Raw genomic sequence first — 72,089 nt, 5'->3', positions numbered from 1 at the left:
TTCAGATGGGTCAAATAGCCACCAGAGTTAACGAATTTGATCAGAGAACCACTAATAGCCTTCCTGGTAACACAATTCCAAATCCAAGAGAGGAATGCAAGGCTATCACCTTGATAAGTGGACAAGTGGCAAGTATGAAAGCACAAGTTGATGAGGAGCCAGTTGAAAAAGATTGCAAGGTTATTCAACTGAGAAGTGGTAAAGTAGCTGGCTTTGAGACCAAGGTCAATGAAGAGTTAGTTGAAAAAGAAGCTCCAGAGGAGAAGAAGGAAGAAGAAGAGCCCGCCCCTCCAAAGCGTGCGGAAAATCAATTCACAGACTATCTTGACACTTATCCTACATTGCCAAAGGCTCCTGAGTACAAGCCTAAGATGCCATATCCTCAGAGACTTCAAAAGGAGACCAAGGACAAGCAGTTCTCAAAGTTCTTAGAAGTCTTTAGAAAGTTGCAAATCAATATTCCTTTTACTGAGGTTTTGGAACAAATGCCTATCTATGTCAAGTTCTTGAAGGAGCTGTTGTCAAAGAAAAAGCGTTTAAAGGGAGATGAGACAGTAGTCCTAACTAAGGAATATAGTGCTGTAATTCAGAATAACTTGCCAAAGAAGATGCTATATCAAGGGAGCTTTCAAATTCCATGCACCATTGGGAGCACAACCTTTGAGAAAGCCCTATGTGATCTGGGGGCAAGCATAAATCTAATGCCCTTATCTGTGATGAAGAAGCTGCAAATCCAAAAGGCACAACTCATAAAGATAGCATTACAGATGGCAGACAAATCTATGAAGCCTGCATACGGATTAGTAGAGAATATCTTGGTCAAAGTGGATAAGTTATTCTTCCCAGCAGACTTTGTGATTCTTGACACGGGGGAGGATGAGAATGCCTCTATAATTCTAGAAAGACCATTCCTAGCCACGGGAAGAGCTCTGATTGATGTAGAAGTGGGTGAATTAGTACTTAGAGTGCATAATGAGCAACTGGTCTTTCATGTCTTCAAAGATATACATTCAACAAGTGAAGAAGAGAGGTGCATGCAGACGGAGCTTATTGATCTAACCCTTCAAAAACCCCTGATGATACACAGCAGAATCTGTAGCTCAAACCTCCCTTGGCAACAATCAATAATATTTCTCCTAACATCAAACCTAAGTTTGGTGTTGGGAATGCATCATCTACCAAGGAGGAGGTTCCCAAAAAGAAGAAAGTACCCAGAGGATGGAGAAACAAAAAGATCCCCACTGAAGGTTTCTCACCAAGAATGAAGGTGGTGTTGACCAGCAATCCAGCATGGGTTTATACAGTAATCAGAATCCTCTCTCTAGAGCATATTGAGCTACGTTATGGAGACACAGGAAAGAAGTTCAAAGTAAGGGGTGAAGAGCTGAGCTCCTATGATCTTCCTCCTTAGAAGAGCTGACCGTCAAGCTAGTGACGATAAAGAAGCGCCTTGTCGGGAGGAAACCCGATAATTTTGTATCCTTAGCTATTTTTATTTTTCATAGTAGTAGTTTTCTTATTTATTTTATTTTTATTGAGTTCTTACTAATTTTCTGATCATGTAGCTATGTTATTCCAGGAACCAAACACCTCAAATAAAAAAAAAAGAGAGAGCACATGACGCACAAGCGTCACTGACGCGAACGCGTCAATCATGTGTGCGTGAAAAACAAAATTGACAGAGAGTTGTGCGGGAGTGGCGCTGGACCCATGCTTGGCACACAAACATGACCGCGCGTACGCGTACTCCATGCGTGCTCGTCGTTTGCACTTATCGCCATCCACGCGTGCGCGTCACTGACGCGTACGTGTGACCTGCAAAATCGATGTAAAAGGAGTGTTTGGGCAGAGAGTTATGCTGGCTTGGGGCTGGAAGCATGCTAGAGGCACAAATTTACTCACGCGTATGCGTCCCTGACACATGCGCGTCATTTGCAAAAAAATGGTCCCTCACACGTTCGCGTGCATGACGCGCACACGTCGTATTAAATTCTTGGTTCCCAAGCCACGCGAATAGAGAGTTGTGCGTGTGCGCGGCTGGCTTCGCGCGAATCGCACAAAATCCATGGCACGCGGACGCGTGCCTGACGCGAACGTGTTATTAAGAAAATTTGCGACCCACGCGTATGCTGTGCTTATGGGTTTTCTGGCACAAAAGGAAGGCAAATTATCTTCACAAAGGAGTACAACCTGAAGAATAAAACGACTGCTCAAATAACTAAGGTGGTTGAGTTCCTTTCATTTTATATTCCTTCCCTCTTTTTCTATGTTATGTTCCAATTTCCGGTTATTTTTCTTTGTTTGTTGCATAATCCTGTATTAGTTAGAATCCTAGGACTAGTTTAATTTTCTCCTAATTGCTTTAACTCTAAAAATATGTCTCATGTATTACTCACTGAACTTAAATTCAAATAAAAAATACAGAAGTGATGTATTGCATGAGAAATTGAGTTAATTTTAAGAGTAGTCTTATTTACTTAAAGGTGGTGGTCTTTTCTGTGATTTTTGAATGCATGATATGAACAGTGCGTATTTGAATTTGAATAAAGGGATGTTGATGTATAAGGAACAAGAATTTAGAGAATTATTATGACCTCTCTGAAATAAACAAAAATTTAATCCTTGAAGCAAAAGAAACAGCAAAAAAAATAAAAAATAAAAAATAAAAAATTAATAAATTAATAAATAAATAATAAATAAATAAATAATAATAAAAGTAAGGTCCAAGGCTCTGAGCATCAATGACTAGGGAGGTCAGACATGATTAAAAGCTCAAAGAGTTGTTTCCCTAGTCATATGCTTGTGGTGTGATTGTGTCAAGTAATTCTTGAGACAGAACACTTAGAGTCGAGACCAAGTGCGTTTAACAGAGTATGCCAAAGGCTTTGAGCACCACTGTCTCGGAGTAACTGAAAGAAAAAAATAGGACTCAAAGAGAGTCCCCCAATTAAGTGCTTGTGGTGTTTCTGTGTCAAGTAATCCTTGAGACAAAACATTTAAAGTCACGGCTAGGCTCAAGGTGCAAAGCACCAAAGAAAAAAATAAACTAAATTCAAGTTTGCTGTGTTCAAGGATTAAGCTGAAATGTAAAGATCAAAAGAATTCATAATATTATCCGGATTCTAATTCCGAATGACAATGACATCCTCCTGATTCAAAGGAGAGTGAGATGCCAAACCTATCCAGGATTACAGTTATAAACCCCACTACAAAAAGAGACATAAGCTTAATCGAACTCTCATTCTCATGCAAATTCACATCCTAAACCTATGTTAGTTTTGGTTGCTTGAGGACAAGCAACAGTTCAAGTTTGGTGTTGTGATGCGTGAGCATCTTTTCTATCTTTTCCTAGTGAATTTGCACTTATATTGTTGAATTTAATAAAGAATTAATTATCTTTTAGCCAATATGGATGCTACTTTGAGTCTTTTGCAATTTTGTTTATTTTAGGTAGCATTCGACGGAATTTGACGGAGTTTCTGCAGCACAAGAATCAAAGGAGATGGCTGCGAGGAGCGACGCGCACACGTGCCTGACGTGTGCGCGTGAATTGGAGGTATACATGGCGACGCGTGCGCGTGACTGATGCGCACGCGTGAATTGAATATTTGCTCAGCGACGTGTCCGCGTGACCGACACGTCCGCGTGACTCGCAGAAAAGACCATCGACGCGTACGCGTGACATGCGCCACGTGCAAAAAAACGCAGAAAAAATGCTGGGGTGATTTCTGGGCTGTTTTGACCCAGTTTTCAGTCCAGAAAACACAGATTAGAAGCTGTAGAATGGACAAATCAAGTAGTCCCCACCTATCAGCTGAAGACTTGTTAATTAATTCAAATTTAAATTCAAATCTTATTTTTAGGAAAAGATATTATTTTTAATTTTAGATAATTAGATTTTAAATTTATTAGGATTAGTTATAAATAGGAATTTAGATGCCATAAGATAAAAACGGTACATTTTACCAGAATCCTTATTTTCTCTCTGAACCATGAGCAACTAATCCTCCATTGTTAAAGTTAGGAGCTCTGTCTATTTGTATGGATTGATTCGTTTGATCTTTCTAATTTAATCCATGTTTTGATTTATATTTCAATAATTATTTTCGCTCTTTATTTTATGAATTTGGGTGGAACGGAAGTATGACCCATGTTCTAATTGAGTTCTTGTAAAACTTAGAAAAGCTCTTTACTTGAACAACAGCTTGAAAACATATTATCCTGAATTTCTAATTGTTTGTATTTAACGGGATACGTGACATATAATCCCCTTATTTTTAGATAATTAGGATTCTTGTAGTATATAAACTGAAATTTGATCATCACCTTCTAATTGGAATTAATTGACCAAGGAATTGGCAGTTAATGAATTTTAGAGGAGATTAGGAAGGTCTAAGGAATTAGGGTCTAGTCACGTATAGTTTGCCATGAATTAAATCTTGCATGATTAAAATAGTTAGTAAGAAAAATTAATCCAGAAAAATAGATAACGCATTGCTGCTTGCTTTCTGAAATTCTTAATTTACTGTTTAATGTTCTTTGAATACCAAAACACTCTTTTCTGTTTGTCTAACTAAACCAATCACTTAACCATTGTTGCCTAGTCCATCCATCCTCGTGGAATCGACCCTTACTCACGTAAGGTATTACTTGGTACGACCCGATGCACTTGCCGATTAGTCTGTGTGGGTTAGAAAACACTGCACCACACATACCAGCCTAGTCTTAGTCTTCATAAAGGTTGTTGAACCGCCGATATACTTAGACGACCTGATCGATTCCTTGTTAGTTCTGTTTGTGAAACGTCGATGACTGAACCCTTTAATGGTCTCCCAATGAACTAACAGGGCCTTCTTGATTTCCAGGCAGAGCCAAGTTGTGAGGTGATCCCGCCCTTCACGAACATCCTCCAACATCTGCTGCAGCCAGCGACCCATTCGATGGTCATATATCTTCCTAATGGTAATATCATGCACATGGACCATATAAAGTGCAACTGCACAAAGAAACATTAAAATTAGTTAATCAACATAAAAGATATAAATAAATTAGCTAAGAAGGCTTGAAATTAAAAAAAAAAAATAATTACCGCCCACAGCTGAAACCATCGCTCTCTAATTTTAGCGAGGATCTTCTTGTAGTTAGGGCAGGATGATTGTACATCAGTTTGATGACGTTGATCATCTCCTGAATACATGCATTATTGTATAGCGCAAACTTAGCAACAATACACAAACAAACCAATATCACAATATAAATTAAAACTTCAGAAGCTAGTAATAGGAATTTTTAAAAATTTTGGCAGAATTTCATCTATAACTGGAATGCGCTACAAACTCTAACCATCAACAATTAACTTAAACAACACCTTTCAGACACTTTCAAAAATTCAAGAAACTATAAATATGAAATAGTTTCAGCAATTTAAACCTACAACCCATCATTAAACTAGAATCAATAATCAGGCACTTTCAACAATTCAATAATTAGAAAATATAAAACACTTTCAGCAATTCAAACTTACAACCTTAAATCCACTCATCTAGAATCAATAATAAGACAATTTCAACAATTTAATAAACTACAAATATGAAATAATTTCAACCATTCAAACCTACAGCTCTAAATCCACTAAACTAGAATCAATAATCAAACATATTCAACAATTCAGTAATTAGCAAATATCAAACACTTTCATAATATAGAAGACTTAAAGTGATCCTTACCCCGTGTCACCATCAGACCAAAAGGTCAACTGTACGATGGGAGGTGATAGAGGGGCATCGGTATGCTCACTCTCGTGAGAGGATTCCAGGGCCGCAGTGTCCTGTGTCTATCACTGGAGGCAGCGTCACTGTAGATGGAGGGACATAGTTGGGGTTAAGAACCATGATGAACGTCTGGTCCGCTAAACCCGCAACCTGTGACATTACAGGGGTAGTTGGAGTAGATGGGGAGGACCTAGAATTCATGGGAGTACCGGAAGAAACCCTCCCTCTACCACGACCACGACCAGCAGCCGGATCTGCAATACCTCTACTTGTCATCATGTTTGCAAAGAGAAAAACTAACCATAATACAGTGAATTAACATAACATATATACTCAAAATAATATTTCTTCCTAAAATATCACATTTTAAAAATAAAAAAATAATTTAACAATCAACAGAACCTCAACATATTCATATTCATAAACAAATTCATAAACTTATCATCCCAAGATATAAAGGCAGTCTACAATGAAATTAAGGAAAAGATAATGAAAATTGTAATACTGAAATTAAGTCAAATATTAAAACCTCTCAGAACCATAGTAACTATACAATTTTCAGATTTCTTCATTAATTCAAAATCAGTCATTTTCAATCACATACAAAAACACAGTCTCCATACTCATCCTATACATCATCTAACTAGGTGTTTGATTTTCATAGGAAAAAGAAAAAAATAATTAAATAGAAAACAAATATTTTTTTACTCTAGAAACAAAATCTGTTAGGATAATATTTCATTCAATAGTTTACATACATGTGGATATAATCTATTAAAAAAAAAACAGTTAGATATAAACAACTAAACATAAACACTCATCTCCATTTTCATCGAACAGAAAAAAAGATTAAACTAGTTTTCTTTTTTAAATATGCATCCTTAATAAGCAACATATACTTCAATATAACTTAATTTTTCAACGATTTTTTGGAATATAAGTAGCACTAAAGTTGGAAATTATTTTATTTTTTTGTTTATAAATATAAAAATTTTGATGATCCATTTCGCTCTTTCTTTTAAAAAATTTATAAACAATTTTATTCTTGCATTTGAAATCCCGAGAACCTCTGAAAAAAAAATTATTTTGCCATTTTTTTTTAGTTTTTAGTTTTATTAAAATGGGATGAAAGAAGGCAAATGGATTTCGGGTAATGCGAGAAAAGGGCAATTTCACTTCCGTTTCGACCGCGGAGAACAGGCCATTCGATAGGGAGATTCCGAAATTGCTGAGGCTTGGTTTGATCAAGCTGTTGAATATTAGAAACAAGCTATAGCCCTTACCCCCGGTAATTATATTGAAGCTCAAAATTAGTTGAAGATCACAGGGTGTTCTTAATTTAATAAAAATACTTTTTTTAGTTTTATTTATATTATTCTATATACCCTTATATCTTAATATATATTATTTCTATATTTATTTTTATATTTCATATTTATCTTATTATATTTATCTTACTAAATAATCTTATTTATTACTCAAAAAAAATTATTTTGACTTTTTCAAAAAGTAATCCAAGATTTTTTTTGTTTCTATATAATTTTTATGTATGTGAACACAAATCCATCTTTCTTTTTTTATGTAAAAAATCCTCTTTTTATGATTAAACTCTTTTAGCGTTTTTTTTAGCGAATCTATTTCTATACAAAAATAGAACATCTTCTAAAAATCTTTTCGAATAATTTTTCGTCTATTTTATCATTTTTTAAAGATTCTTTGATTTATTATGTTAGATATAAAAAAAAATCCATTCTATTTAAAAAAAAATGCGTCTTTTTTAATGAATAAATGGAGATACTAATTTAAATAATTACTCGTAAATTATTTTTATTATACACAAGAACATAAGAATTGAAAATTTTTTTACATGAAGATCTTTTAGTAAATAATTGTAAAATAATTTTTAATTAATTAATATTAGTCAACTTTTTTAATATTAAATTAATTCTTCGCTCTTATTTTTCAGAAAATTTAAAATAAAAAATTTAAGATATTTAAAAAAATGAACTAATATTAACGGAAAACTTTCACTTTCTATCTGGTTAAGCTCTATTTTTAACACAACCATATATATGTATGCTCTCCGCTTAATGGTTTGTACTAGAAACTAAAGCTCACACCTAATGGTTAATTTAAGCATATGCAACAGTAATTACATTATGTCATATATGTCTTTATTTATTTGATCGAGTGCAATACACTCTGCATGAAAGAGAAAACAGCGAGGATTTTATCACTAATAATTTATGGACATCTCTATACAAATAAAGGGATCAGTTGGGCTGCGATTTTTTACAGGGACATAATACTGAAATAAGAATACTGAAATATAAAATTATATTTGGTAGAGTAGATATAAATAGAGATAATATGTTTAGAGATATTAAATTAGTGTATTTTGTATCTATTTTGACAGAAAAAATATGGAAACACGAAAACACTAACAAATGACATAATTTATTTTTTATTTTTTCTTTCATTATTTTTGTTAATTTTTTATAATTATATTTTTTATTGTTATATTTTTCATCTCAAATTTTTTGAATGAAAAAAATAAAAATAAATTAAATTTTCATAATTTGTTCTAGTTTATCACCAAATAAAATATAAGAACATATGTTTCATTTTTCTTAAGTGATTTCGTTATAGGCGGTAAATATTAATTAATGGAGTAAATATCAATAAATTTGAGTAATTATCCAAATGAGTCTCTAAAAATTTTAAAATTAAATATTTTAGTCCCATGAAAAATTAATACACTGATCAATCCCCAAGATTTTATTCCGACAGACAAATCAGTTTCTAGTTCATTTTTCAACAAAGTAATTACCAGATCAGTCCCCAAAAATTTTTAAAATAGACATTTCAGTTTTACAAAAAAATGAATATACAAATCAATCCTCAACATTTCTCTCCATTAGACATAACAGTCTTTCGTCTAAAAATAAAATTATTATTATTATTAATTGTAAAATAATACTGTACTATATTTTTTGTATTTTTTAGACAAAAATATATAGTCACTCAATAATAATAATAATAAAATTATTAGAGATTATTCTGCAAGAAATTCAAAGTTAAAACTCTTTCATATTTTTGTATCTAATATAATTAAAAGATGTGTTATGTAAAAAAATTATGTTTGTATTAAAAAATATGTATTAAAAGAAAATATTTTAATTTGGATTTATATTAAATACATGTTTTTTTTAATACAAACATATTTTTAAAATAGTACATCTTTTGAGTATATTAAATATAAAAATATCGATTGCTCGTCTGATAAAATCCTGTCTGCCTGTTAATTTAGTACGTTCCTATCCCCTTTCCTTAGGGAGTTTGATTAATCTTCCTCACCTTTAATGGTGAGGATTGAATAGGAGATTGAATTTATATATTTTTTCTGTCTTTGAAGAATAGATTAAAGAGCTTAGGCAAGACTTGGTTCTATTTGAAGTAGACCTAACTCGCTCTTTGGCTCACTCGCTTTTGTTCAATTATAAATAAAAAAAAGAAATTAGATATTCAAATATCTAATAGCGTGATAGAGACGGCGAGAATGATTTTGTAAAATAATCTCTAATAATTTTATTTATTTATTATTATTATTATTATTGTTGAGTGATATAAAAGAATCTAATAGATAAATTTATTATTATTTTTATCTAGAAAATACAAAAAATTATGGTACAATATTATTATGCAACTAATAATAATAATAATTTTATTTTATTTTATTTTTGGACAGAAGACTATTATGTTTAATAAAGAGAAACGTTGGGAATTGATTTGTACATTAGTTTTTCTTGAGGACTAAAATATCCGTTTTTAAAATCTTTGGGGACTGATCTGGGTAATTATTCTGTCAAAAAATCAACTGGGACTGATTTGTCTGCCGGAATAAAATCTTAAGAATCGATCTGTGTATTAATTTTTTTAGGACTAGAATGTCCGATTCTAAAATTCTTAGGGACTAATTTGAGTAATTACTCATAAATTTTTATTTTCTAAAAATTTTTGATAATTATTTTTATTAAACAGATTAGTCCTTTGATATTTTTAATTAAATTTTTGATATACGTATTATATCAATAAATTTTTAATATATTTTATTATAAGACAAATAAATCTAAAAAAATAGACATAAGACAAATTAATTAGTTAACGAAGGACTGATCTATCTAATGTAGGAGTAATATTTAAGTATTTACTTTTTAGGGAATAAAAAATTATTAAGTTTTTACTTTTTAGAGAATAAAAAATTATTAAAATTTGTTAAAGAGATCAAATTTGATATCTATTCTAATTAACGAGTTTAAAATTCTCATTACTAATCCATACTATCATTAATTATGTCATGGGGCCTGCTACACATACAAGTAAAAAGGCCATACAAGTTTTACAAGTTATGAGTTCAAATTTCATTAACACGCGCATTAACTCATTTTGAATGGAGCGTAACTATACGCGCCCCACTCAAACGGTTCCTCTTCGTCTTCTTCTTCTTCTTCTCTTCTTCTTCCTCTTCCTCTTCCTCTTCCTCTTCTTCTTCTTCTTCTTCGTTTTTTTTTATTTTCATGGTTTCTGAAATTCTTCTTATTCTTCTTGCTGCACGTTCTTCTTCCTCTTACTCTTCTTCTTCTCCTTTTCTTTCGTTTCTGCATGTTCTTCTTCCTCGTTTTCCTCTTCTTCTTTTTCTTCATTTACATCTTTTCTCTCTGTTTTCTCGTTTTTTTTCGATTTTTCGTGGTAAAATCGTTTTTGAAGAAGAAGAAGCAGCAGAAGATGAGGAGGAGAAAGAGAAAGAGTTCTGAATTATGCATAAAATGTACTTCAACGAATTTTGGGTGTATTTTCTTAAATCCTTTGGATGTATTTTCTGTAACCTTTTGGGTGTATTTGAGTGATATCTGACTGATATCTATGGGTGTATCTGACTCATATCTATGGGTGTATCTTACTGATATCTATGGGTGTATTTTTCATTTCAGAAAAAATGGCAAGCATTACAGAAATACACCCAAACGATTACATAAAATACACCCAAGAGATTACAGAAATACACCCAAACGATTACATAAAATACACCCAAGAGATTACAGAAATACACCCAAACGGTTACAGGAATTCACCCAAACGATTATAGAAATACACCCAAAAGATTACAGAAAATACACCCAAAGGATTTAAAGAAATACACCCAAAATCATGCATAATTCAGAACTCTTTCTCTTTCTCCTCCTCATCTTCTGCTACTACTTCTTCTTCAAAAACGATTTCAGAGCTTGATGTCAAAAAACAATAGAAATCGAGAATAACGAAGAAAGAAAACAGAGAGAAAAGCACGTAAATGAAGAAGGAGAAAGAGAAGGCAAGAAACAAAAGAAAAGAAGAAGAAGAAGAAGAAGAGGAAGAAGAACGTGCAGCAAAAAGAAGAAGAAGGTGCAATGAAAACGTGCCGTAACAATATGTGGAGGAACTAACGTCAACGACGAAGAACAAACGAAAGGAAGAGAAAAGAACGATCGAAAAAAAAGGAGAAGAAGAAGGGATGTAGCGCGTCGTACGTGGAGCAGCGCGTAATTTGATTTTATTGTTTAATGAACTTGTAAAGTATACAAGCCCTAATGGCTTGTATGCAGAGTTTTTCCCTTATGCCATTATTTGAAACATTTTTTTCTCCCATGTTTAACCAAAAAAAATAAATCAAAAGACAGTTGTGTCCTTTATAAACTTGTATTTTACAAATACACGCTCGACTTTCGCCCATGTCATCAATGTCTGTGTTAGACATAATTAAAAAATAAATACTGCCTCAGGTCGCAATGACATAAATGTTTCTCTTTTCATTTGGTAACGTGAAGTCACTATAAAACTAATAATATGTGATGTTAATAATTAGATTATCCCTACCATCCATCTCAGGTTGGACTTGACTTTCATACATACATACATACATACATACTTGTGAAAGGTTTAGAAACATAACTAATTGATGTTTGCATTTCTTATCTCTTAGATGTGAAATTAGAAAAAGAAGACGAGTAAAAATTGAGGAAGACCATCTCTAGTAGAGAACTTATCTCAATTTTTATTTATGGTCAATCTGTCATAAAAAATAACTCCAAATCAGTTTTTGTGTCATAAACAGTAAATAAGAATTCAAAATATTTCTCTTTTTCATTAAGAGGAACTAACTTTAGTCCCTGTTGTAATTCCACTTAATTAATTAATTAAAATACTTAAAATTAATGTAATTATTTTTTTAATAATATAATTTAAATTTATAAATTTAAAAATAATTCACTATTAAAAGATATTAATATTAAATAAATTAATATATAACAATAATACACAATATATAATTTGGGATTACACTAATTTGTAAAATTACTTAATATCAAGAAAAACATAATTAAGCTCTATATTTAACGACAAGCATTGTGAAATTGTCATATGTGTTCAATCAAGTTCTCTTTCAATTGTCTATGTTGCTGCCTATTTCGAAGTTGGGCATTTCTTTGGAGAAATTGATGGTATGGTTCAAAATCTTCTTCTCCCAGCTGAGGTTGTGATAAGCCATTTTCGACATCATCATACTCTAAGTCTTGAGCAAAATTTCCTGCATAAGTGTCTCTTTCATCCTCAATAATCATATTATGCAATATAATACAAGCTCTCGTTATGTTGGCAAGCTTCTTCTTTTCCCAAAAGCGAGCTGGACCACGTATAATTGCAAAGTGTGCTTGCAACACTCTGAATGCTCGCTCCACATCTTTTCTTTGCCCTTCTTGATATTATGCAAATAACTTGCGTTTCTCTCCTTGTGGCTTTGAGATTGATTTGACAAATGTGGCCCATTCAGGATAAATATCATCTGCTAAATAGTATCCTATAGTATAATTATTACCATTAATAGTATAATTTACCTTCGGAGCACGGTCATTTAGAATATTATCGAACACTAGAGAACGATCTAACACGTTGATATCGTTATTTGAACCAGAAACTCCAAAGAATGCATGCCATATCAAAAGGTCTGAAGATGCTACAACCTCAAGTACTATGGTTGCAACCCCACGATAACCACTCATGTACATACCTTTCCACGCCTTTGAACAATTTTTCCATTGCCAATGCATGCAGTCAATGCTACCCAACATGCCAGGAAAGCCATGATCCTCTGCCATTTGTAGCAGGTGTCGTACGTCATTTTGGATTGGTTTTCGCAAGTATTCATCCTCGAACACCGAAATGACACCTTCAACAAATTTTTCCAAGCATTCGATTGTAGTGCTTTCGCCTATGCGCACATAATCATCAACAGCATCGGCTGCTACGCCATATGCTAACATCCGCATCACAGCGGTACATTTTTGGAGTGGTGACAAGCCTCTTCTTCCAGTTGCATCAACCCTCTGTTGGAAATACGAATAAACGTTTGAGAGAGCGTCTACTATTCGAAGGAACACATGTCTTCTCATTCGAAATCTCCGTCGAAAAATGTCAGCATTATACACCGGTTCATCTACAAAGTAATCTTGGAAAAGACGATCATGTCCTGCTTCTCGATCTCTGTTGATCCATCTACGAGGAGTTGGGATAGAGCTTCTATCGATATCTTCTTCTTCTGAATCTTCGAGTAAATACTCATCGATCCAATTACCTATGAGTGTGTTATCTTGCCGTCTTCTTTTGCCATACAAAGCCTCATTAAACATATCATCAAAATTTTTAGCCATATCTAGAAATATAATTTTTAGTTCTCTTTCGAGGTGAGAAACAAGAGTTAAAGTAGAGTTGCAGGGTCATTCATAGTTGATATTTATAAGTGTGTCTGCAATAAGTATCTACTCCTCAACGGCTAGTTTTACAACGACTACTTAACGGCTAGTTTTGCAACGGTTACTTTCATGAACAATAACGGCACAATAATATTGAATAATTTAAAAAATTACATCAAAAATAAATAAAACAAACTACATCACATACCAGTAATACACAATAAAAATAAGAACATACTACATAACTCTACGAATACAAGAAATCATTAAGTAAACCACTTGACGATTATTTTCTCACATGTAATCTCATGAAGAGCTCGTCGTTTTTCACTCATTGTAGACGTGTCAGCATTAAGTATTTGCATATCCATTTCCCTTTCCCTTTTCCTTTCCTTGGCCATCCTTTCCGTTTCCCTTTCCCTTTTCTTGGCCATCCTTTTCATTTCCTTTTCTTTTGCATTTATCTCCATTTCTTTAATATACCTCTGAGTTTGTAATTCTTGTTCTTTCATTGCCGCTTGAATTTGTAACTCCTTCTCTTTGATTGCCATAATCTTTGCTCTATGTTCCCTCTCCTCTTCTCTTTCTTTTTTCTTATCCATTAGTTCATTTTCTCTAACATTCTTAAAATCTTCCATGAGAGATAACTTTTTAACCACCAATGATTTCTTTTTGCTAAAATCTTCAGACATTTGTGCTTTTTCCTTACCTTTTCGCTTGTTCTTCTTTGATCCTTGTGGGCGAACGGGAGAGTCCATACTGGGTTCATCAGCCAACGGTATTTCTGGGTTTGATGAGGATGAGTATGCTCCAGTTGCACTAACCTTTGTTCTCTTTGAGCCGCCACTCTGTGTAGGTAGTTGGCTTCTCCATTTTTGCTCCAACCGAAGCATGTTCCAATGCCTCTCAAAGGTGAATTTTTTACCATAATTTGTAGAATAAAGTTTATAGGCAAACTCCTTTATATCATCAGCGTTCGAACCACTCCTTATGTTTCGACTAGCTTGATCGTAGCAACCAGCAAATTGTGCAACAGCCTTGTTGATCTTATACCATCGTTTCTTACATGCAACTACCCACCTTGTCATGTCGGAGCAAAATTCTACACAGTAGCTATGAATTGGATTCCAAAATGTTTCTCCCTTTTGATCGATACCAACTATAGGGTTAGTTGAAACATTTAACCATGCACTGATCAGCATCTCATCCTCTTTCCAATGCCGGTATTGAATACTATCTTGCCGTCGATCTTCAATATCATCATCATTGAGGCCGATAGCATCTAATCCACAAGGGTTGGCAAAATATGAATATTGTGAATTTAAACTAGATTGTATAGGAGTTTGAGAGGATGGGTTAGAAGAGCCACCAACATCAGATGAGTTATTTCTTGATGCACTAAATTGAGTTGGAAACGGCAAGAAAGTTGGACTAACATTTTCGATAGAAGGGTTAAATATGGAAGAAAATAGAAAATGTGGTGTTTGTGAATTTTGATTTTGCGGTTGGAATATAGGAAATTGATTATTATAAGGAGCTTGAAAATGAAATTAGAAAGATTTTATGGATTTGGATTTTGAAATGTATTCGGTAGTGTGAAGTTTTGATTTAAAACTTGAGAGTTTGAGGTTTAAGGTGGTTGGGTATTTGGAATTTGAGAAAAGTTTTGTAAGTAATTGAAGAAAGAGTTGAGTTGGTTTGGATCCATTTTTTCGAACAAAAAATAATATTAGCAGAACTTTGATTTCGTAAACTTGGAAAAAGATGAAGAAGAGTAGTAGAAAGTGTGAGAATAGAAGTGTATCTAACTGGTATATATAGAGTAACAAAATATTAATTTATTAATAATAACAGTAACATAGTAACGGCTAGTTTCCAACAACTAATTTTGCAACGGCTAGTTTTACAACGGCTAATTTAATATAATAATATAAATAATATTCAATATTAATTATGACATAAATAATTAATATAAATAATTAATTAAATAAAAATTTAATTATTTAATTTAATTAATTATTATAATTATTAATAAATTAACTATGATTTAATTATTATTTAAATAATTAATATAAATTATTAATTAAATAAAAATATAATTATTTAATATAATTAATTATTATAATTATTACTAAATTAATTATTATTTAATTATTTAATATAATTATTTTTTTAAATAATAACTTGCCAAATGACAAGTTATTATTCGCTACTTCCAGTCCCTATTCAGAGCCCGCTTGGGAAGTAGCAGAAGTTACTTTTTTAACTTTTGGATTATAAAAAGTAACAATCTATGTGTTTGGTACTATTTTAAAAAAAGCTTTTAACTTCCCGAAAAGTTAATTTGCAGCTTTTTGAAGAAGTAGAAATATATGACTTCTTGCTTCTCGAGAAGTCATTCTACCACTTACTTAAAAAAATTAATTTTAAAACAAAAAAATCTACTTTCCTTTTTGACTCTATGAAAAATACTGATCCTTCATCACCATTTTCACACAAGGTCTGCTAGAAGCACTGGCCTTCCACCATCATTCTCACGCAATGTTCCAAGTCTCACCATTTTTACGTAACATCTGATGGAAGTATTGATACTCCACATTTTCAGACAATATTACATCTGATCAACTTACTGCATATATTCCTTCTAAATTTTTTTTATCATTTTATCACTATTTTTTATTATTAAATTTGTATTCAAGTGTGGTATGAAATTTCAGTTTTAATTTTATTTTTTCATATGTAATTTTATAGCTTATTATTATTTTCATAGTTAATTATAACAAGTTCTTGACTTCAATAAAGGAGAAGAGAGTTCTAATAGGAGTAAAAATAAAAAATAAAAAACAGCAATAAAATATACATTGACACGCATTTTATATTATTTTTTATTTTCACCTATCATATCATACACATGATTAGGTTATGTAAAATCAACATTTAATATTGGAAAGTATTTGTTATCATGGTTATTTTAATATTCATTCTCTTTTATAAAAAAAATTTATTTTTTGAGTTATTTATCTAAACGCTACAACTTTAAAATAAGTACTTTTATAACTAAAAATCCAAACATAAAATAACTTATTTATAAGCTGCTTTTAATAAAAGTTCTTATATTTTAAGCTCCTTTTCCAAAAGAACTTATTTAAGTTATTTACCTAAATTGGACCTCAGAGAAACTTTGTTCCATTGGGTCTTGTGCAATGACCTATTCCATTTTGCTAACTCATTTTGTGTCGGCAAAAGTTGCCAAGGCACTCACCGTTAAAGATGGTCTAAAGTGCATTTTAATCTAATAATGATAAAAAAATTTCTTCTCAAATACATTTCTATCAAGTATTAAATATATATTTATAGAATTAAAATATAATTAATAATAATTATTATAAATTAAATATTTAAAAATTTATACACAAATTTTGATGCATGTATAACATCATACTTTAATTCCCTCCTCCTCTCCTGATTGGAGTTTTTGAACTATCAAAAAAAAAAAACATCTTACTTTAATTTATCCGTAGGGACTTGAAGATATATGTAAGGCACGAAGTCATTGTCACGTGCTTGCTGAATTGGGACATTACTGTATACAGCTATTAGAAAGTGATTGACAAAGATATCTCAATACCCTAAGCTTTTGGCAGACAAAGTGTTTAACCTACAATATCTCCCATTCCGACTGATCAAATTAATCTGTCGCGAATTAGAACTTCATTTAAGAGTTTATTATTGGTCAATAAATTGCTGTATGTATAAAACAGGATTCAAATTTCGACATTTGTTTAAACGGACTAGCGAGCTAGTTCTAAAGCTTTGAAAAACATCCATATAATATTATTGCATTTCCAGGATATATCATCATACGCTTTATTTCGTTATCATCATAGTTATATCAATGTTATGCCAAGAGGAGGACCATTTTAATTTTTGCACATTCAAAGTCTCTAGACTAGAAAAAACTTGTGATGTTGAAAGGAAATTAAATGATGAGTTTGTGCTTGTAGCTTTCAAGCATTTGCTATTGTTATAACCTTTTTAAACTTTGGTCATTGAATCATGACTTTATATATTATGAGTGTAAGACTAAACCCTAATAACAAATTCATGTATCCATTACGTTTTGTGGGCATATGTATCAAAATGGGGCTGTGATGATCTAACTTATGATGATGATGTTAGTGCAATAATACATTGAGTGTTCAACATCAAACAAAATTTTGTGAATCTATGTGCATTATATTTATATACCTATCGATGTTTCCATGCTAAGTGTGTGGAGAGAGAAAATATTTTGGGGTCATCATTCATCACTCTCATCACGTTCATGGCCTGAATATATAATCCAGAATAATTATTTCAACGTCTCAAATAATATTAGTAGGGCATATCAAATCTTTCATATTTGTCGATTAAGATGGTACATCTATATATGTATATGCTTATAATGATGAAGGAATATGTTAAATATACTCGATCTTAATTACGTTATTAGCTTTATTTCTATTTTATTTTAAAACCCTTGTTACAAGTTTACAACTATTATCTAATATTATTGTATCATTTGGACTTTTTTTGTAAAAATGCAATTCTCTTAACATTAGTTATTCTATAAATCAAACTATAATTTATAAAAGAGAATGATTATGTGCCATGACATGCATTATAGGTTGTAGTGTAAGCAAATTGGAAAGCATGTAGAGTGGTGAGTTTTCTAACCTGAAAATGACTTAGAGAAAACCGCTCTTGATAGCGATCACAAAAAGGCTCATTTATAGGCTCTTGATTTATAACCATGACACAAATATATGTCCCCGCCAGCAACTTGTACCTGTAAGGTGGCTACTTTTTAAGAAGACGCTTTAGTTGTATTTGTTTACAGGAGCATGATATTGATACAGGAGATATAAAATTATGTTTGACAGATGAAACATATATAGAAATATTGTGTTCAAAGATACAGAACTAGTATATTTTGTATCTATTCTGATAAAAAACACATAAAAAATCCTAACAAAAGATAACTTATTTTTTATTTTTTCTTTTATTATTCTTGTTAATTTTTTATAATTATATGTTTCTTCTCAAATTTTTAAATAAAAAATAAAATAAATTAGATTTACATAATTTGTCCTACTTTATTATCGAACGAAATACAAAAAACACTAAATTTTATATCTCTATCTTTTTTATATTTTGTTCTCAATGTCTTGTCTTCTCTTATCCTCAGAAACAAATATATTATGAATCGTTAAATAATTTGGTCAAATATTAATCAATTTAACAGTTTGCAATATTATTTTTATATAAATACGTCTTTATAAAAATAATGATTGTAACTTTATATACTAATTAATATAGGCATACAATCAATTTATGATGGAATAATAAGTTCATTTATCTATTTATCAAAAAATTTGAATCTCGTTTTTTATATATAATAATTTATTAATTAATAATAAATCCTTAAATCAATTAAAGTTGAAATTGGCAACAAGTTCATTCTTAATTTATCAAACTGAAAAATAACTTCAAAAAGATAAAAAGATATAAGATTTGGATCTTCTAAAGTTTGAATTTCACTTTAGACAGTAAAGTATGATCTTCTACTTTTGAATAGTTTTTCTTTCATATTTATTCTTGGTCCCACTTATGCAATCAATGGTGAGAGATCACACTTTACTCTCTAAAGTGAAATTCAAACTTTAGAGAATTCAAATCCAAAAAAGATGGGCATACACTTGTTATATATACATATACACACACACAATAAGCCTTAATTATAGTATGTGTAGGTAAGAAATTAACTTTGCTAGGAGTAGCATGACATTGTGTGATTGTAGTAGGAAATGACCGTAGTTGTGTGCACATGCATATGATCAAAAGGTTCAAATAAGCTAAGGTATATCTTATCCTGCATAGGAATATAGACTTCACCTCCCATCCTATATATGTATATATATTTACTTCAATTATCAATAATCAATGTCAATCATATTGCATCCTCCATGTATGCGCACTATGTATTGTTAAGTTCGTCAAAGCATGCATGTGATGAAACATGTTTCAAATTCAGAATAATTGATCTAAACAATGCAAGTTTGTTATAATAACAATAGAATTTCATATCTCTAATTTATAGGTCTATTTAGGTTATTCTATGCCCTACATTTTAATAAGTGCGTGGTGCATAACTTGATCTTTTTTTTTTTAACTTTATTTGTTTACGTGCGAAGTGCTCATTTTGATATCGTTCTTTTATCGATTATCAATATAATCTACTAAAGACTTAGTCAGAAAGCCTTAACTCATAAGTCTACGAACTAAAGCACATTAGCAAATTTAATCAAAGTAAAATATATATATTAAAAATTAACATTCTCTTTTAAGAAGAAATAACCTTACATTTGTTAATGGGTACAGCAGTTGCCACAGACTTATTCATGTGTCCTCAAGCTTTAGTCCATTTTTCTAAAAGTTAAAACTAAACCTCAATAAAATAAAATCATATTCCACCCAAAAAAAAAAAAACAAATGGGAGATTAAATTCTAATAAAAAGCATTCATATATATTTATATATAAATTACATTGAATTTCTATTAAAAAAAGAAAAACGGACACAAATCCCGTAGTATAATTTATCCCTCCTAAATTTTTTGTCATCATTTGAATTATAACTCATTAACACATATATATAGTTTGATTTATTTTTATATTTTATATTTTAATATATATTTCATACTAATAACTAAATTTGTGGTTAATTTAACATATATCTAATATGATTGTAAACCTCTAAAAATTATAATCAAATCAGATTAAAAAAAACATTCAATTCAAATTAAACACGAAATTCTTAAATATATATATATATATATATATATATATATATATATATACAAATTAATCGGGGCAGCCTAATTTATGGATCCTAATAATATATATATATATATATATATATATATATATATATATATATATATATATATATATATATATAACACCCAACACCCAACAGTAATATTAGAGAAATAAAAAATAATATAAATTTATTTTATTTAATATTTATTAATTATTAAATAATTAATAAATATTAAATAAGATAAAATTTTACTATTTTTAACTAATTTTTTTTATTAGCAAACATTTTCGTATAGCGAATAGGTCAATAGTTTTAATACTCACGATTGTCAATCCGAGTTCAATAATTACAATGTTAATAATATCTGCATTCTTGGATATTATATTCGAACTTTACTACTGCTGCTAATGTAAAGAAATTGCATGTGCGGGAAAACTTTATATCTTCATCAATTATATACATTCAAATACAAAAATATTAAATACACACAAAAATTAATTATTAATTTTGTCATTGTATATTATGCACAAATATATATTATTTTATATATTTTCAATATATATTTTATATAAATAATTAATTTTTAGTGTATAACTAATATGATTGATTAAACAAAATAACACATTGAAATTTCATGGACTATAATATATAATCGAACTTTATTTCTAATATAATATGATTATTTTAACCAAAGTCACATTATTTTGAGGGTGTGGAAGACAAACCCTAGCGAGAGAAACATAGTGTGAGTTGTGACTAATTAGGATTATAAATATACTTGGAGACAACAATGCAACTAGCTTAGCTAGCTAATACCCTAATAGCTTCAATTTGATGATCATATATATATATCGCCAATAATAATGGTTGAGAGTGCATATATATGTCGCCAATGGCAATAACATGAAAAGACTACTTAAAAAGAGTTGAGAAAGCATGCAAAGGAATTACCCCACCTCAAAACCCTTATTAACAAAAGACAATGCTAGCTTCAAGATTATTATTATTATTATTATTATTATTATTATTAGTGCGCTGTCCCCTTCTTTCGCTATAAAAACATACATGCCCTATCTATCTATTTCTAAAGTCTTCAATAACAAATTCAACTGCATGCCCCAGATAACAAACACTGCAAAATGGGCCTCTAACCTAACTATGAACTAGACATGATATGGCAAAAAAAAAGTAGCCTTATCTTTGTCATGAATCAATTTCATAAATAGAGAGTGTGTGTGTGTGTTTATAGTGACTATTATTATAATAACTATAGTGACTATACAATATTAATAACATTTAAAAAATATTGTTAAAATTAAAATGATACTTTTTTATAATTTTGCAACATATTTTATATTTATTTTTAAAATTAAAAAATATTTTTTAAGTATTGATAAAATTATATGATCATCATATTCACTGTAACGATAGTCATCATAGCATTGTTATATATATAATGAGTACAAGTTTAACAACTCATAATTTTTTTTATCAACTTTATTAATTGAAGATATAAAATTTACAAGACCTATCAATCTTAGTCAAATTTTTTTAAAAGTTTTGTTAACTGGTGTCCTAAAGGTATAGGTTAAAAACAACATAAAAAAATTATTTTATTAAAGTTATTAATTTTTTTTATATTTTTAATATATTGAATACATACATTAAAACCTTAAATTTTTTTTATTATTGTATGTTTAAAATGTGTTCTTAGGAGACGAAATAGCTAAATTCATTTTTTAAATATAAATATTAAATTTTTATATATAAAAAAGCTCAAATTTTAAAATTAAGTGCAGAGAAATTCTAATATTATTTTACCTATCACCTCACTAAAATTTAAATTATTTCAGAGAAACACTTAGAAAGATTTGATTTCACTAGATTTTAGAAGTATGAGGCACTTGATAGAGGGTCATGATTCATGAACCGAATAAAAGGTCAGATGTGTACGTGGCAAAGGCCCAATCTAACTGACAATGTGGTCCATGCATGGTTTCTACCTTTGGAAGCGCACACCTAACATGGAGGTGATAGTTCATAGTTCACTCCCATTGTGGGATCCTAGGCATTGACCTTTTCTTTCTTCTCTCCGCTATACTATAGGGGCACATTTTTTTTATGTTATTCCCTCATTTTTGTTAGGGTAAAAAACACAAATAAATTAATGGAGGATAGTTGTTACATGAATAAGTCAAATTAAAAATTGATTCACGAATGAATCAAAATATACTTATATGTAATTCGAACCTATTTGATTCGAACTCCAATTGCATATAAATCGAACCTATTTGGTTCGAACTAGACACACATAATTCGAACCTAATTGGTTCGAATTACACACGAATTAGACTATCTCATAATTCGAACCTAATTGGTTTGAATTACTAAGGAATAAGTGTGAATATATTACGAGCATGGGATTGTAATTGAAATGAAACAAATTTAAAATGTTGTAACATATACAGAAAAATTATTTATTATATAAAGTTTATAGAAAATATCTTTAAAATTAATTTTAAACTTTTTAAATTATAATTAATATACTCTTTTAATTTCTAAGATTACTTATATTTTACTTATTATTTATTGTAAAAAAATAATTTTTTTTAATATATTTGTATCTGCTTGGGTTTAATTGTATGCCTCGTTAAAAAATACTTCTAAAATCAAATCCTTTTTATTTTTTTAATAATTTGATTACAAATTTAAAAAAAATATTTTATATCTTTAATTGTGTTAGTTTTTTAATCTTAAATTTCATTTCGTTTCAATTTACTTTTACATTTTTTTGTATTAATTTTATCCTTACTTCAATTTAATTAAAGAACATTAAATCCTAATAAAATAAAATTAAAATTAAATAAAGTTAAATAAAATAAAATTTAAGAATAAAATTAAAATAATATTCAAATTGCATATATAAAGTGTATTTTTAATTTAATTCCAATATTTAACTATATAATCTCTAGAAACAGCGATGAGCTAAAGAAATATACACGTAAAAGATAAAAATCAAATTTTTTATTGACATTAAAAATTTTTTGTAATAAATTATATATTCATTGAAATGGAACAAATTTAAAATGGTGTAATATATACGAAAAAATTATTTATTATATAAAGTTTATAAAAAATATCTTTAAGACCAATTCTAAACTTCTCTAAATTATAGTTAGTGTACTCTTCTGATTTCTAATATTATTTGTACTTTACTTATCACTTATTGTAATAAAAAATTAGGCTTTTTTTTTAAATATATTAGTCTTTGTTTAGTTTTAATTTTTTGCGTTAGTTAAAAAATGTTTCTAAAATCAAATCCTTTTTAATAATTGCGTTTTGATGTTATTTAATTTCCGCATCATGTCTTGCTTAATTTAATTTATAGACTAATTTATTCTCTTACGTGTGTTAAACAGACATTTCCTTTAAAACTCCTTAAACGAAACATATTCATCAATTATAATCCCATGCACGTAACATATTCACACTTATTCCTTAGTAATTCGAACCAATTAGGTTCCAATTCGTGTGTAATTCGAACCAATTAGGTTCGAATTATGTGTGTCTAGTTCGAACCAAATAGGTTCGATTTATATGCAATTGGAGTTCGAACCAAATAGGTTCGAATTACATATAAGTATGCTTTGACTCATTCGTGAATCAATCTTCAATTTGGCTTATTCATATAACAACTATCTTCCATTAGTTTATTTGTGTTTTTTACTCTTTGTTTATTAAAAACTAATCACGAATCTAAATTATATTTAAGAGTTTATTATTAGTTAATATTTTTTATTTAAATTAGGAGTAAGATTTGAATTTACGATTTTTTGATGAATATAAAAAAATTATGTTATTTAAATATAATTCGTTGGTTTATTAGTTAATAAGTTGTTTTATATAGAAAATGAAATTTAAACTCCCAAATTGATTAGGGCCTAGTTTTTATCGGTTAAAATTGTAGGATTATTATTATTATTATTATTATTATTATTATTATTATTATTATTATTATTATTATTATTATTATTATTATTATTATTATTATTATTATTATTATTATTTATAAAAAAATTAATTATACTATTATAAAAAAATTGATTATTCTACTATGTTAAATTTGATTATTTTAATAATTAATTATTTTGTTAAAAAGATATTAAATAATATAATACATAATAATATTATCATGCTATGATGTTAAGCTTAGCTTTGAGTAAATGATTGGATATTTGTTATTAATTAGGTTTAATTCAATGATTTTTTTGTTTTTTGTGATTATCTTAACGAGTTCAAGAGTGATATATTGAATGGTATTGTTAATAATTATGAAATCATATGTTAAATTAGATTTTGGTTGATGTGATAATTTATATTTGGAAGACATTAAAATTTATGTTACATTATAACTATATTTTAGAGTATTTATTTATAATTTATTTATTATTTTATTATAAAATAATTTTTTTTATTAGACTACACTTGAATTAATTAAACTAATAAATCAATGACTAAAACGATTCGATAATTCATCCGGTTTTTAGAACCTTGATTTTTAGTTAATGAATGGATGTTGACAATAAAAAGAGAACAACTTTTTATCTGTCATCTCTAAATTGAAGTTAAGCTTACGAACAAAACATAGTACTGAGGATAGAAATTCCATACAAGAGTGTCATCTCAAAGCATGATAATTTTGAAATTCAATGTTCTTTCCATCATTGAAGGTTCTCCTTAATTTGGTAATATGAGGACTGAAGAGAATATGTCCATATGATGAACTAAAAAATTCTTTTTTCCTTTGGGTCAAGATTATGAACTAAAACTTTTACCACATTCTTAGAAATTAGAATTAAAATGATCTTTTGATCTATAAATGGTATCCTATATCATGTAAACTTTTTCTTTGACATGGACCCCTAGTAGTTATTGGGTTCCCGCCAAAACTTGATTCTCCTCCACCATAACATAATTGCTATTGATATGCCTATAGTTTCGAACATGTTCATCATTAATTTGCCATTGATCAAGACGCTCCATTATATTGACCATTTGAGTCCAAATGATGTGGAATGCATTGAATTTACAGGTCCTCTTCAAAGCAATATAGTTTAGCTAATAATTTGATGTTGTGTTTGTTTATTGTCTCTGAATAATAAAGACACAGATATAAAGGCATACATGTAAATAGATATAAATACAGGTAAATATATATTGTTGGAGTGATGTTAGGTAGCCAAAAAATAATTACAATATAGGAATATTATATAAAAATTTGTATTCTCTTGATAAGCAAGTGACATATACTTTCTTATCACTTATATTTCTTATCACCTATTATTTTGCTGTATGTTTAGAGTTATTAATGTTCTTTCCAAAATTAATTTCAGTTTCTTTCAAATCAAATCCATAACATCTATTAATCACATTATTATCCATTAAAATGCAATAATTCTCTATAAAAATATGGAAATTAAATTAAAAAGTTTTAACAACTTCTAATATACAACTTATATTTTACATATAGACGATTAAAAAATAAAAAATAAAATATAAAATATAAACAAAAATTAAAAATAATTTTTTAAAAATAATTATTAACTCATCATATTAAAATCAATAAATAATCATACATATGAATATTAAATAAAAATATTAAAATAATTAAAATCATTATCTATTAGTGCACATATGAGATAATTTGAAAAATACAATAAGACGTATAGTTTAAAATTTGATAATATTAATTATAAACATTATAGGTATGAAATTATAAATATTATGAATACAAATTATGGATGTTATTAACATGAAATTATGGATGTTATGTGTATGAATTTATAGATGTTATGTGTAAATTTATCAATTGAATAAATTAATTTAAGAATTTGATATTTTTTTAAATTCAATTATGATAAAATTTAAAAAACATCTGTGTTAACTTTATATTTACATATGCAATAACTAAAAAATGATATGTGTATAAATGTAATATCTAATAAACATGAATTTAATTTTTAGATGTTAGTTGTATGTAATTATGGATATATATATATATATATATATATATATATATATATATATATATGTACGTACGAATGTTATATGTATGAACTTAGTTAGTATATAATATAATTATAAATGCACGTAAAAGCACAAAAAAAAATTAAATCAGTTATACCATACCTCATTAAAATTAGTGTGGTTTTTTATATTCTCGAGAATTGGTTGACTGACAACAACCTTATCGGGTGAGTCCGTCTGTTGTTCAAATTCTTCATCAGTACCTTCTACCATAAGTACCGTATTAAGATCGAATTCAAATGTCATATTATTTGCAACGATAAACGCGACTTCTTGTAAAATTTCTTGACTTATACACTATTCTGCTTGCAATGGTATTATAGTCATGATCTTTGAATGATCATAATTAAATTAATGGAAAGTATATATTACAAAGAATCAAGTGCAAGTAAATGTCTTAACGGAAACAAAGAATTAATGATTTTTTCGTATTTCTATTGATTGATATTAAATGCCTTAAGGAAAACAAAGAATAAGTGTAATTAACTCAATTAATGTATATTATATTTACCGTCCATTATTATTATTATTATTATTATTATTATTATTATTATTATTATTATTAAATATAAAAATTAAATTATAAAAGGAATATTAAGTATTGATTACAAGAATGCCTACTAGTAAAGACTATGATATTATAATTAATAAGTAGAATTGATAAAGATATGATAAGTAGAATGATAAGAGAGTGAGATAAAAAATAAAATTATTATTAAGTGATATAAATGAAGTAAATTATAGAAACTTTTGGCTAATTATGGCTGAAAATTTTTTGTTACCAAACCTTTTCCATATTGTTGAGTTTGCAGCAGAATTTTGACTTCTAATAAATAGAAAGTAATATAAAATTGAACATTGCTCACAATATTACACTCGCTATATAATTATTAAAGAGAAAAAAGAAAGAAAATGAATAATTGCTATAGATATGAATTCCTTTGATTTTAATTGAATTGAATACATTTTGATTTCACTCATTTATATAGTTTCCTAATTTTTATAAATAACACGAGAGCATACTATAAAATAGTTTCCTATAAAATCTCATTAACTATCAACCATTTTCTCTCTTCCATTCTTTGTCTGCCTCCCTTTGTTTTCTCTCTGTCTTTCTTTTATTCTCACAATTCTCCACCTCGTTCACAATTTGAAATCTACTCAAATTTTGGACGATAAAGTGTGGTATTTATATCCGGTTGTATCATTTTTACAATGACTGCTTACGTACCTTTGTTCAAGATCAAACCAATCGTAGTTCCTCTATTTCTCCATGTAATGCCTAACATGAAGCAATATTGAGCAATCTCAAACAGTGTTAGAACTTGTTTCCTGACACTACTTTAGTCAACATATCAGCAGAGTTTTCATCTGTGTGTACTTTTATAAGAGAAATGTTACCTTTCTCTATAACATCGCACACGAAGTGATATCTTACATCAATATACTTGGTACGAGCATGATGAACCTGATTTTTAGCCAAATGAATTACACTTTGACTATCACAACTCAGATTCACGCAATCTTGCTTCAACCCCAAATCATCTAGAAGACCCCTTAGCCACAATGCTTCTTTCACCCCTTCTGCTACTGCTATGTATTCAGCTTCTGTAGTAGATAGTGCCACTGTAGCTTGTAACATCGATCGCCAACTAACTGAAGCACCTTATATTTTATATATATATAACCAGTCGTAGAACGTCTTCTATCTAGATCATCAGCATAATCAGAATCAACAAAGCCGCTGATTTGACATGATTTTCCACTAAAGCATAAACCTGTGTCAATGATACCCTTCAAGTATCTTAATATCCACTTGACTGCTTCCCACTATGCCTTACCCGGGTTTGTTATGAACCTGCTAACAACACTGACTGCCTGTGAAATATCTGGGCGTGTACACACCATAACATACATTAGGCTACCGACTGCAGTAGCATAAGGTACATTTTTCATGTAAGCCTTATCATCTGCTGTTGTGGGAGATTGTTTACCAGAGAGCCTAAAATGTGGAGTCAACGGCGTTACTACCGATTTAGCATTTTTCATTTCAAACCTTTCAATGACGCGCTCAATGTATCCTCTTTGGCTTAAAAATAATTTTTTGCTTGATCTCTCTCTCTTTTAATTTCCATGCCTAATATTTGTCATGCAGCACCCAAGTCTTTTGTTTCAAATTCTTTACCAAGTTGAACCTTTAACATATCTATCTCTACCTTGCTCTTAGAGGCAATAAGCATGTCATCCACATACAATAGAAGATAGATATAATCACCTCCAAGAAGCTTACGAATGTATACACAACAATCATAATTACTTCTGGAAAAACCTTGTTTTAACATAAAGGAGTCAAATCGCTTATACCATTGCCGAGGAGATTGTTTCAATCCATATAGCGATTTCCTCAAGCGACATACCTGACTTTCGTTACACTCAACCTTGAAACCCTCAGGTTAATACATGTAGATTTCTTCCTCTAAGTCACCATGCAAGAATGCAATCTTCTTGTCTAGTTGTTCCAACTCAAGATCACCATGAGCGACAAGACTTAAAAGCACCCGTATGGAAGTGTATTTCACCACAGGAGAAAATATCTCATTGTAATCAACACCTTCTTTCTGTGCAAATCTCTTTGCTACTAACCTAGTTTTGAATCTTATATCATCTGACTTAGTAGGATCTTCTTTTCTTTTATACACCCACTTATAACCAATTGCAGTCTTTTCCACGGGCAATGCGACCACATCCCATGTCTTGTTCTTATGAAGAGATTGAATCTCTTCCTCCATAGCAACCAACCATCATCTGGCACCATATCTTTTGACAAAGCTACCATAGATTGTTCATCAAATGTAACATTCCTGCTAATTACAAACTTAGAATCAGTTACACTCCAAAGGCGATATCCTTGAACCCCTCTTGGATACCCCAAAAAGATTGCCTTCTTAGCTCTATCATCAAACTTATTATCTTTGACATGATAATAGGTTGTGCATCCAAAGACTCTGAGTTTCTCGTAATCTGCATATTTTCCAGACCACACCTTATAAGGTGTGTCTCCATCTACAGAAGAATGTGGGGATCGATTCACTATGTAGCAAGCTATAGCAACTGATTCTGTCCACCATTCTCTGCCTAACTCGGAATTAGAGCGCATACACCTTGCCTTCTCAAGTAGCGTACGATTCAGTCGTTCGGCGACTCCATTCTGTTGTGGTGTTTCTCTAACTGTCCAGTATCTTGTAATGCCATCTCGGTCACAGAACTCCTTGAAAGTCCCATCTGTGTACTATGTGTCATTATCAAATCGTAGAGTTTTTAGCATCCTACCTGTTCGTTTTCAACCATTGCTCTCCATCGCTTAAAAGTATCGATTACCTCATTCTTATGTTTGAGAAAGTAAATCCAAACATACCTGGAATAATCATTAACAAAAGTAACAAAATACCTGGAACCACCCTTAGAAGTAACTTTAGCCGGGTCCCAAACATCAGTATGCATGTAGTCTAACAACCCTCTGCTTTTATGCTTGCTTGTAGAAAACTTCACCCTATGTGCCTTTCCATACACGCAATGCTTACAAAATTTTATTTGTGGTTTCTTCATATTCTTCAGCAAACCTTGTCCACAAAGCAATGATAGACCTTTCTCTGACATATGTCCAAGCTGCCTGTGCCATATTCTTGTGCAATTTGTTTGATCTCTACTTCCACCGATTTCAACTACTAACTCACCTGTGACGGTTGTCCCCTAAAGAGAATAAAGATTACCGTGACGAACTCCCTTCATCACTACCAAAGAACCACGAACAACTTTTAGTACATCATTTTTCGCAACTATTTTACAGCCATTTTTCTCCAACAAACCTATGGAGATAAGATTTTTCCGCAAGCCTGGAATATGCCTCACATCCTTTAAGGTTCTTACTCCTGCATCATGCATCTTGATTCTTATAGTACCCAACCCCACATTTTTACAAGCATGATCATTGCCCATTAAAACTATGCCACCATTTATTCTTTCACAGGTAGTAAACCACTTCCTATTTGGACACATATGGTGAAAGGCTCCTAAATCAAGAATTCACTTACGGAGATTTCATAAGATTGTTCTTTACAGAGTAACAATCCTCCTCATCATTTGAGACGTAGCTTGCTTCTTGCTTTTCTTTTGGGTTGTCGTTGTTCTGTTTCTTGAAAGTTATCTTCTTATTTGGACAATTTGCTTTGAAATGTCCAGCCTCACCACATTTAAAGCATGTTCTCTCCGCGCGAGGTCTAGATTTTGGCCTAGACTTTCCATGCTTATTACCTTTTCCTCTTTCATTAGTCCTTCCTCTAGCCGCGAACAATCCTTGTGCTTAATCATTATACTCTCTTCCATTTGAAGATGACATTACACTTGTAGCAACCTTACGTAGATCATCCGCTAAAAGTGATGCCCTCGTCTCATCCATGGTCAGAGTGTCACCTACCAGCATCAATGTCTGCACCAGATTTTCATAGGACTTCGGTAATGAAAGTAACAATATGAGTGTCTGGTCTTCATCATCAACCTTCACATCTATATCCTTTAAGTTTGATATGATCCTATCAAACTTATTGATATATTCTCGGATTGAGGTGCTTTTCTTCATCTTGCATGTATACAATTTGGATTTTAAGTAGATCCTGTTAGTTAGAGTCTTTGTCATAAAATTACTCTCTAACTTTATCCAAACGCCTGCTACAGTTGTTTCTTCGTTCACCAAGAAAGCAAAATCCCTCTCAAGACATAAGATTATTGTAGCCCGTGCCTCAAGATCTAATTCTTCCCAATCCTCATCTTTCATTCCTTCCGGTTTTTTTCTCTTTTTCCGCTGGTGCCTTGTGTAACTTTTGTGATATAAGCAGATTTTTCATATGCATCCTCCAATAGAAAAAATTATTTTTTCCATTGAACTTCTCGATTTCATATTTGTCTACTTTGACATTACTACTAGTAGAAGCCATTATATTCAAAGTTAAATTTTACCACTCAAATAATGAATAATATAATGTTGGCTCTTGATACCAATTATTGAGTCTGCAGCAGAATTTTGATTTCTAACAGATAAAAAGTAATATAAAATTGAACATTACTCACAATAATACACTCGCTGTATAATTATTAAAGAAAAAAAAATGAATAATTGTTATGGATGTGAATTCCTTTTATTTTAATTGAATTAAATACATTTTGATTTTACTCATTTATATAGTTTCCTAACTTTTATAAATAACAAGAGAACATACTATAAAATAATTTCCTACAAAAACTCATTAATTATCAACTATTTTTTCTCTTCTATTTTTTGTCTGTTTCTTTTTGTTTTTTCTCTGTCTTTCTTTTAATCTCACATATATAATATATTTGATAAGAAACTAGCAAAAACACATAAAAACATTTCTCATTAAAAACCAATTTGACATCTAATAAGGAAGAAATTGTTGGTGATCAAAGTAATGAGAGTAGAAAGAGAAATTTAAAAAATTTGAAAGAGACGAAATTATAAAAATTTGTTTTAACTTTTTGGCAAAATACTATGTTATAAATAAGAGAGATATGTCACCGTGTTATGTCCTGGTGGATAAGAACAACCAAACGCAACTTCAGTGCACCCTTCCACCTGGCTAGATTATTATGTAAGCGCAAATGTTCATCCTACTTAGACCGTGTTTAGAAATACATTGGACAAAGTTACAATTGATTCTACTGTGGTGGGGTGGGAAAATGATTTTTTAAGTTTTAGATATGTTTGGCTGTTTACTCTCAAATCAATTATGGTATCTAAAATTGATTATGAAAAAGTAAAAATTTGTTACTATCAATCATAGTCACTTTTAGTGGAACTATTTAAAAAATAATAATAAAAAAAATAATTATTTGTGCTTATAAATTTTATAAATATTAATAAAAATATTCATAAAAGAAATCAGTATTATACCTATTAAATATAAATTTTGTACTATAAAAATATCTAAATTTTAATTTTTTATTAACTTTTTAATAAATTTTCAAATTACCCTCGCTCTTTATTTTCAACTCCACCTCTATTCCCTCTCTTCTTTTCCAAATCTCTTGTTTCCTAATTCCTAGCACCTCCGCCGACGTCTTCATCAAATCTTGTAGCCCAAACACCCCTCTGATTGTTCACCATTACAAGGTCTCCCATTCTCCTTCTCCTCCCCCGTGGCCCTCCTCTGTTCGAATTCCCTCTTATTTCTCATGGAGATGCGACAAATTCGAGTTGAGATTGGTGTTGTTTCCATAGCTAATGAAAATTCTTTTCGTGTTCTTAATAATCACCATGAAGGAAGAAGGACCAATCGTGGAGAAGGGAGTTGGAGACAAGCGATCTCGTGGTTCAGATGAAGTCCTTGATATTCTTGCAGCTGCTTATGCATATTTTTTTGCTTCCGTCAACAAGTTGAGACCTACGTACATTTTGCATTTTTTGTTGCTGCTGCATATCTCTTTTAGTCTCATGGCCTGCTTCAAAAATGGAGATTTTGTTAATTCACATGTTTCCTCTTCAAGCCAAGTGCAATCATGCAAGAGGAGAGGTAGCGGCCGCGCTAGGACCGTCGTCAAAATTGAAGAAGGAGATTATACCGAGAGAACAAATCACGATAGTGGAGTCGTGTGATACGCGTTTTGCATTGACTTCGAGAGTTTCGGAAAACGTGATGAGGTTATCAGAAGGGAACGGCGGTTGCGGAAGCATGAGCCGCGCTGGTGAGGCCGGACCTTCGACAACGGCGTTCAATTTGACAATGATGTCATCTCCAGAAGGTTTGTGTAACGGAAAGCCGTTTTGAAGGGCAGCAGTAGAGGATTGGAAGCCAAAGGGGTAGGCAACGAAGCAGGGACGGATTTATGTTGAAGGGAGTGGGGGCAAATGCACCCGGTGGAATTTAAAAATTTGTTAATTAATACATAGTAAAAAAATTATTTGCCCTCATTATATAATCAAATTTGATCCCATTATAAGTGAATTTCACTCATTAACATCAATGATAAAAAATAAATAACAATTCAAAATTTAAATAAATTTGTTACCATAACATTTAAAGAAAAAAGAGTAAAATAATTATAAATTTGTTATTTTATAATTGTGACTAATAAATAAATTTAAAATTTGAAAAATATGTTTATATACTCAGTGAATAGTACTGTTATGCTGTGTATATATATTATATATATTTGATTATTTTTTAAAATAGAGGTAACTACTATTTTTTTTTTTTTTGGTAACTAGGTAACTACTAATTTGATATCTAAAAGATTTAGACGCAGACAAAATAATCGTTAAATAATTTGAAAATTGTGATAAAAATAACTAATAAATATTATATTTATTAAAAGTGACAAAAAAACTTTTAATATTTAACAAATGATATATCATTTAATCTAAATATTTGATAGTCAATAGAATTCAGTCTAATATTTTATTATATTTGATTATAAATATATAAAATTATTCTGTTAAATTTATTTCAAATTAAATAAATTATCTTATTAAACTAATTTTAATATTAAATTAAAAATGACTAATAAAAATATTAATCTTATATTAATTATTAAATAAAAATGGTTAAATAAATAATAATAATAATAATAATAATAATAATAATAATAATAATAATAATAATAATAATAATAATATATAAGAAATCAAAATAATACTGTTTATTCATTAATATTTTTTTTAAGTTAACTTTAATTTTTTCTGGATAACATCAGTTGAAAATTTTTTTTAAATATGAATATTATAAAGAATCGATTTCGTAATCGTATGAGAGATAAATTTTTAAATGATTATTTAATGACATATATAAAAAGAAAGACATTTGATTGTATTGACAATGAAAAAATTATTTAATCTTTTTAAAATATAAAACCTAAAAAAATGAAATTTTAAATTATATATTATTATTTTAATTATTATTTTAATATTTTAATTTATTAATTAGATAATTTAAAGACTAGTTATATTTTATAATAACAAAGTATAATTATAAAAATTATTATCATATTATGTATATTTTGTCCTCACTCACAAAATTTTCTGGATCCGTCACTGCAACGAAGGATTGGGTGTGTTAGATGTAGAAGAGGGTAGAGTTCCAAAGATGGTAGGAATATTTTGGCGGTGATTGTTATGAAAATTTGGGATTTGGAGAAGAAGTGGTGGTAAGGTTGAAGTTGAAGATAAAGGGTGGGGTGATTTAGAAATTTTATTAGAAAGTCAACAAAAAATTAAAATTTAGATACTTTTGTTGTACAGAATCACTTTGTCAGTATTCATAAAATTCATAAATATAAATAGTTGTTTTTCCTAAAATCAATTATGTAGAACAAATGTTAAGCTTTTTGAAACGTGTAATAGGTACGTTGAATTAGCATGCTTACAAAACCATTCTGAGGCAATTGGACCAAGAGTTTAATTACAAACATATGAAATCCATATTAGTTTGATACTTGAAAAATTAGGTTGATATTGTAGCTTCAAACCTTCAAGCTCCATGCATCTTTCGGTATTGGCTCGCATTTTGGAATTCTTCTAATCCTAGGGATATGCATTTTATTTTAGTTGGTTGATTGCATTAACTGTAAAACCAGTTTGATTCTGTAATTTGATCTTGTGTCTATCAGACACTTTTGGACATGTGGTATGTCATTGGAATGTTGTGCTTTGTTATAGACTTGCATTTTTTGTGGAATTGTGGTTGATTTACTTTGTTGGGTAACCTTTCTAAAAGCTCAGGTGTTATTCAGCATTCCTTTCCATTATAAATGCAGCATCTTAGCATACAAGACAGCAAATTAGATAGAAGATGTACTTCATCATCCTAGTGTGTGACCAATGGGAATCAAATCCTCACTGACATGACCTAGTCATGTTTCAATTTTCAAGCATTCATTAAGAATGTTATACCATATATGAGACAAGAGAATCATATAAATGGGTTGTATGTTGACTGAATTTTCCCTCGCTGTTTAATCCATTTCCTATCTCAGGTCCAAATTTCATGCTAGATGCATATGTAACTTAGTATCTATGTTGAGTATAAATTGCAGATGGGTTTTTAGTTCATCAAATTTCATTTTTTGATATAGAATCCAATAAGTGCCTTGGAATTCAAAGCAATAATCGAATCGGCACCTCTTTGCTGATCTACTTTCACAAGTGACTTAATCAAACTAGCTTACAATCTTACTTCAATTTGCAGCAAAACAACCATATGTCCCACATCACATAGGGTAACAAAACCTTCATTATCTCATCATGCCACGCTGGCAGATGGCTTCAATTTCTTAGGTGGTGGGTTTCCTCCAGAGATAAGCACATACAAATAAAAACAGAGCATTGCAGAACTGAAAACAAAAATTGCATGCATGCATAAATAGTCTAAACAAAATAGGCATAATTTCGCAAGTCGCAACAAAGAGGCTAAAAGGAAAATTAGCAGTTTCACAGACAAAAGTGAAAATTAATAGATAAGAAGCCACAGCTTGAGGTACCTTAAAATAGCACTGAAGCCAGTTGGAAATATTTTCTTTGCCTGCATCAAGAAAAGGGAAAATAAGTTTACTATGGAAAAATAGGCACATGATAAGAGCTGACTTTGTCAAAATTGAATTTGTCAAAATAAGATTACTACCAATGAGTAGCTCTGAAAGTTCTTCCACATAAGGATTCCTGCCAATGCTGCAAAATAAGGAAGCAACATGTCAAGAGATGAACTAACAATTATCTAATTGATAATTGGACATCACCAAGCTGCACGATCTTAAGTTTCTTTTCTTTTATTTCCAAGAGCAATGAATAATGATGTCTTGAAAATGACGAAGTCCTATACCTGCTTGTGATAGAATAAATGGTAAACTTGATTTTCCTTTCCTCCAGACCTTCAAGCTGAGGGTGCTGAGGAATAGTAAAGCACCGCCAAAGAGCACACCACTGGTGAGTGTTGCGGTGCTCCGTGAAAAAAGGAATCCAATAATCCCTGCAGTTAGAATAAATCCACCTAAAACAAAAGACAAAGATAAAAATATTACATATTTGCATTTAAACATAAACTACATTTGATGTAATAGATGTTACACTCATAAGTTCATCAACAAAAATCTAATAAGTGGTACCCACTGATAACTAGTTGGGCTAAAGTGCAATTAAGCAAAGTTGTATCCACCACCACAAAAGCAAACATAGTTTAACAACAAAGTCACCAAACAAGCGAAATATCAAACAATGAAACTTACCAAAGGGAATGCCTAAACAAAAATCGTGAATTTTAGCAGTGCCTTTCTGTTGACTGATGCCTTCCATTGCTGCCTCTTCAGAGCTTATCTTTTCAGCATCATGGTTTTCTTTTGCATCAGCTGCATAACTTAGTGTAGTTTTGGTATCAGAATCGGAAGTATCTGTGCCATGCCTCTCCAGACTCATAACAATTGATAACTATATGAGATATGCTTTCTGTTTTAGTATCAATATCAAACAATTGCTCCAGCATATTTTCATTTAGCAAAAAGTACATTACTTATGCAATGCAAGCATGTTTCTAAATTATAACTTACTATAAAAGTCTAGCACCATCCCCCACAATCTCAAAGGACAGGAGTGGCATATTCAATCTAAGCATATAGATTCACTATGATTTCCACTAAGTTCAGCGAAACAATACCTATAAGCAAAGACCAGAGCTCGAATATAATCAAACAAATCGTAAGGAAGTAGTTCCATTAGGAAGGAACATCTTCAATACTAAATATAGTGATGAACTAATCCATGAACCCTCCTCCAAACGTAAAAAGGTGAATTCTCCATTTAATCAGACAAAAATGGCAATTATCCTTTAATTGCTACTTAAGGAGAATCGATTAAAATATTATATATTCTTGACGCAAGAATTCAGCTAGGCAAGCTATGATTTCGGGAAGCCTTCCTTTAGATCTGACTAACTTGATTTGAATCTATGGACATTACTGACAAAGAACAAAATGCACAAAATCTAAAGACATTTGCATGCAATTCGAGCAAAACTCTGAAACTCAGCTAGCTATCTATCTCCTTTAAAAAGAAAAAACCTAAGAATTTGAAATTGATAGATGTTGAATAGAGTTAGAGAAGAGAGAGAGAGAGAGAGAGTGAGACCTTGGAGCGAACGGAAGGAGATGGAAGGTGGGATCGCCGGAGCAGTTGGAGGGTGCGGGTGCGGTGAGAGTAAAGGGCGGTGGAGCAAGAGAGCTGAGGGTGAATGTGAGAGACAGTAGCAGCCATAGCCGTACCTGACGTCATCTGATCCCGGTCACCGCAACAGTTGATTGGAATTGAATTGGGGAAATCACACACACAACACAAGAATGGGTTTCGATCTCTCAAACTGGTCTCGGTCAATGTTTCTTTCCACCGCCGACCATCTTCTCTAATAAGGAATGTGGTCACTCATGCTGTCACGCAATCTCATTTTACCTTTTTCTTCTTTCTCCTTTTTTTTCTTTAATATTCCTAACAAAATGTAAAATAATAAAATATAAAGAAGAGTGGTGCACCTTTACGGTTTACCATTATGTAACCTAGTTGTCGGAATTGAACCGTAATCAAATAGATAAAATTATTAGATTATTGAATTATTGGTTTAATCAATAAATTATTGATTAAATTGATTGATTCTATTTTATATAAATAAAAAATAATTAAAAATATAAAATTAAAATTTAAAATATATAATTTTATTAATATTTTAAAAATATTAAACTATTTTAAAATAATATAAAACAGAAATAATAAATATTTTATTATTTTTATTCTATTATAAATATTTTTATTTTATTTTTATATTAAAATAATTATTATTTTTAAATTTTAATAATTTATTAATTAATTTATATTTATTGTATTATTATATACTACAAGTATTTATTAAAAAATAATATTAATAAATATTATATAATTATGAAAAAAATAAGTGAGTTTATAATTATTATTAAATAAAAATATAATTAATTTAAAAATGAGTGAAATTAAAGACAATGATAATCTTGAAAAAATCATGAAATAAGAGAAAGGAAAAGATACAATGTTTTTAGTATGGATGAAACCCAACAAAAAATTTAAAGCAGGTCAAACTTTAACGTATGCTAAGTTTTCAAATTAATTTGTTTATGATAGAGAAGAAAAGGAATGACATCCATGCAAGAGAGTCTATCGAGAGGTTAAACTATGTTCCAAGGTACAGGTGATATCTATTATATGAAAATTTTGTTAACTATTTAAAAAAGTTGCACAACATATGAGTCTGTTTTGTCGATTTTTAGCAAATCGATGGTGGTTTGATATCTAATGATCTGGGAGCGAAATTTACTCCTCTTTGCAGGTATCAGTTTTCTAAAAGTGCATCAAAGTGTCTTCGATTAGACAAGTATTGAAAATAAAAAATAAATTGAAGTTCGTAAAAAGATAAAGGAAGTTTAAAACCATAAATTCGAAAAAAGGTAAATGAATGAATTGAAAGCGTTTGCGTTGAACTTAAAAGAAAGTAGTAAAATGCCTTTGATTGAGTCAAAGGGCTTTGACATGAAACTTAAAGACGCTGAAATGTAAATTGAACGCTGAAATGTAAATTGAACATTGAAATTAAAGAAATGTTTGAAAGATAAATTTGTTTGAAAAATAAAGTTTACAAGAAGATAAATTGAAAGAGTAAAAACATGGAAGGAACCCTATAGAAAAAAGACTCGATCGCAGACTCAGGAATTTGCTGGGAATGTGAATATGTTTGAGTGTTTTCTGAGTTAAAATTCCAACCCTTATTCCCTAAAACTTTCTAGTATTTATAATCTACTTCTGTAACTGATAATTAATTACAAGATACAATCTTGTATACACACTCCATGGTAACCGTTCTCGCCCTTTTGGCCAATAAACGTCCATTCATAAATTCCTCACGTGGTAAAAGCCTTCAACTCCTCCACTACCGTAACTACAGGATTGAAAAGTTTACACAGGTTGCTACGCATAATTATTTTTTTTATTTTGTTAGGTAAACAATGACTTTTGTGAACAATGTGAACAATGGGTTTTAGAATTAGTCCAATAAAATAAAAAAACACTCCACTTTTAAATTATCCCTAAACTCTAACATTAAGATAACCATCTGCACACCTAATGAATTTGAAAATCCACACATTATTAACTGTGCATGAATAAACCAAATTAAAAAGAATAACCATCCAATTAAAAATAATGAACATAATCATCTACATACTTATTGAATTGAATATCTGACATATCCATTATTTATATTATTTACTATTATTCTCATTATCTATTTATATTTTTTTTATTTTTTATTACATAAAAGCTCAATTAATTGTGTAAAACTAGAGAAGAATTCAGTTCGAACTATATACTCTTTTAGAAAACACTAATAAAAAAATTAATTATGTTGGAAAGATATTTATATTTTTTTAGACCAAATGTATGTTAAAAGATAAAAATTCATCTACAATTATCTTTATATAAAGTTGAGAGTAAATTATCATTTCTATCCACGAAAGTTGGAAACGCTGACATATCTACCCATAAAAAAAGGAAATTACTATTTGTACCCATGAAATATGGATTTCGCATAACAAAATTATCCAAATACTAAAGAATTACCTAAAATTCCTAAATTACCCTTATCTTCACCACCACACCACCTCCTTCACCCAATCACCTTCTAACCCTAATCCTCTTCACCCAGCCACCACCCCCCTTTTCCTTTTTAATCTCAAATCACTACCATCACCACCTCCACTACTATACATCAATCATCATCTTCTTCACATAAAGCAGCAGCAATAACAACAACAACAACAATAATAGAAAAAGCAGAGAAAAAATAGTTCTTGCGCGTCGTCGTCCTCTCCTCCTTCTCCGATCTCTTGCGTGCTCTCTTCCTTCCAGACCAGCGACAACGATAGCAACAGACGCAATCAATGGCGGCGACAAATGTGATGAAACCGGCAGCAGCAGGAGCGACGGCGGCGACAGCTCCCCCTTCCTTGGTTCTGGCTCGCATCTCCTCTTTGGGCTCCCTTAACAACAGCGACGATGATGCGATAGCGGCAGCGAGTCCCCACGTTGCCAGTGCGGTCTCGCTCCCCCTCCTCTTCTCTTCTTCTTCCTCGGGTGGGGGTATGTGTGTAATATTTCCGTGTGTGAGTTTTAGAGGGAAAGGGAGTGGTGGTTGGGTGAAGGGAGTGGTGGTGGGATTTGAGATTAGAAAGGAAAAAAGGGGTGGTGGCTGGGTGAAGAGGGTTAGGGTTAGAAAGTTGATTGGGTGAAGGAGGTGGTGTGGTGGTGAAGATAAGAGATTTTGCAGGTAAGAGAGAGTGTGGGGGCAAAGAATCTGAAGATGGTTCTGTTGTTGCTGATGATGGTGAAGTCCTTTTTCTGAGTTGAGAATTTGAAGAAGCAAAAGAGAAAGAGAGAAAAGCAAAACACAGAAGGAAAGTAAGAGAAAGAGAAAGAGGAAGGAGTTGGCAGAGTTGACGGATTATGGCGGCGGCGACGAGCTCATAAAATGAAAGGAGAGAGAGAGAGAGGATGGGTTAGTAGTGGTGGTGGCAGCAGTGGGGAAAAGATGAGAATATTGAGAGAGAGAGAGAGAGAGAGAAAGAGAGAGAGAGGGGGGAGGGGAGGAGATGATAATGATAGTAGTAGAGAGAATGGTAGTTTAAGAATTTTATTTAATTTTTTAGAGTTTGAATAATTTTGCTTATAAAAATAATTTTTTATGGGTACAAATGATAATTTTCTTTTTTTATAGATAAATATGTCAGTATTTTCAACTTTCGTAGATAAAAATAATATTTTACTCTAAAATTAATAATAAAAATTGTTAAATAATTTAATAAATTTAACTAAATTATTATTTAATAATTATCTACTATTAAATTCACATAAAAACTATTGTATTTGAGTTTTTCACTATGATAAAAACACTTTCCTAGAACGGGGGTAAATAATTTAAAAAAAATGAAGTCGGTTGACTTTGTGAGTAGGGTTTTCAGTTTTCACTCAACACAACTTCTTAATTAATTGTGTCATATATATATATATATATATATATATATATATATATATATATATATATATATATATATTCATTTTGCTCCTTTTCATTGAACTATACAAAAGATATTCTCACTATTTGGTGATGCCATATGCCCTGTTAATTTATCATTATTTTCCGAGCTTTCACAACAATTTTTTTAAAAAATATTTTTTACCACAATTTCTTATTATACTCATAATCAATAAAAAAATGTCATTAAATAAAAATTTGAGTTACTAGTCATTCTTATTTTGACAGATATTTCTCTTATATTAATTGTGACTATACTTTATATTTTATGAACAACATTAACACCAAATAAAACCTATATTGATCAAATCATATCATTGTGGAACCTTTTTTTTCCAATATTGGATTATTAGAATTTAGGAGCTGGGGACACATTTTTTACATATCCATAATATTATAATACCCTTTAAATATCAATTTTAAATCAAAATATCATTTTTATCACCATATTAAAAATAATTTTTGAGCAAAGTCTAGTAACTCGTTTTTAAAAATTACATTTAACAAATCAATGATAGTGAACACCAAATTTATCAGCTATTAATAAAAAGAGTTTTGATCATTTGTATCTAAAGATATAAGTTAAGTATATTATAAAAAAATTGTTTTATATTTTTTTATGTTTTAATGTATTAAATACATCAAAATTATTATAAAATTTCTATTATTATAACACAAGTTAATTAAATTCTAATATAAAATATGTATTAAAAATAAATTAAATAATACATATATTTATATATAAATATCTATTTTTGGTAAGTAAATATTTGATTTTAGTAGTTACTTTTAATAAATAAATATATAACATAAATACAAAAAGTAAAAAAATATTATAAAAAATTTAATACGATAATTCAATCTAATTCATACATTAAGATGACATAATGAATTTAAAAATTAATTTTTTTTATTGGTATAACAATATATGATTGATTATTTATGCAAAATTATTTTATACTAATAATGTATAAAAATTAAATTATATAAGTTTTAAATATTAAATTAATAATATATTTTTTTCTTATTTTTAAAATTAATTATTTACTTAACATTTTTCAAAACTACAGAAAAAGATGTGTATGTTATTATAGGTGTGTTTGATACTACATACAAATACAAAATATAATACAAAGACGCTTTAGTACAAAAAATTGTTTGAACAAAAATAAAATATATAAATATAATTTAAATTACTACATCAAAAAAAAAATTTTTGGGTACATACTTTGATAATTATTTATTTTATTATATTATAAATGGCAAGCACTAACAATATTATATGCAAGTTCTCCCATTTAAACCTTTTTGGTTATCGTCCAAAAAAGAACTTTCTTGGTTTACGTCATGAATTCACGATGTATCGAATTCTTCAAATTTTACAATTTTTTATTCCAATATATAACTTTTAGAATGAGAATCGGAGTAAATGCCTATTGGCATCATGAAAGTGTTATATTACTCTACTAATTAGAAATTCATATAAAATAATTGCTGTTTAATTAAAACAATTTTTAAATTATATTAGAATCGTTTATGCATTCTCTTAGCTTTCAATGTATACATATAGATGTCGTTTTTCAATGAATGATATTTGATCATGGTATATCTTTTTAAATTAAATGTATAAGATTAGAATGATAAATCACATTTTCTACTAGCTATACTTAAATATTTTGACTCTAGTATATGTTATTTTTGAAATTGAATGACTGAATCTATTTTAAATCTCTACTTATAAAAAAGTAGAGTAATTTACGCTAATAAAATAAATAGAGTTTAAAATTACATAAATATTTTAAATTAGAATTAGTTATATACTGTATCTTGAATATTTTTATATAAATCGAATTAAATTGATTTAATTTATCATGTATATATTGTATCAGTAATAAATCGAATCAACTTAATTCAATTTATTATGTTTATCCTAGCTATATAAGTAGTAAATCTTACTTTTAAATTAATCGGTTATGTATTATTTATTAATTTTAAAACATAAATACCAATAAAAAATATTTTTATTTAAATTTAAATAAAATTTTAAAAAGATCAAAATAATAAGAATAGAAATCTAATTTTGGTATTTTAGTTCAAATTTCAAAAAATCTACATTTTTTTATATTTATGAATTTAAAATAAAACAATAAATTATTTCTAAAAATTTATTAAAAATTATAATTTGACTCATTAGCATCTAAAAAATTATCAAAATTTTTTAACGTTGAGAAGTTATAAAGTATAATGTACAGGAATTAAATTTTGATTTTTTTCAGAGTTAAAAATAATAAATAATTATATAATATAAAAAGATCAACTATATTTATATAATATATAATTTAAAAAATAATTAAAATATTATATTAATAAAATTATAATTTAATTTATGAAACTAAATATAGAACAAACGCTTTGATAACACAATACTATAAGAAATTACCGGATTAGCGACCGATTTATCGATTAAATAGCGACTAATTTGTGTACAGGACCACCAAACCCTCACCAAAGAATATCGGTCGCTAAATCGTAACCAAATATTCGGTGGTCGAGTGAATCGGTCGCTAAATAGCGACCAACGTTTCAATCGCTAAATCAGTCACTAATTTGTGACCAGTATTTCGGTATCCAATTCGCGGCCGTTATCTCGGTCACCAAATCGGTCGCTAATTTGAGACCAACATTTCAGTCTCTAATTCGGTCGCTAAGTGTGGATCTGTCAATCAAGTATTTTAGTCTTTTTTTTTTAATTATCATTTTTACTAAATTTTTACATTTTTACCATCAAATATTGAAAAACCATAAACTAAAAACCTTCACTTTTAACACATAAAAGTAAATAACACTTAAACAATAACCAAAATATCATAACACACTTGAACAATAACCAAAATAACTCATCAATTCAATATCATAGACAACAATAATAAGTATGCAACACTCTCATTACTAATTATATCATTTAAACTCTATTAACTAACTAGCATCACAAACTACTAATCACTCTTCAGACGTACGTTCACCATCTTTATCATCTTCTATATTTGTCTACCTTCTAGTTGAGAAATCGGATTTTGAAGCATATAGTCAATGAAATCAAGTCTTCTTTCTATCTTTTCCAACCTAGTTTTTAAGTCAGCGTTATCTTCTTGCATTTTTTTTTATTATTTCTTCATGTTCTAACATTCGCAACTACTCTTGCATTCTCTTCATTACTTCTTTATGTTTTAACATTCGCAACCAATCAGATGACTGAGAACTGGAGCCACGATAACTAAGTCTTTTGTCAATTACAGTAAATTTTATTACAAGTCCATGAATTCTTCCCTTTTTAAATCTGAATATTTCATACCACACATCCATCTCATTTGATGCATTACTTCCTTTTTCAGATGTTTTTTGTATAGCATGTTCTATAACATTTTTAAATTCATCCAGTTATGCATGCAGAAAATTAAAGTATATGTTAAGTACTCAACTACAAAGTTCAAAGACTCAATGAAAATTAAATTCATCCTGCCATCTTTGAAAACTAAAAATAAAGCATGTTAAGTAACAATTCCAAAGCTCAAAGACTCATTAAGTTCTTGGAGGATTCGGTCAAATAAACAGTTCAAAGTTCACGGTTGCTAATGATAAATGTCAACAGTCATGGGAATTAGTTAGATACTCCACCTATAAAGATAAAGAAAAACAAGTTGCATAGAATCATGACACTGGATTAGCTATGAGCATCACTATACTCATGTTATCGCATAGAATCATAAATGTTCTTTGGTGGTTGATGTTTAACTCCTAAACAAGATATTTTTGCCAAACTAATTTTACTTTAACTAATTTCAGGATGGAAGAGTCATATGCAATTCACTACCAAAATATGGAAATGGAAGTGAAGCAGGAAATGAGAAAGGGTACCTGATGGGAATGACAACTTGCTACCCTCAACCTGGCTTTATCAAGATCTCTAATGGTGAAGTTTTGACTTTGGAGGTTGACTACAGCAACACTAAGCTGCATAGTGGTGTTATGGGACTTTTCTACCTCCTTGTTGCTGATGACCTCCCACATCACAACAACTAAAACTCATCTCATTTAATTGTTTATATCTTCTATGATATTATTTTAGCATGCCATATGATTTTATAATAAGTTATGGGGTGGGACTTGTAACTAGTAAATAAATGCATATATTCTTTGCGAAGAAGAATATATAATTGTGTTTGTGTGATTTTAGATTACTGTCTATATAATACGTTCTCTTCCTACAATTAATAACAAATAACAGTAATTATGAATATGGCTGATTTTATATTACTAACATGATATTTTCATTCCCTCTTATATTTATAGTTTAATTACAACTTGCAAGGCCTCTCTCTATTGGAATTTCCAAAAGGATGTTACAACTAATGCACATAAGCACCAATACAATATGATGATATTTGCATTCCCTATAAATATTACAACTACAGAGGGGGCATATATGTTGATAAAGAGGCAACACACACATTAAGAGCAGCCATGACGAGCTACTGTTGGAGCCAAGAAGCAAGAGGTTTGACCACTTGATTTTTTGTTCACAAAATATTTGCGAATTTGCATCAGAATCGGAGGAGCTGACTACAATTCTACACCGTGCATACGATAACATCATGGTTGAGATGGAATCATTGAAAGCCAAAAGGAAGGGCACATCTTCTTTGTCTCACGAAGACGCCAACTTGGAATCCGTTAACAAACTTCAAAGTCCCCCAAGAATTCAAACAAGAGGACGTCTAAAAAATAGGCTAGGTTTAAAGTTGGACAAACAGATTGCAAATGCCACAAAAAAGAAGAAAACGAAAGGTTTAAATGAGGTAAAAGGGATGTTCTTTAAATATGTGGTGATTGAGTTTATTTTTTTCGTTAATAGTTTAGCTAATACGTGAGTTTGTTATATTTAGTTAAACCTCTTTGATGCTGCATCAGTGGTGCATTCAAACTCCAGCCAATATCAAGGATGTGTTATGAATTATTAGTTCAGGGTACCAGCAGCAGCGGATAACTCTTTGGGTGTATAGTTACAGGATATGGGTGTAAAAGCACTGTTCTTTTGGGTGTATTTCTGAATTTTCTTGTATTTCACATTTTACATGTATATACATATATATATATATACTTCAGAATCTTGTTTTTATGTTATAAAATATTGTTTATTTTTTTTACAACGGTTTAAGGGTTTTAGGTATTAGGGTTTAGGGTTTTAGGGTTTACGGTTTAGGTTTTAGGGTTTACGGGTTAGAGATTAGGGTTTAGGTTTTAAGTGTTTAGGATTCAGGGTTTAAGGGATAAAGCATCAGGGGGATAGATTTTTTGGTGTATATTCAACTTTCTTTGGGTGTAAAAAATAGCAGGTTATGGGTATATATTTAGTTTGATGTTTTCCTTCATATTATAGTACCTGTAATTTATACATTTTGAATACAGTAGAGAGAGTTTAATTATTGAAAGAAATTTTACAATAAACTGGATTATAATTGAAAATTTTTTACAGCATGTATTCAATTTGTTACAGGACTATATAACTTTTACATTAATCAGTGTCAATATCCTTAGAATCTATCTGACAATACGGACTCAATAACAACGAGGATGGCTTGGACAGTCTTATTGCATTACTTCTCCTAATGGTTTCAGCTTTGTCTAGATTCATGTCATGGAATAGAATCCGGGAAGCATATTCCACTCTAAAGTGGTCCACCTCGTCCTACAGTTAAAAAGAATATTCTATTTAATCAACCATGTTAATTGAGAAATGTAATACAAAGTTATTTAGTTTTAAACATATTTACCTGGGTCCAATTGTCCCACTCATACTTCTGCCTTTAATGTCTGCGGGTTCAAATATCTCAAGCCACTTTATTACGTAGATAGCACAGTCATAGCTGAAAACAAAGAAAATAAATTACAAATTACATATAGGAAAGTTTAATTTTCAGAGTGAAAGATTCATATCTTGTCTTTTGGTCCGAGATGTTAAGGTATGGTGGTTTAATTTCCTTGTCCTTGTCCTTTGTCTTCAGAGGTGCCCCCAGCATATACTTTAATTCGTGAAATTACATATCCCTTAAAACACAAAACAAATCAGTAATACATGAATAATTTCAAAAAAAGGGATACACCCAAAGGAGCACAAAGTTACACCTTATATTGAACAGAAATACACCCAACTCTTAAAATATAGAACACAGAAACAACTTACAATGAATGTATTCAGGGCAGTTCTCTCATCGGACGGAGATTTCGTGTGATATGGGTCGACTATATAAAATTTCCGCTTTCTTATATCAGCCAACCATAACCACCAATGTTGTGAATGGCAAACAAGTGCAAAAATCTGAAAAATGTTCAGATTGAACACTGTTTTAGTTTATTTGGCACATAAGTAAAAAATGATAATAAGAATTTTTAGAAATAAAAACTTACATAACGATGCGATGCTAATTTTTTAAGGTCCAAGAAGGGTATAAACATTGGGTAGTCTTCCACCCTGAACGGCTTATTGTTATTAGGCTGTAATACCCCTTTCGGATGATTTCCTAGGGCCATATTCTACAAAAATTGTGAACCACCAAATGAATACAGAAAATACACCCAAACGAATCCAGAAAATATACCCAAATGAATAAACAACTTACACCCAATTGAACACAGAAAATACACCCAAAATAAGACAGAAAATACACCCGAAGAAATGCAGAAAATACAACCAAAATTCGTTGAAGCAACCCTTACCACAATACCAGGGGGAGACAGTATACTTCTTCTTGAAACCTCTTAATCTTTTGCTGGATTAGGATGAAGCATATGGCAGAGACAATCTAGAAAAAGATGCCGAAATTAATTTTACATCAATCAGCATTGCAGTTAATTTTGGTGATAAAAACATTAATGTTATTATAATATTACCTCAGCTTCGATATGCGTTTCAGGTGCAAGTGATGCAAGGTGGAGTTTTGACAAAGTGTATCTATCTTGGGCTTGGAGTGTGCAGATGGTATCAAACTCATTAGTTAGTCCATTTGCGTATGTCTTCACTCGTATGGCTCAAACGTAGCATTTCTCTTTTATGTCAGAAGTAACTTCATTCGTCCTCGCAGGAGTTTCAAACTTCTCGAAACTCTCTGCACTACTCTCCATTGGAATCTGCAGACTTTTTTCTTTTGTTGTCACCCTACCACTTGCAATTTTGTGTACCAGATCCCCTAATTGTTCTAGCAGTTGTGGGATTTCTGGAGTTTTTGCCCTCCCTCTTTCTTGCGTTGACGCTCCCTCCTGCGTTGCTCTTCTTGGCTTGAATCAGTCAAGCCAAGGCTGAATGATGGCAACGAATCTATTTTAGGAACATACGATGTTGTCCGTGCCATCATCATCAGCGCAGCAGTGTCTTTTGGGGCTGGATTACTGCGTGATCATGTATAACGTATTATAAGAATAAGAATATACGGATGATAACCAAACATTGATTTTACTCTGATGAACTTACATTTTAGATGGAGCTGGGGGAAGCGTGGGTGTGCTTTCTTCAAGTTGTTGGGGGGGGTTCAGGAGTGCTGCATGATACATAAAATTAATCATGATGTAAAAAAACTAGTCCTGGATCAATCGTGAAAATATACACCCCAACAGGGACAATATACACCCAAATTGTAACCAAATATACACCCAACACTATTTATTACCTCTTTGTAGTTCCTTCAATTTGTAGCAGAGGGGTTGGTTCATTTTCTATCTCAAGTGTTTGTTCATTTTTCGGCATAGTGGTTGTTTGGGACAGTGGTAGACAAACTTGAATCGGAACTCTAAATAAGAATAAAAATAAAAGGTTAACAATGCCTTTGAAAATAAAAAGGTTATAAGGTTGAAATATTTTTGAAAAACTCACATTGCAAGCCCTTCGGACGGTGTCTCTTCCCTCACAACCATCATATTCTCTTCAGCCGACTCACTGGCTGACTCTTCAAACAGACTCAACCTAAAATACACCCGAACAATTCAAAAGAAAGACAGGCTTTGTTTTTTGAGAACTTACATATTGCAGTTTTTGCTTTTTATTCCTGCCTTTTTTTCTCGAATAAAAGAATAAAGGGCTTTTTTTCTAAAAAAATATATACAGAATTAGAAGTAGAAGGTAATAAAAGAATAAAAGCAACGGTTATTTGAAAGAGAAATTACATGCTCTCTACCGGTTTGTTTACGCTACTTTGTTCTGTGTGTCCTTGAGAGGAAGGATCATCACTTCCCAAGTTTACGTCTGGTATTCTAAACATAATAGAGTACATGTTATTCACAAAAAATACCATACTCTTAAATCATGATAACAAGATTTTATCAAATAAAGCTTCTTACGTTTCAGATTAGACATAGTGACCTTCCGTCGATCGCAGGTCAGCTTCTTTCTCCTTGCGAAACAAGAAACAATTATTAGCAAAGTAAACACCCTAAAATCTAAAATATACACCCTAACAAGACATATCCCTCTATAGCAGATTTTTTATTGTTTTCCCTTAAGAATTCATCTAAATCTTCAGTTCCAATTTCAGATCTGACAGTACATGCATAAAAGAACATGTTAACAAATATAATTTTGATGATAGATGGTAATATAGCTTACAAAGTACTGTACACATGATAGGATTGAGCTTTCTCAGGAGATGAATCCTCAACAACGACCTTTTTCTTTTTGGATTGTGTCCTGAGGGGAAAAAATAAGTATGAATTAGAAATACAAAATTAATTTGATAAAAAAAACTCCAAAGAAGTGCTAACTTTTTTTGTGTTCTCTGAATTTTTTCTTTGTTTTTTGTTTCTCCACTGGTGATGATTCTTCGCTTCTATATGTTAATAAGAGACACTCTGTTAATACATGAAATCTTGATAATAAACCCAAAGGAAAGGAGTAATAATTTCATAACATTATTCATCAGTTGATTCAGATTCTGAATCAGAATCCTCCTGAGTCTTATTTCTTTTTTTGGACTCCATTATGAAAGGGAAATAATCATTATTTAAAAACATTCTAAAAGGGATAAAATACACCCAAATGAATGCACAAAATACACCCAACTTGATAAACAAAATACACCCAAATGGAGAAACAAAAGACACCCAAATAGATAAATAAAATACACCCAAGTATGTTACTTACTTTTTGGCTTTTCGGGTGGGTTGTTTTCTTGTTGAATCCTCTGAGTCTTCTTCAGTCTCATAGTCAGAGGTAGAATGGTCACTTTCAGTTGTTTCAGTCTTAGATGATGATGTTGAACTTGCCTTCCTTTTTTTGTTTTTTTGGTTTCTTCTTTTTTTTCTTTTTTCTTTATTTCTTTCATTTTTTCCTTTGTGTCGGCCATCTTTACAATCCCCTGAAACATTAGAAATTTTAGTTAGCAGTATTCAGGTAAATAAAATACACCCAAGATATTTTTTTCACTTACCATATGATCCTCCATTTCTGCCCTCATTCTTTCAACCAACTGCTCCTTAGTCCAGTTGGCAATCCAAGGTTCTGGAGGTCTTTCTGCCCTCTTCTTATCTTTATTTTTTGGCAGATGAAAGTAAATTATCATCAGGGCAAATAGGCAGCCATTAATTGCCTTTTTCTTTTTCAAATTGTAATCTGTTATGCCCTTGATGATAAAATTCAAAACATGTGCTCCCCAGTTTCGCTCTATTATTGTGTCCATCTTGAAAATTGGGGTCAGGTGCACAGGTGAGATTTTGTTTATTGTTGTTGGTAACAGGAACGTCATCTGTATATAGAGGATGAAAATCCTCTTGAACATGAGGCGATCCTGTTCATTATCAACGGCAATAGCCATCATCTCATCTGTCAGATTTTTGAAGGTCTTACCCTAGAATCTTCTAAAAATTTGTTTGTCATCTTCAGAAAGATCCTTATAATTCACTTTCTGAGGAAATAGATCTCCTACAAAAAAGAAAACAACATAGTATGAAAATCAGTTCAAATACACCCAAACATCAATTGAAATACAACTGAATATGGCTCATATATACCTATAATTTTTAGCGAGTTACCTGACGCGTTGATGCCAAGCGTAACCCCTATTGTTATTTGTCTTAATTTAAATGAACCGTAGCCGGTTTCCAGTCTGTTTTCCCCCTAATTTGAAGGAGTTAGCCAACTCCCTTAATATTTGGTGATGCACCCTTAGCGGCGGGATGTGCATCAGGCCACCAAATTCCAAATTCCTAACAATTATTTTCTTCTTCTTGCTCGTGTTTCTGAATTTCTCACTTAACAAATGTGTTGCACACAAGGGCGGAGCTAGATAAAATATTAGAGGGGGGCCAAAAATATTTATCCAATAAACTAAGATTAAAATAAAATTTTAAGGGGGGGCTAAACTAAAATTTACATATAATTTACATGTAAAAAATTAAAATTAGGGGGGGCCATCGCCCCCCTTTCCCACCACCTAGCTTCGCCCCTGGTTGCACACTTAAGGTCTTTAGTTTGCTGTAAACAAAGCAAAATTATAGTCAAATATATTTCTATTATATAAAACTCATTTCATCTAAGACATATATTTGTTCTTACATTTTTTTTCAGCTTAGTTTCTGCCTGCCATTTTTTCTAAAATGAAAAATACACCCATAGATATCAGTACGATACACCCATAGATATGATTCAGATACACCCATAGATATCGGTCAAATATCACTCAAACATGCATTAATATACAAGGTCAAGCAATATACACCCATGGACAAGCAAATATTAGAACAGTTGCAACTGTTGACTATATTACAGTATATCAGTTCAGAAATATACACCCAACAAATTATGCAATATACACCCAACAACTTACTCCATATACACCCACCAAATTACGCAATATACTCCAAAAAATTAGTTACGAGAAGAATTAGAACAACAAGAACAGTAACACCTAGAACAACTAAGAAGAACAGTATAACCTAGAACCAAGAATAACAGTAAAACCTAGAACAAGTAGAACATTAAAAACTGTAAAATGAGACCTAGAACAAGAAGAACAGTAAAACCTAGAAGAACGTAGAAGAACATTGAAACCTAGTTCTTCGATTTCGAAATGTGGAAAATATTCAAGATGAGTAAAATAGTAACGTAACGTACCTTGAGTATTATAACTTCGTTTTTTTCTGGAGATTGTTGATGGAGAGTTCTATGTTGTGTTGATGGAGAGTTGTAATCTTCGCGACGAGTCCTATCTCTACAGTTTGGAATGTTGCTCGAAAATGGACGATTTGTGTTTTCTTCGAAGGGCTTGGAGAAGTGGAAGAGTGCGCCATTAAGGAGCGCTATTCGCGAAGAGCAACCGTTGAGTGGGGCGCGTGTAATTTACGCTCCATTCAAAGTGAGTGAGTTCGCGTGTGAATGAAGTGTGGGCTGGGAACTTGTAAAACTTGTAGGGTCTTTTTGCTTGTATGTGTAGCAGGCCCAAATTATTTTATATAATTATTCAATTAAAAATATTAATATTAATTTTTATGCAATAAAATGTGATAGTCGAAAAAACCAAACCGATCCAATTCCTTACTCCTTTCTTAGCTAGGCCGAATTGAGTATTGGACTGCACAAGAAACAAAACTGATAAACCGACAGATTTGAGAAACGTAGACCACTTGGTAATTAATTTTTTTCTAAATCGCCCACTTCAAACGATGTCATTTGACGTTTTAATTTTCTTTTTAAGGAAAAAACACCTAGCTGAACAAAAGCTCCAGCGCATATCGAGTTCTCACTCACACTCTCTAGTGTCTAAAACAGCATAATATAGACACAGAGACAGAGTTGAGAGCTCACCTTGGATCATCCAACGCATGCTTGCCGCCGTCGCCATGCCTCTCGCCAGATCCTCTGCGACATGTGCTCGCGTCTAGTCTCCGTCTAAGCTCAACTGCTCGCGCCTCTCTCATCTCCGCGTTTGCTTGAGCAGTGCTTTCTGAGTGTGTCATCGTCGCGCCTCCTTCACAGGGGCAGAGCCAGGTGATAGGAAAAGGGGGCAATGACTCCCCCTACTTTTAATTTTTTACATGTAAATTATATGTAAATTTCAGTTTAGTCCCCTTAAAATTTTATTTTAGTCTTAATTTATTGTATAAATATTTTTGACCTCCTCTAATATTTTATCTAACTCCGTCCTTGCTCCTTCACCTCTCTCCCTCCTCGCGTGCTTGCTGCCGGTGTTCCTGTTCCCTATCCGTCATATTCTGCTAGTTCTCCGCACACATAAGGAAAAGAGCTACCACAATGCTGCCAGCTTGTCCGCATCACATTCTAGCTCCTCCTTCATACTCGACTCATTGGAAGACCACCAAATATTACCTAATTTTTCTTGCTTACGTTTTTGTTTTTAATCTGTTGTTCATACAAAATGCGATTTGCTTAATTTAATTTCAGTCTCGTTATACAGTTAAATTTTTTCTGCAACTAATTCCAACTAAAATGATTTAAATCTAACAAAAAATAATTTTATTTTTGAGAACGTGTTTCAACTTCCAGGGACATTGCATACTTTTTCTTGGTGTTTTTTTTCTTACTCTTCATCTTTCTAGTAATTTTTTGCAGCATTATATATATTTTCTGTTTTTTTTATTGTTTAATTTTTCTTTTCTTTTTCTTGTTTTTATTCTTATTAAAGAATAAAACAAAAATAATTATGAGTGTGAGATAAAAAAAGAAGATGATGATGATAACACAGAAGATGACGAGAAATTTTGAATTATTTAAAATTTATTAAAAAATAACATTAAAATTTCTTAACAATAACACTGAACCTTGTTAATTTTAACACCGAAATTTAACTATAAAAATACAATTTCTTTAATGCTGCATTTCTTTTTTTTCTTATGATGAAGATGATAGGAGGAGGGAGGCTTACTTTTATTTTAAGAGTATTGTTTCTTATATTAGACTTGAATAGATATGTGTTACAACCTTATTTAATTGAATAAATGTAAAAGGTAAATTGCATACTAAAAGATCACAAGATAGCACCGAAATTACTTGAATGAACATGTTTGTATTATATTGTAATCTTATTTAGTTGATGTTCTAATCTTGCTAAGTAATCATGATGATCAAGATAACAAAGAATAAGAGGAGGAGAAGGAGGAATAGTTTTGAATTGTTATTTTTACTTTTTTGTGTGTGTGAATATTTCTTCTCATATTAGACTTGAATGAACATGTATTACAATCTTATTTAATTGAATAAATATAAAAAGTAAATTGCATACTAAAAGATCACAAGATAACACAAAAATTACTTAAATAAACATATTTGCACTATATTAAAATCTTATTTATTCGAATGAACCTATTAGATTGAATTCTTACTAGAAACAAAAAAAATAAAATTTATTAATTTTGACACCAAAAAATTAATACAAAACACATAAATTTTTTTAATTTTTATTTTTATTTTTTTTCTGTTACTCTTACTTATTTTAAGAACTTTACTTCTCAGTTAGGCTTGAATGTGCATTTATTGGATTGAAATATTATATGTGCAAAAATTTTAAAAAAATGAAGGAGGAAAAGAAACATTGTCATTTACGTATAAGAAAAAAATGATAACGATAACAATAATAATGATGGAGGAGGAGGAAAAGGAAGGAGGAGAAAAAATTCAAATGAGAAGGAAGGAGGAGGAAGTGGAAGAAGTGGTGGAGGTGGTGTTAACGATGATGATGATAACAAAAAAAAAAGATGAGAAAAAAAGGAGGAGAATAAGAAGAGGCAGTAGCAGCAGCAATGATGATGATGATGATGATGATGATGATGATGATGATGATGATGATGAAGAAGAAGGAGGAAGAAAAGGAAAAAAGAGAATAAATTCAAATGAGAAAGAAAGGGGGAGGAGAAGGAGGAGGTGATAGTGGTGGTGATAATGACAATAACAAAAGGGAAAGATGAGAAAAAAAAAAGAGAAAAATAAGAAGAAGCATTAGCAGCAAGCCAGCAATGATGTATAAGAAGAAGCACGTGAACGAGAAACACATTGTAGCAACTTAGTTGAAGATGGTTAGCTAAATGATTTAGATATAGAACTTTTTTGTTAATTTTTAATATGGTTAAAATGATTTAGTTAAAAATAATTAGTTAATTGTGTATGTTTGTGAGTTCTGATGTCTTATAATATTATTTATATAATGTAATTGGCTAATTGCTTAGTTATGAATTTACGAGAAGACTTGAATTTGTTTAACGAAAAACTTGTTAATTACTAATTTAATTATCTTGCTTATTGCTGATTTAATGTCGGTTTGCTAATTTTAAATTTGGAAAGAAAATGTTTGGAGATTGGTATTTACTTTATGGTTATGATATTATGATTCTATTAATAAAAATAAGGATAAAATATATTTTTTATTCTTGAAGTTTTACAAAAATTTTAAAAATATCTATAAATTTTATTTTGTTTCAATTTTGTCTCAAAATTTTTTTATTTTCATTAAATATATCATTGACGGCTAATCTAATAATAATGCATGAAAAGTATGCTTAATTTGCTTGTGTTGAGAGTTGTTCTTATGAAATTGTTGTTGAATCGATCTTAAATTTTTTGAAAAATTAGCCGTCAAGAGTACATTTGATGCAAATCGAAAACTTTTTAGACAAAATTAAAATAAAATAAAATTTAGGAATATTTTTAAAACTTTTGTCAAACTTTAGAGACAAAAAATATATTTTACCCTAAAAATAATAAAGACGTAACTTATTTTCAATTTTAATTTTGAGAGTCTTAAAATTATCATTGTTAGAATTGATTCTTAATTACTAATAGACACTTAACCAACTTGGGTTGATCGAGTTCACTTGTCCGTTTAAATAAGTATTGGGGGTTCAAATCTCGTTTGTGCATGCAGCAATCCATTGGCCAGCAACAGACCCTTGAATAGAACTCAGATCCGTGATTGATTAGTCCTTGACCTGTCGAGTTGGAGAATATCGTGAAAAACAAAAAAAAAATACTAATAGATAGTTAAAATAAATTATTAATTGTCTAATTGATTAATTATTAATCTACTTAATATATTAAAACTGTGTTTTTTTCCAACTAATAAAAGTGAGGTGTCACTTTTTCGTGAACCAATTTTTCCTCCAAAATGAATACATTTAATTAATAATGCATGATTATACTAATTTAGGAAGATATCTTTATTATAATTATATAAAATCAATATTTAATGCATTATTAAACTATTTATTAATTATTAATAAAAAATATTTTTAATTATTTTAATGAATAATACATAATTATACTAATTTAGGAAAATATCTTTATTATAATTATATAAAATTAATATTTAATGTATTATTAAACTAATTATCAATCAAAAATATTTTTAAATATTTTAATTATATTCATTTTAATTATATTGATATCCCTCTAATTCTTATTCATTATTCAATGATTTTATTAGTGGCAAGTTATTAACCCATTTATATTGATAATAATAATAATTTTATTAGGATAAATATCAAATTTATTCCTAATGTAAAAATATAAAATTTAATTCTTTCTATTTTTATTTTTCCACTATAAAAGACCATGTATGCTAGAAGAAAATATCATTCGTTTACCAATTACTCTTTCATTTGATAGCTTTTACAACAATTCTTTTTCTTCCTATGAGGTGTCGTTACAATAAGGTAATTATCGTGGACAGAAACTATCACACTCTTTAACTTTGGTGCTCATCATCCGGAGCTATATAAGATATGTTATCCATGAAGTATTTATAGACCATGGTGTTATAATGTATGTATAAATAAAAAATGTTTTGTATTTAAATTTAAGTCATTTACCTGTTTGTGGTATATTGTAGTGTGAAATTACTTTCAATATGTATTGTGTAATGATATTGTGTTCTAATTTAAGCTTTTACTTTAAAACTGTATTATAATTTTATCTCATCATTTTTTCTTAGATATCAAGTTGACATATTTTTATTTTTTATTATTACTGAAACGGATGTGATATGAAATGTACCAAAAAAACTCTCACATTCAATTTATTTTATTGTAGTCTTTTATCTATTCTATTTATTTTTATTTTCTTCTTATTCATTTTATTTTCTTTTTAAATGTTATATAATTTATTATAATTTATATAAATCTACTTAATTTAACTATTTTAATTATATTAGTTTTAATTATATTGATATAATTCTATTTTTTATTTATTATCCTAAAATTTTATTAGTGATAAGTTATTATCTTAATGGTGACCTATATAATAATAATAATAATAATAATAATAATAATAATAATAATAATAATAATAATAATAATAATAATAATAATAATAATAAAAAGATAGAAAATTATATTTTAGAGAAATATAAATTGGTTATTAATAATAGGTTATTATTAATGATAATTATATAATTAATTTTTAATAATCATTAAATATATTTAATATAAATAACCAAGTTTAATTAGTTAACAAATAAAAGAAAATATTATTGCACGATTGTAGAAGTAAGAATAAATATATATATATATATATATAAATAACTAATTTAATATTAATGATAATTCAATATATATATTAATAACCAATTTAATATTAATAACGATAATTATTGTTATTCTTCAATAATAATAATAATAATAATAATCTTTCTTTTTTTTTTAAAACACTCATTTAATTGAATTAATATAAATATTTAATGAAAATAAAGGATGGATTTTTTGGCTTGAAGGATAATACAATCAAATATTCTTGAAAATTTTAAAGATGTGAATATATATTCTTCCTATATTAATATACGCATGCATGTTACCTTATTTTTTCCATAAATAAAAAATAACATTTACCCGTTAAATTTGTTAGTTGCTCAACCGATTCATCTTATTTATTGTGATTGAGATTGATATATAATCATAAAGATTTTTTTTCCTCCATTAATTTTAGTAAAGAAATCCATGACGTAAAATAAAATAAAATAAAGTCAGTACCTACTTTTTTTCTCAATATTTTTTATATTTACGGTAAATATTAAATGTAAAAAAGAAAAAAATAATATTAATTATTATCACTTTTATTTATTTACATTCATAATTAAATTTAATATAGTTATAGTAAGTCTCTATAGTTATAACAATTTATATCTGTTACATATATAGCAATTATATTATATATAATTATATATCTCCTTTTTTATATATACTTAGCAAGTATTTCTATTTATATAATTTACTTAATATATTAAAATTGAGTTTTTTCTCAACTAATGAGAGTGAGATGTGAATTTCTCATAAACTTATTTTTCCCCCAAAATAAATGTATTTAATGAATAATGCATAATTATACTAATTTAGGCAAATATCTTTATTATAATTATATAAAATTCATATTTAAAACATTATTAAACTATTTATCAATATCAATCGGAAATATTTTTAATAATAATAATAATAATAATAATAATAATAATAATAATAATAATAATAATAATAATAATAATAATAATATACTTCTACTTAATATACTAAAATTGTATTTTTTTTCTAATTAATTGAAGTGAGGTGTCAATTTTTCATAAATTTATTTTTCTTCTAAAATGAAAGCACTTTTCTCTCTTCTAAATTTATTTTTAGAAAAATATCTTTATTATATTTATATTATAATTAACATTTAATGAATAATGTATGATTATACTAATTTAAGAAAATATATTTATTATAATTATATAAAATTAATATTTAATGCATTATCAACTAATGAAAGGGAGGTATCAATTCTTCATGAATTTATTTTCTCTCCAAAATGAAAGTACTATTCTCTCTTCTAAATTTATTTTAGAAAAATTAAAATTCTATGCTGAATATAGGTGGCAAGTTAAAAAAAATATGCAAGTTAATGGAATCAAATCATATTTCTATAATATATATATATATATATATATATATATATATATATATATATATATATATATATAAGAATATATATTTTTATTATATAAAAATTAAATTTCTACATGATGGGCGTGGCATATTTCTTAGCATGTTTTTCAATTTATTGTTTTATAACTCATTGAATACAATTTATTACAGTAAATTAATTATATCAACTAATTGATTTGATTAGGTATTTAAATATCACACGATTTATTATAATTTATATCAATCAAATAACTTTAATTTATTATATCAATTATTTTAATTCATTAATTTATAAGGTACATAATAACATAGATGATTTGTTACTTATACTTATTAAATACAATAAATACATATTAATTTAGTTAAAAAAAATTATTGTCTCCTATGTTTTCTATTTATTTTTTTAATTCATTAAATCCAATCAATTATAATAAATTAATTATATAAACTAATTAATTCGATCAATTATTTTTTAATTTATTTTTTGAATTCAATAAATCAAATAAAATTAATTATAGTAATTATTTGTGTTAACTAATTGATTTGATTAATTTTTAAAAATATTTTTATTTAATTTATTTAATTTATTTAAATATAACTAATTAGTTATTTAATTTTATTAGAATAAATATCAAATTTTATTTCTAATATAAAAATACAAAATTTTATTCCTTCTATTTTTATTTTACCACTATAAAAGATCATATATGCTAGAAAAAAATATCATTCATTTACCAATTACTCTTTCATTGAGTAACTTTTATAATAATTCTTTTTCTTCCTATGAGGCGTTGTCACAAGAAGGCAACTATCATGGACACGAATCAGTACACACTCTTCAACTCCCGTACTCATTATTCAGAGCAATATATGATATGTTATCCATTAAGTATTTATAAACCATGGTGTTTGACAAACCCCAATTTGACGGTTTATCTTGTATTGAATTTAGGGGATTTTATCACCTTTTACCCACATTTACTCAATGAAATAGCATGGTTTTGTATATTTTCCTTTAATTGTGCTTGAGAGTGAAAACATGCTTTTTAGGTCTTAAAATAGCTAAAAGTAATTTACCTTGATTCCATTAGATGCCTTGATATGTTTGCTAAGTGATTTCAGATTTAGGAGGCAAAGATTGGATCAAGGGAATGAAGAAAGAAGCATGAAAAGTTGGAGAACTCATGAAGAAATGAAAGAATCGGAAAGCTGTCAAGCCGACCTCTTCGCACTTAAACGACCATAACTTGAGCTACAGAGGTCCAAATGATGCGGTTCCAGTTGGGTTGGAAAGCTAACATCCGGGGCTTCGAAATGATAAAAATTTTGCCATATGTTGCTTCGCGTTCAGGGGCGCGCAGGCGCACTTTGCGCGCGCGCGCCGATTCTGTCCGTGGCCCACTTTAATGAAATCGTCCCCAGCGGTTTTAGGAGCCTTATGAGCCCAATCCAACTCATTTCTGATGCTATTTAAGTCAAGGATTGAAGATGGATGAGACATCTAGTTACCATTAGTCATAGTTTAGTTTTAGAACTAGTTTCTAGAGAGAGAAGCTCTCACTTCTCTCTAGAATTAGGATTAGGATTATGTTTAGTTCTTAGATCTAGATTTAGATTCATCTTCTTCTACTTCTATCTTCTCAATTCCTTGTAGTTACATTCATTCTTCTCCTATTCTTTTGGTGTAATCTCTTTTATGTTGTTCTTATATTTTGTTGTAGATCTAGTATTGTTCCTTCTACTTTCTTTCAATTCAATTCAAGGTAATTCATAATAATTGTGTTTCTTTTGATTGTTGTTGTTAACTTCTTTCAATAATTGTTGTTAGATTCTCTTCTTGTTGTCAAATTGCTTTGCTTTTCTTTTGTACCTTCCAAGTGTTTGATGAAATGCTTGGTTGGATTTTAGTGTAGGTTTTGTTCCTCTTGGCCTAAGTAGAGTAATTAGTGACTCTTGAGTTATCTAATTCCTTTGTTGATTGATAATTAGAAGTTGCTAATTGATTTGAATGCCTCTAAAGCTAGTCTTTCCCTTAGGAGTTGATTAGGACTTGAGGAATCAAATTGATTCATCCACTTGACTTTCCTCCATGGTTAGAGGTTGACTAAGTGGGAGCAATGGACAATTTGCCATCACAATTGAGGAGGATAACTAGGATAGGACTTCTAGTTCTCATATCTTGCCAAGAGCTTTGCTAGTTGTTAGTTTATTTTCTTTGCCTTTTATATTTCTTGTCTAAAATCTTAAAAACCCCAAATATAACTCACAACCAATAACAAGACACTCTATTGTAAATCCTAGGGAGAACGACCCGAGGTTTAAATACTTCGGTTTATAGATTTTAGGGGTTTGTACTTGTGACAAACAAATTTTTGTATGAGAGGATTATTGTTGGTTTAGAGACTATACTTCAACGAGATTTTATTTGAGAAATTCTAAACCGTCAAAAATCCAATCGTCAGTGTTATCATGTATGCATAAATAAAAAAATCCGTAATTAAGCTTAAGTTATTTACATATTTGTGTAGTATATTTTAGTGTGAAATTACTTTCAATTTGTGTTGTGCAATGATATTATGGTTTAATTTAAACTTTTATTTTAAAATTGTGTTATGATTTTATCTCATCATTTTCTCTTAGATATTAAATTGATGTATTTTTATTTATTTATTATTAAAACGGATGTAATATAAAATTTGTAAAAAAAAAAAAACTCACATTCAATTTATTTTATTATAGTCTTCTACTCTTCTATTTCTTTTTATTTTTTATTCATTTTATTTTCTTTTTAAATATCATATAATTTATTATAATTTATACTAATTAATTAATTATAATTCATTATATCAGTTAGTTTAATTTATTAATTTATAATATACATGGTAAAATAGATCATTTGTTATTTATATGTTTATTTTTCTAAAATCTAAATCTGAATAATTATATTTTCAGTTTTTGTTATGAATAAAATATTATTAATAATAAATATTAATTAATCACTCATACTTTTAATCAAAGTGCTTGGATGATTTTTATATTTATTAATATTAATTATTGATTATTTTTTCATAAAAAAATTATATTATAATTTTATGTTAGTTCATAATTGATTAATGATTAATGTTCATGAAACTATATTACTCTAAATTTTATATTTTATAAATATTTTATTTAAATATAACTTTTTAACATGAAAATGTATTATTTTTAATAATATCATAATTTTATATTTTTAATTATTCTAAATGAATATTTTATCATATACTAATTAAATCATTCTTCCCTTTGCTTTTATTAATCTATTATTTAACTATTATATAAAACTAAAATCGTATTAATGAATTTAATATTAAAGTTAATTTAGTTTTTTTTATTATTTAGAGTATTTTTCAATCAATAATTTTATATTTTTTACTTTTTTTTTCAGTTTCATTTTGAATTTTAATTTAGTACTCAAAGGTAGTGAAATTCCATTGATACTGAAATAAAGTTACAAAAGGGTCCATATGGTAGAATAAGTAAAATAATGTGATACCCATATTGCAACATCCAAATAAAACAACTTAAGATCTAAAATGTTTATTTTTCTCTTTCTCGCCGTCTATTATATTATCTATTCTATCTATTCTATTATATAAAAATCAAATTTTTACCTTTAATGATAGAATTAACGTAGCATGTTTTATTTTGTTTAACTCATTAAAGATAATTCATTATGATGAATTAATTATATCAACTAATTGATTTGAATAGATATTTAAGTATCACAAAATTTAAAATTATGTATATTACTTATTTGATTTAATTTTTATGATATATAAATTTAAGGAATAAATTAAAATAAGATAATTTATTACTTATTTAAATTGAATACAACAAATATAAATTAATTTAGTTAAAAATTTACTATTTTCTAATCTTCTATACATAAAAATGGCAAAACAAAATTATAAAAACAATCTTTTTATCACTTTTGCTATTTTAATTTTATTTTCTTTGCTTTTTTATGTATAATTTTATTTTATATTAACTTTGTTTATTTAATTATAAAATATACTCATATTAATTCTATCATATACTAATATATTTTTCTCCTATATTAATCGAAGAATTTCAATAGTTATCAACTACATCTAATAGAATGACTGAGAAGTGAGAACTACGAGAAGTTAAACCCAAATTCAAAATGCTGAAACAAAGAAAAGAAAACAGTGGATATATGATTAGAAAAAAATGTATAATAATGACAAAATATACTAAAACTGGATTTTTTTTCCAACTAATAAAAGTGAGGTGTTAATTCCTCGTGAATTCATTTTTTCTCTAAAATGAAATCACTATTTTTTTTCTAAATTTATTTTAGAAAAATATATTTATTATAATTATATTACAATTAACATTTAACGAATAATGCATGATTATACTAATTTAGAGAAATATTTTTATTATAATTATATAAAATCAATATTTAATACATTATCAACTAATAAAAGTGAGGTGTCAATTCTTGATGAATTCATTTTTCCTCCAAAATGAAAGCACTATTCTCTTTTCTAAATTTATTTTAGAAAAATATCATTATTAATAATTATAATAATTTAGAAAAATAAAATAAAGTCCAGTAATTTTTCTTCGAACTGCACACATGTGTAGAATAACTTTTAAGAAGGAGTCATGTATAGTAAATACGGTCGATGATTGTAAAACTGTATACTATCATTGATATAATATTATTTCAGGTATATATTTTGCAGACATCAAAGAAAAGTGTCGAGTTATTTTTTAGTAGATTTAAATTATTTATTATTTATTAGAGAATTTTGTACATTAGAATTCTCTAATAATTTATTATTTATTTTGAGCTAATTTTGATATGTTCTTACTTGACAATAAAATAACATATAAAAATTTGTTGGTAGGTCTAAGTATTATTAAGTTATTTATGGTCACATTGAGTATATATGTTTGATTTATTGAAGAAAGTAGATTATTAAAACTAATTAATAATTATTTTAGAGTTAATATATTTAACACTAGAATAAAAAAAACAAATAATACATAACATGTTATATTTTTATTAATCAAATTATTATAATTTAAATTAATCTTAACAAAATAATATAAAATCATAATTTTAATTTTATCGCGTGCGTGCCATGCACGGGTTAATACACTTGTTATTAATAAATTCTGAGTAATTATTAGTTGCTTGATTAGAATTGATTATTAATTATTAATTATCTAATTAATTGTTATATTATTGTGTTAAATTAAAATATTATTATAATATTAATTAATAATATGTTTATTTTTATATTAGTTATTTTAAAAATTAAGACAGTATTATTGTAAAATGTAAAAAAAATATAGATTGTAAAATTTAATTTTAAATTTTTTATTTTTAATTATTTTATATTTTTATTTAAGTTAGATTGAATTAACCGATTCAAGTAGTATTCAACTGGTAACTTACCGATTAAACCAGTAAATATGACGGGTTGGATCACCGGTATAAATGAAAAAGGAGGAACAGGGCATCTCCGAAACTAAAATTGGGAGGGAAAGATGCGCGGCGCAACTCAACTGAAAAGCAACATCAGTCGCAAGTCACAACCATCAACGCCACGACGGTGATGTTGCTGTTGTCTTGTGGAGTCGCTAACTCGCTTTGACCTCTGCAAATTGAGCTTCTTGTTTCTTCAACAATGGCATTTCTAACTCGCCTCCATTCCTTCGCAAGGCCCTTCTCCTCTCTCCTCTCCACCTCGCGCCAGGTCTCTCTCTCTAACACAAAGCTACTGAAACTTCCTAGAAAGGTAGTACTATTAGGTTACTAGGGTTGCCAAACCTATCTCCTACTTGCAATAGCTACTATTGAACGTTGTAATTCATTAATCTACTTTTTTTTAACGATTAATATCAAATTAGGGGCAGATGTTGTAATTTTAATTTCATAATTTTGTTAACTTTAGTTCGGTTCGATTGAAGGTTGAACTTTTAGTTTAGTTTCTGAGTTTGAGCAGGTATGCATGAAGGTGTAAATTATTATCATAGCATTATAGTCAACGTTTATGTATAGTTCCTTTGGTAGTGATGTATGTTTTTTAAGGGCATTAAAATAACCTCAAAATGTGATCATTATAGTCCATTAGTCTAACTAAATGAGCCAATTAGTGCATATTGAACAGGAAATGTGGCCTCTTTTTCATCTTATTTTATGAAAAGTAAGAGCATTTCAGGAATTGATTCTGATCAAGCAACACACATGAAATACTTGTCTCAGGAAAGTGCTAGCACATAGGTTTCGTAGTTTGTCATGTAGATATGTGTTTGGTAGCCATTTCATGTAAATCATAGCTGTTCGTTTTCATCTTATTTTATGACAAGTTATCACTTTTTCCCCAGAGTGGAGGTAGAGCAATAATGACCAAGATTGGCATGAACATGTGCTCGCTTTCTCCAGCTGGTATTGGTTCCTGTGTCTCTTAATGCTCCCGTGTGTATGTTTTGTCATCAATTCCTGCTGGCCTTCTTTTGTGATCATTATTCTCTTTCCTTTTGTGTATGATTTATATATGTATCTGTATTCAAGTATGTTCGCCTTTTTCGCTGTTATTTTAAATACTAACTGCTTATATTTAAAAATAATCGTGAGTAATGTGTTAATTATTTTGGAAACATTTCATAGTTTCAACTGAAGCCTCAGATTTAGAATTTGAAGTGATCCATGATGATGTCAAAGCAACAGAAAAAGATGATGCACTTCGCTTGGCTGTCTCACAGCTTGCTAATGAGTTTAGTGAGGAATCCATGTTATCTTTGCAGAAGTTTTTCGGTGTGCGCCGCGCTCAAGTGATATCTACGGGCTCCTTGAAGCTTGACATAGCTCTTGGAATGGGAGGATTGCCAAAGGTGACACTAGTGCAGCCACTATTTAGACATAGCCACAAAGATAGGAATTTGTATAACGTTTTGCAGTTTGATGGTTGTTGACACACGTTGTCAAATGCTCTGGTGTTCCCTTCTTTCGCTTTCATGTTAGTCATATAGCTTTAGCATCTCACTGAGCTAGTTTGTTTTCTGTGTTAGCAAGCTCATATTCTGAGAACTCCACCTCTGGCATCCTATTATATATTCATGAGGTTTCCTAATTTCTATTACGTTTTAACACATTAGGGTAGGATTGTTGAAATTTATGGACGAGAAGCAGCTGGCAAGACAACACTTGCACTTCAAGTTATTAAAGAAGCTCAAAAGCATGGAGGTGTGTACAAAGATTGGTGATAGATGATATTTTGACAAAGAAGTTCTTCATGTGTTTGAGTTCAAAATATGAATACACTTTATTAGAGTTAAAATATAACGGTGTTTGAGTTCCTTATGAATATTGGTGTCATTAGTAAGTGATTATAGGCAATCAATAATAAATAAATAATTTTTGGAGCACACTGGAGAAAATGATTTCCTCTGTATATTCTGTTGGCAGGATATTGTGCATATCTTGATGTAGAGAATGCATTGGATGCTTCACTTGTGGAATCAATAGGTGTGAATACCGAAAAACTTCTTGTCTCGCATCCAGATTGTGCTGAAAATGTGTTGAGCATGGTTGATACATTAACGAAAAGTGGAGCTGTAGATGTGATTGTGATTGATAGTGTAAGTATATATTTCGTTGTTTGCATCCATTTATAACTAGCGAGGATTTGGTAGAGCAAAAATTTTCTCATACTAAATTTGTCCACAAGCAAACCTTCATCCAAGTATTTGTCTAGCTTTTGATCATTTCCTCTTTGGCTCTGTTTCTTATATGATTATACCTTATACGATGACTTTATTGTCCCAGGTTGCTGCCCTTCTACCCAAGCGTGAACTTGATCAGTTAGGTGTTAGCACCAAACTAGATTTACAACCCCGACTGATGACCCAAGCACTGCGGAAAATTCAGTATTCATTATCACATTCACAAACTCTTATCATTTTTGTTAATCAGGTTGAAACCATACTACTTGATCAATTTCAAACCTTACTATTTGAATTTCTTTTTGTAATATATTTACGATTCACTGGCTTTATCATTCCATCTTCGTACACAGATTAGATTTAGTCCAAAATCAGCTAAGGGATGTGGACCTGCAGAAGAGGTCACTTGTGGTGGAAATGCTTTGAGATTCTATGCTGCTGTTCGATTGAGACTTTCGAGAATGGGATTGATCAAAACTGATGATAAGGTAATTTCTACTTGAATGTACTGTTAGTTAGGGTTATGACATATGACAGACGGGGTATAATAAATTATTTAATCTCCTGATGAAAACTTTACAACCCTGCCACCTTTATTTTATGATTTATATTAGTATATTACTTGTTTAATGCCATTTAGTAAAATTTAGAAAGAAATTTCACCTTTTCTTCCCAAGAACCTTTCTCTTATTGTTTAATTCTTTTGCTCTCCCTTGTGTCATCCGGTACTTTAGGTGGAGGGTCTTCGGGTCTGTGTGCAAGTGGCGAAAAATAAGCTAGCACCAGCAGCACTCAAAAAGGCTGAACTAGGCATCAAGTTTGGAGGAGGCTTTTGCCAAGAAGCAGAGGTCTTAGATTTGGCTTGTGAACATGGAATGATTGTAAAAGACGAGGAAAGCTACCTTATAGAAGGAAATACTTTCGATACTAGAAAAGCGGCCGAAGTGCATTTGGCAGAGGATGACAGCGTCTTTGACAAGTTGGTAAGGGACTTGAGAAGGCTATATTTTTGAAAATTCAGGCAGACATTCAAAGATGGCGCTTACCATAAACTTGTTCAGTCAGAATTTAGAAGGCCTAAACTCTTTCTATGTTGTGTTTGCATACTGTATACTCATGCGAGTGAACTTCGAAAAAGTCAAGTATTGCCTTGAATGAGCATCACCCATCTAGCAGAGGAGTATAAGGCAATTTAAGTTGCAGGAATTTTCAGCTGCAAGTATTGATCCCTTTACATCTAACATGTAGCAAAATTTGATATTTATTGTTGTATTCATTTGTTAGCAAAACATGATAAGCTGCATTGTAAATTATGAAGTGTGCCTTTTCCTTGTACCAAATTCTCAGTGGATCCAACCAAAAGAATCATAAAGGTTGATTCTTGGAATCTTGTGGGTGTATTTCATGAATCTGTTTTTCTCGTTTTCCCTGTCATTGAGGGCTTTTAACTGTTTAGATTCGACCTAAGGATCCGGGAATAGATTTTATAACTAGCACTCTTGCAGTGAAAAATAAATACATAGTTAAAATAAAAAGTTATTGGTGTTCATTTAAGTAAAATTATATCATTCTTATGGTGTTTTAGGTTTCAGAAAAGATTTAGCAAGACATTGGACATGCACATCTATCGTTTTTCCTAACAAAGACATACAAATTAAGTCTAGAAAAATGAAAAAGAAAAGAACAAGATAACTTCATAACTTTCTTTGAATGAAAATGGTAGTCAGTTTAATACGAATTCCACTACCTTATAAGAAAACAACTGTGGATCTATTGCTTCTGGAAAAGATGGAAATATCTAGCTCCATTTAGTTATTGATTTGATAATGCAATGTAAATTGGATTATTGCAAGTGGTTCTTGAATATAATAATAATAATGTTACCCCACTTCTTGTGGAATAATAACAAATATTTTTGATTCGGTATAAGTGACTCTTGACTTTAGAAACCCAATACGATAACAATACTAATACTGTATTTCCAATAGAACATGAATTTGGATAATGATATGCTTAATACTATGTGCTATGAAAGTGGATTCTTAGTTTCTTACTTTCATGAATAGCAGCACAAAAATCAAGTCTAATTCGCCATCAAAAGGAAACCTTCTCTATCTTCCCATGATCACTCTATTAACCAATTTTTACAATAGTATATGAAAGAATAAGAGAGAAACAATTAAGAAAATACATCGTGTATTGAAACTAAAGAATAAAATTTCAAGACACAACCTTAAAAATAACTTATCTTCCATCTACAAATTTTCTTTTTGTATTGGAATTTAAATAAAAATACTGAAATGAAAATTTTATATAAAAAGAAAATCTTATAATATAAAAGCAAAGAAAGACACTCTAATAGCCAAGAGACTTGTGCCATTAAATGAGACCAAATATTAATGAAAAATGAAAATGCAAATGAAGCCAAGTTTAGCATTACGTCACCCATTTTCTATGTCCATGTTTCTTTCTAGTTTCTTCCTTGTTACTTGTTAGAGAATACTGCCTTACCATTACAGGCAGATTAAATGAATCAAAAAGATCTTCCTACAAGTGGACACTCATATGTACAATGAATAAATTCATACAAAATTTCATTTATTTTTATTGGAAAAAATTTCATTTATTTTTAGTGAACGTACAGTTTTTATTATTAAATATAATAATTTAATTTTAATGCATCGTCATAATTATTAAAAAAACGAATATAATTAAACAAGTGACAAGACATTAAAATTAAACTTTAAATACAATATAAATTTTATATAAGAATAATCATTTAATAATAAAAATATGTACAAGTGGAAATGGAAGAAATTATTAGGTATAGCTAGAATGTGAGTACCATCCAAAAGGAAAGAGTGGGCGAGTTTCTCATGTGCAGAAGATGATAAAATTAATTTAAGAGCTAGCAAGCAAGACAACCTGTAAGATGTCACTTCAATGGTGAAGAGAGTTTTAATTTTCTTCTTCTTCATCAAGTGGGTGTTTGGTGGTGTTCTCTTGACTTAGCTTGTAGACTTGTAGTCATTGACTTGGTGGAGTATATTGTAGCTAAGAACTATTGATCTTTAATTTCTATGAACAATTACAAAGGCTTTAATTTGTTAGTTGTTTTTATTGTGTTATGTCTATATAAACCAACTACTTTGGATCCTCAATTGCAATATATCCTTGATCTTCTTAGCTTCTTTCAACCATTTTTCCATTTTTCTTTCAAATGGCTCAGTCCTATTCAACTGTAAAATTTTCTTCCATATTTTCTATCATTCTCTACTCATTATTAGTGCTACTAATTGCTGGCACGGCCACAACAGGTTGCTCCATTATTCCTTAATTAATAAGTCTCGTATTTATCTATATTTATATGTCAGCCTCAATATCTTACAGGAATGTGAATGTTATTATTATTATTATTATTATTATTATTATTATTATTATTATTATTATTATTATTATTTGGTAATAATATATGTATTGGTCCTTATCTAACAATAGAATTGAGTTTACTAGTATATATAAGAAAAGTTCGTTGAAAATAATATTTTAAGTTTTTTTCTTTCATTTTTTCTTTCCAAATATATGACCATATATAACTTCATTATTTTTTTATGATCAAGTTTGTATATGAATTCCATTCCACATATGAGATATATAGCTAGACATACGAGAAATAGAAGTAGATAATAATTTTCAGTCTTTTAAATATTGAGAATGTTTTCTCTGTCTCTATTTCTATAATCAAATAAATTTCTATATATCTACCATGATAAGTACTATATTAACATGTCTTCATTAGAATACTTATGAATATAATAACTTAAAATTAATTTAATATATTTAAATAAATTACATACTAATCTACATTTTATTTATTATTTTCATGGAAAGACATACTCACTGTTAAATTTTAAAAGATAAAAATTTATATGTAATTATCTTTATTTAAAATTTATAATTAAAAATTATTAGATAATAATTTAATTAAATTTATCAAATCATTAACTATTAATTTTATGAAAATAAACTGTTTATAATGGAGTCTTTACTTTTTTAAAAAAAAAGTAAGTTAAAAACTCAAGTACAATTAATTTCATATGAAATTGATAGTTATTGGATAATAATTTAATCAAACTTATCAAAATTATTTAAACATTCTCAATTATCAACTTCAGATGAATAGCATGTTTAATGTTCATAAACTGAGGAGTGTGATGTTATGTTTGCAGAAGCAACAGGTGTATGCTATGGAAACATGGGAAGCAACTTGCCATCGGCACAAGAAGTGGTTGCACTCTACAAACAATATAACATTCCAAGGATGCGAATCTACGCTCCAGACCAGAATGTTCTAGAAGCCCTTCGCGGCTCCAACATCGAGCTCTTCATGGACATTCCAAAGGAAAATCTAGCACCCTTAGCAGCCACCCAGGACAACGCCAACCAATGGGTCCAGCAATACGTAAGAAACTATGGAAATGGAAATGTGAGGTTCAGATACATCTCCGTTGGAAACGAAGTCAAACCAAATGAAATTTATGCGCAGTATGTGGTGCCCGCCATGAACAACATCCAGAATGCTCTAAATGCTGCTGGACTTGGTAACCAGATCAAGGTTTCCAACACCATTGAGACCGGTGCTTTAGGACAATCCTACCCTCCATCGCAGGGTTCCTTTAATGCTAATTACAGAGCCGCATATCTTGATGGTGTTATAAGGTTATTCATTTCTACTTCAATTCT

The 72,089-nt window shown here is 29.5% G+C and overlaps 3 protein-coding genes and 2 long non-coding RNA genes across 7 annotated transcripts in view; 3 read left to right on the top strand and 2 right to left on the bottom strand.

Annotated features, from left to right (window-relative positions):
- Positions 1-35,609: 35,609 nt before the first annotated feature.
- LOC112695990 (protein FATTY ACID EXPORT 1, chloroplastic) lies at positions 35,610-38,061 on the bottom strand. The gene is made up of 6 exons (XM_025748544.3): positions 37,685-38,061; positions 36,790-36,988; positions 36,387-36,554; positions 36,189-36,235; positions 36,049-36,089; positions 35,610-35,901 (listed from the first exon to the last, which is right to left on the bottom strand). Exons 1-6 carry the CDS (start codon positions 37,826-37,828, stop codon positions 35,811-35,813), a joined length of 690 nt encoding a protein of 229 aa, XP_025604329.1. The 5' UTR covers positions 37,829-38,061; the 3' UTR covers positions 35,610-35,810.
- A 6,456-nt stretch (positions 38,062-44,517) lies between these two features.
- Positions 44,518-45,708, bottom strand: LOC140173414 (uncharacterized). Its single transcript, XR_011862157.1, has 2 exons — positions 45,579-45,708; positions 44,518-45,338 (listed from the first exon to the last, which is right to left on the bottom strand). It is a non-coding gene; the product is annotated as an uncharacterized lncRNA (long non-coding RNA).
- On the top strand, positions 44,539-46,831 carry LOC140173415 (uncharacterized). The gene is made up of 2 exons (XR_011862158.1): positions 44,539-44,676; positions 45,507-46,831. It is a non-coding gene; the product is annotated as an uncharacterized lncRNA (long non-coding RNA).
- An 18,224-nt stretch (positions 46,832-65,055) lies between these two features.
- LOC112695989 (DNA repair protein recA homolog 2, mitochondrial) lies at positions 65,056-68,733 on the top strand. 2 transcript variants are annotated; one of them, XM_025748543.3, is made up of 8 exons: positions 65,056-65,377; positions 66,009-66,069; positions 66,292-66,515; positions 66,780-66,867; positions 67,090-67,262; positions 67,450-67,596; positions 67,700-67,834; positions 68,081-68,733. In XM_025748543.3, exons 1-8 carry the CDS (start codon positions 65,309-65,311, stop codon positions 68,357-68,359), a joined length of 1,176 nt encoding a protein of 391 aa, XP_025604328.1. In that variant the 5' UTR covers positions 65,056-65,308; the 3' UTR covers positions 68,360-68,733. The 2 variants fall into 2 exon arrangements, with proteins under 2 accessions (XP_025604328.1, XP_025604327.1); XM_025748542.3 differs by having other exon boundaries at positions 65,121-65,419.
- Positions 68,734-70,309: 1,576 nt separating this feature from the next.
- LOC112695988 (glucan endo-1,3-beta-glucosidase) overlaps positions 70,310-72,089 on the top strand; it is a 2,722-nt gene continuing 942 nt past the window's right edge. The window contains exons 1-2 of one of the 2 annotated variants that reach the window (XM_025748540.3): positions 70,310-70,663; positions 71,576-72,065. In XM_025748540.3, coding sequence (XP_025604325.1) covers positions 70,567-70,663; positions 71,576-72,065 — 587 coding nt within the window. In that variant the 5' untranslated portion in view covers positions 70,310-70,566. The remainder of the gene's footprint in view (positions 70,664-71,575; positions 72,066-72,089) is intronic. The other variant, XM_025748539.3, reaches the window with a different exon arrangement.

This window comes from Arachis hypogaea, chromosome 6 (assembly GCF_003086295.3).
Source record: "Arachis hypogaea cultivar Tifrunner chromosome 6, arahy.Tifrunner.gnm2.J5K5, whole genome shotgun sequence".
Lineage (NCBI taxonomy): Eukaryota > Viridiplantae > Streptophyta > Magnoliopsida > Fabales > Fabaceae > Arachis > Arachis hypogaea.
This window is presented reverse-complemented; position numbering and strand designations above follow the sequence as displayed.

Bases quoted from the DNA above. Each gene is read 5' to 3' on its own strand.
- LOC112695989 (XM_025748542.3), top strand. From the start codon at position 65,309: ATGGCATTTCTAACTCGCCTCCATTCCTTCGCAAGGCCCTTCTCCTCT. The intron at 65,420-66,008 runs GTAGTACTATTA...CTTTTTCCCCAG, and splicing joins TACTGAAACTTCCTAGAAAG to AGTGGAGGTAGAGCAATAAT. The intron at 66,070-66,291 runs GTATTGGTTCCT...AACATTTCATAG, and splicing joins GTGCTCGCTTTCTCCAGCTG to TTTCAACTGAAGCCTCAGAT.
- LOC112695990 (XM_025748544.3), bottom strand. From the start codon at position 37,828: ATGACGTCAGGTACGGCTATGGCTGCTACTGTCTCTCACATTCACCCT. The intron at 36,236-36,386 runs GTATAGGACTTC...CTTATTTTGCAG, and splicing joins ATTTATTCTATCACAAGCAG to CATTGGCAGGAATCCTTATG. The intron at 35,902-36,048 runs GTACCTCAAGCT...TTTTGTTTTCAG, and splicing joins GGCTTCAGTGCTATTTTAAG to TTCTGCAATGCTCTGTTTTT.